This window comes from Canis lupus, chromosome 21 (genome assembly GCF_048164855.1).
Source record: "Canis lupus baileyi chromosome 21, mCanLup2.hap1, whole genome shotgun sequence".
Classification (NCBI taxonomy): Eukaryota; Metazoa; Chordata; class Mammalia; order Carnivora; family Canidae; genus Canis; species Canis lupus.
This window is the reverse complement of record NC_132858.1, coordinates 19,230,332-19,302,420: the sequence shown is the minus strand read 5'-3', so window position 1 is coordinate 19,302,420 and position 72,089 is coordinate 19,230,332. Positions and strand designations below refer to the sequence as shown.

General features: G+C 40.5%; 3 protein-coding genes, 1 long non-coding RNA gene, 1 other non-coding gene and 1 pseudogene across 5 annotated transcripts; 4 read left to right on the top strand and 2 right to left on the bottom strand.

Annotated features, from left to right (window-relative positions):
* Window positions 1–28,334: 28,334 nt before the first annotated feature.
* On the bottom strand, window positions 28,335–29,551 carry LOC140613471 (olfactory receptor 10V1-like). Its single transcript, XM_072791987.1, has one exon. It carries the CDS (start codon window positions 29,549–29,551, stop codon window positions 28,613–28,615), a length of 939 nt encoding a protein of 312 aa, XP_072648088.1. The 3' UTR covers window positions 28,335–28,612.
* Window positions 29,552–38,490: 8,939 nt separating this feature from the next.
* LOC140612822 (uncharacterized) lies at window positions 38,491–47,426 on the top strand. Its single transcript, XR_012013941.1, has 3 exons — window positions 38,491–38,607; window positions 40,103–40,359; window positions 46,589–47,426. It is a non-coding gene; the product is annotated as an uncharacterized lncRNA (long non-coding RNA).
* Window positions 43,156–44,933, bottom strand: LOC140612821 (olfactory receptor 10V1-like). The gene has a single exon (XM_072790948.1). It carries the CDS (start codon window positions 44,905–44,907, stop codon window positions 43,879–43,881), a length of 1,029 nt encoding a protein of 342 aa, XP_072647049.1. The 5' UTR covers window positions 44,908–44,933; the 3' UTR covers window positions 43,156–43,878.
* Window positions 47,427–57,169: 9,743 nt separating the features above from the next.
* LOC140613670 (U4 spliceosomal RNA) lies at window positions 57,170–57,239 on the top strand (annotated as a pseudogene).
* A 5,775-nt stretch (window positions 57,240–63,014) lies between these two features.
* OR10V1 (olfactory receptor family 10 subfamily V member 1) lies at window positions 63,015–63,944 on the top strand. The gene has a single exon (XM_072791986.1). The coding sequence runs from the start codon at window positions 63,015–63,017 to the stop codon at window positions 63,942–63,944; it is 930 nt and encodes a 309-aa protein (XP_072648087.1).
* Window positions 63,945–68,497: 4,553 nt separating this feature from the next.
* Window positions 68,498–68,600, top strand: LOC140613683 (U6 spliceosomal RNA). Its single transcript, XR_012014575.1, has one exon. It is a non-coding gene; the product is annotated as a U6 spliceosomal RNA (small nuclear RNA).
* The last annotated feature ends 3,489 nt before the right edge of the window (window positions 68,601–72,089 follow it).

Below are 72,089 nucleotides of genomic sequence, written 5' to 3'. Positions count from 1 at the left end.
AAATTAGAAAAGTGGATTGTTTCTTTTTTAAAAAAGATTTATTTATTTATTTATTTATTTATTTATTTATTTATTTATTTATTCATGAGAGACACATACACAGAGAGAGAGAGAGAGAGAGAGGCAGAGACACAGGCAGAGACACAGGCTCCATGCAGGAAGCCTGACAGGGGCCTCAACTCTGCGTCTCCAGGATCTCCAGGATCACGCCCTGGGGGGAAGGCAGGCACTCAACAGCTGAGCCACCCAGGGATCCCCCAAATTGGATTATTTCAGATCTGATTACTTTCCCTTAGGGGAAGGTGGAGGAATATTATCATGCATATTACCTCATTAGTTCTGATTAAGAAATTCTAAACTGGGGCACCTGGGTGGCTCAGTGGTTGAGCATCTGCCTTTGGCTCAGGTCATGATCCTGGGGTCCTGAGATCAAGTCCCACATCAGGCTCCCCGTGGGGAGCTTGCTTCTCGTTCTGCCTACGTCACTGCCTCTCTCTCTGTCTCTCATGAATAAATAAAATCTGGAAGGAAGGAAGGAAGGAAGGAAGGAAGGAAGGAAGGAAGGAAGGAAGGAAGGAAGGAAAAGAGAAAGACAGAAAGAGAAATTAATTCATTCCAAACTGATTGGTTTAAAATTCCACTACTGGGGGAGACTGAAATTGCAGTTAAGTCAGGTATTAAGTCTTGATGGGGCTTAGCAAAAGTGACTCCATTTTGGGTCTGTTTCTTTTTAACACAATGTGTCAAAAAAATAACACAATGTGTCTAGGTCAGTTTAGCAACTCTGTTGATCTTGTCTGGGCTCATTTGCATATCTGGATTTGGCTGGCTGTTGGCTATATGGACAGAATAGGCCCTACCTGGGGTGATATGGATTGATTTGGCCCTAATCCATATACCTGTCACCATCCAGTAAGCTATCCGTGGCATGTTCTCAGAGCAATGACAAAGGAGTGAGACAAACAGTAGCGTGCAAGTCTCTTGAAGTTTGGGCTTAGGTATGTCATATTATCACTTCTATCTCATTCTTTGGCCAAAGCAAGTAGCATTCCAAGTCACAATGTCAGATTGGACAGCACTACAAAGTTAAGTTGCATAGGGTGGGGTGAAGAAGGGAACAATTTTTTCTTAGTCTATTGCAGTGGATTTATCAGGTAAGTTTCTTTTAATCTATTGGTTCCCCCTCCAATGTTATTTTCCTTGTTGTAATTCATATGTTAAAGAAAATGCCATTTTCATTACTTTCTTTTTCGCTCCACTCAGACTTCAGAGGCTTACTGTTCACTCTTGCTATCATATCAGGCCACTCTCTCAGCCTAAGCATAACTCATACAACTGCCTCTATGCAGAGATATTTCTGGACGATAGTCCTTAGATTTCAGTGGAATTTTTTTATTAAGGAAATTCTGTGGGCAAACTCATAGCTATATGATTATATTTTCAGATATCTTAATTAAAGGGGGGTATGTGTTACCAGTTTCCTTATTAACAAAAACAAAAAATCCCATCTGTGTTCCTTTTTTCCTCATGGTCAGCTGAAAATAGGAACTGGAACATGCAGTCACATGTGTGACTAGATGGAGGTTTCTTAGCCTTATCCTGCTAAGTGGATGATTTATGGAGTTCCAAATAACTGACATAATATCTTAATGTTAAATAACATTGTTTATTTTTAAAGATATGATAAAATATATTTTAAGAAATTGCTCATAATGCTATGACATAAAAATGAAGTTTGACCTGCTTACAGTAAGCCTAGATTTTCATCCTTCCTTCCAGAAAAAAAGTTATGCAGTTACCAGCATATAGAAATTTTTCTATTTTTTATTCACAAAGGGACCATGCTTTATAAGTTATTCTGCACTTGCTTTTGTAACTCAACAATATGGCTTAGCAATTTTCCATTGTCGGCTAATATAGATCTCCATTCTTGTGTTATGGGCTGCATTGTATTTCATAGTCTGGGTAGGTCATATTTTATTTAGTAAGAACTATAATTCTAAAACATGTGTTTCCATTTTCAACTACAGTAAACACTTTATACATTCATCTTGGTTGACTTTTGCAAGCGTGGCTGTAGATAAATTCCAATGGCTCACTAGATCAAAGAGTACGTATACTTTAAATTTTACGCTGTCAAATGGTCTGTAAAATGTTACACTTCTGGGCAGCCGGGGTGGCTCAGTGATTTAGCGCCACCTTCAGCCCAGGGTGTGATCCTGGAGACCTCGGTTCGAGTCCCACGTTGGGCTCCCTGCATGGAGCCTGCTTCTCCTCTGCCTGTGTCTCTGCCTCTCTCTCTCTCTCTCTGTCTCTCAGGAATAAATAAATTAAATCTTAAAAAAAAAAAGAAAAGAAAAGAAAATGTTACACTTCTACCAACAGTGTCAGTGTTGGTCATGGTTAAATTTAAAAAATTTTTGCTCATCTTATGGGTGGAAATAATATCTTGTTTTGGTTTGCATTTCTTGAATTTAAAAATTAAAAATATATGTTCATATCCTTTGCTTATTTTTATTTTATTATTTTATTTATTATTATTTTATTAGATTGTGTCTTAATCTTGATTCATATAACTACTATGTTAAAGAAATTATTCCTTTCACATATGTATCATAAGTATTTCCCCCAGTCTTGAGTATTATTATTATTTTTATTTTTTTAGTATTATTTTTTAGTGAATAATTTTTTGGTGTAGTTGTATAACTTCTAAATTGTATCTTGCTTAGAAAGACCTTTTCCAGTCTAAGACTTTGAATACATTTATTAATTCTTTCTTCTAGAACACTCAGGAGTTTATTTATATTTATTTATATTTTTTATTTGAATTCCAGTATAGTTAACATTAGTTTTAGGTGCATAATATAATCTTGATTACATCAAGATAAGTGTGCTCTTTATCCCCTTCACCTATGTCACCCATCCTCCCCACCAACCCCGTCTCTGGTAACCATCTGTTTTCTATTGTTAAGAGTCTGGTTTTTTGGTTTGTATCTTTTTGTTTATTTTCCTGTTTTGTTTTTAAATTCCACGTATAAGCGAAACCATGGTGTTTGTCTTTCTCCGGCTTCTCTTAGCATTATACTCACTAGATCTATCCATGTTGTTGCAAATGGCAAGACACCAACACTTGTTGTTTCTTGTGTTTTTGGTTTTTGCTTTTCTGACAGATGTGAGATAATATCTCAGTGCAGTTTTGATTGCATTCCCCTGATGATGACTGATGTTCAGCATTTTTTTCATGTATCTGTTGATCAACTGAAGGTCTTTGAAGAAATGTCTGTGTTTTCTCCCCATCTTTTAGTTGGGTCCCTTGTTTATTTGGTGTTGAGTTGTACCAGTCCTTTATATAGTTTGGATACTAACCCTTTCTCAGATGTCATTTGCAGATATCCTGTTCAGTAGATTGTCTTTTATTTTGTTGGTTGTTTCCTTTGCTGTATAGAAGCTTTCCATTTTGAAAAAGCTGTACTTTGGAAGACCTGTACTCTGAAAACTATAAAACATTGATAACGGGTGCCTGGGTGATTCAGTTGGTTAAACATCTGACTCGATTTCAGCTCAGATCATGATCTCAAGATTGTGAGATTGAGCTCTGTGTTGGGCTCCATGCTGGTCACAGAGCCTGCTAGAGATTCTCTTTCTCTCTTTCTCTCTTTCCCTCTGCCCCTCCCCTTACTTGTCCTCTTTGTCTAAATAAATGAATAAAATCTTAAAAATAAAAAACCAACATTGGGATCCCTGGGTGGCTTAGTGGTCAAGTGTCTTTCTTTGGCTCAGGGCATGATCTCGGGGTCCTGGGATCAAGTTTTGCATCAAGCTCTCTGCAGGCAGCCTGCTTTTCCTTATGCCCCAAGTCTTGGCCTCTCTCTCTCTCTCTCTCTCTCATAAATAAATAAAATCTTTTAAAAAGAAAAACAACATTAATGAAAGAAATTGAAGATGGTACAAACACATGGAAAGATATTCCATGATCGGGGATTGGAATAACAAATATTATTAAAATATCTGTACTACCTGAAGCAATCTATAGATTTAGTCATGCAACCCCTGTCAAAATACCAACATCAGTTTTTACAGAACTAGAACGAATAATCCTAAAATTTGTATGGAACTGCAAAAGACCCTGAATAGCCAAAGCAATATTGAAAAAGAAAGACAAAGCTGGAAGTATTATAATTCCAGACTTAAGTTCTATTACAAAGCTGTAGTAATCTAAACAGTATAGGACCAGCACAAAAATAAACACATAGATCAACAGAGTAGAATAGGGAGCCCAGAAATAAAACCACAATTATATGGTCAATTGATCTTTGACAGAGCAGGGAAAAATATGCAATTGGAAAAAGACCGTCTCTTCAACAAATGGTGTTGGGAAAACTGGACGGCTCTATGCAAAAGAATGAAACTAACTACTTTCTTACCCCATAAATAAAAATAAGCTCAAAATGGATTAAGTACCTAAATGTGAGACTTGAAACCATAAAAATCTTAGAAGAGAGCACCCACAGTAATTTCTCTGACATCTGCCATACCAACATTTTCCAAGATATATCTCCACAGGCAAGGGGAACCAAAGCAATAATAAACTATTGAGACCACATGGATTTTTTTTAAATGTTTAAATCTTATATCTTTCTGGAAATTATTTAGTTGCTACAAATTATGTAGGGATCTGGCTTTATTTTCTTAATTGGTTATCTGGTTGCCTCAACATTATTTATTGAATAATCTGTTCTTTTTTACCATTTATTCGAAATACTCATTTATCAAATGGATTTACATCCAATTTTGTAGTCTCTCTTCCATTCTATTGATGTTTATGCTTTTTCTTCAGTCATGAACTAATTTAGCTTTTTACTGTGTCTAATTATCATGGTGAGCTTATCCTTTCTCATTTTCTTTTTCAGAATATTTCTGGCTTTTGGTATATGTGCCTTTTTCCAGTTGAACTTTAATTCATGTACACAGAGAGGAGTCTAAAGAAATCTTTTCTTGTCCTCACTTGTGTTTTTTTACACATGAACATAACAACTATATATATGTGTGTATTTCAACTGGGTTCTAGATCATTGAGAATATAATGGATTTGTATACTTAGAAAGACAAGTGATGGAAATTGGACAATTCGTTTTCCATATACATGCCTCAAATAAGAAATCGCAAAATCCTCCATGTAGAATTCTGGAAGCTTGGATGTTTGTGTGTAGGTTGTCAAAACCTTGTGATTCTTGTTTCTACAGTGATAAAACCTACCAATAAATATGAATAATAAGGAATATAGTAAAAATATTTGAGAATAGTCTCTGATTTACTGACTGGGCATTTTCCTGCCTTCTTTCCCAACTCTCAAAGTACACTTGGTGTAATCAAGTATCATTTTAAACTTTGTATGTTTTTTTTTTTTTTGACATTTTCCCAACCTTTTTTGGACTCTTTCTGTGTTGGCACTAAATTTAGAACAATCTTCTTGGGAATCTGATGCCCTTTCAGTTCACTTCCTTCATCTTCTTATATATTGACAACCATTAGTTAAACCCTAAAATCCTATCTCTCCCCATGGATTTTATACTAGATTTGATTTCTTTTCTTATTTGTACTTCCCTTGATAGAGGAAATAACAGCTAGCATGTTGCCCTAAATGTTTATACCTCACCCCCCTTTTTAATATAAGTTGATATTTCAGCAGCTGGCTGCTCAGCCCAGGGAGATTTCAGAATCAATCAACATTTTTTGGAATTTTATTAGAACTCTTAATCTTAGTAATGCTCTAAGGTATATATCATTATTCCCATTAAGCAGAAGAGTAAATAAGCTAAAATAAGCTGAAGGGTAAGGAAAACAATAGTTATATTTATTGTGAACATATGGCTAAGACTTGTTGGGTGCTTTAGTCCATGAGGGCTGTGATCGGGTTTGTTTTATTGACCAGTCCATCCACAGCATCTAGCATGCTGCCTGGGACATAATGCCTACTAAGTATTATTTGTTGAAAGCTTGAGTGAACATTCATTCTGCAAGGCTGGATAAAAATGGCTGGTGAATAGGGTGGTGTTCTCCCTGTGTTGATGAGTGTATATGCGGTATATCCCTCTCTGTTTGTATACCTGTAAAAGAAAAATCTTTAATAAGACTGGATTACTTTGATCTGTTTTTATCAAACCCATCTATCCTCAGTGACTTTTGGAAACTCCAGCAGAAATTTTCCAACAGTTTTCACCTTTACAGTTTTTAATCCTTCTATGTTAAGGCTAGGGAATATACACATCAGGGCAGTACATAGAAAACTATGCTTATTCTTGAAGCAAGGTATCTGGAATGTATTTTCCATTGTCAAATGTTGTTACTCTAACTTCTTTAACATTGGAAACATTATTCTTTTGAAGACAATGTTTGGATTAAATTTTAGATCCCTCCCCACAGGTAATGTTTCCATGGGAGAAAAATGTGTTTCATATCTTAAAACTTGAACTTATATTTTTGGGATAAACTCAGTCTGGTTGTCATTTGGCATTTAATGATGTTTGTGTTATCTACAACACTTCTTTCCATTAGCAGAATTAATCAGAGTTGATTACACCTCCTCCACAAAGCAACTCTGTTTTTCAGTGTTTCCATTTTCATCGCTTCATACGCCTATGACAGAGCTCATGATTAATCACTCACTTTAAATATTTTGAACAACAGGAGTGCTGTCTTTCTCAACCCTGGAAAGCCTGGGGAAGGCTACCATCACTTATAGCACCCATAAAGGGGTATGTCACAATGGCCTCAGGGTCTCCTACAATTCAGGAGTAATTGTTCACAGAAATATATTTTAAAATTCAAGAGCAGTTGTATGCCTTTTCTTCTAAATTGCTGAGTGATTTAATGTCTTTTTAATGTGAGAACCTATTTACATTGTCCTGAAATGTTTCAGCTTTTAAACCAATCACAAAATTGTACAAGGCTCCATTTACTCCCAGATTTCAAGTGCTATAGTAACAGTGAAGGAAAAATCATACTCATTTCTCAAACATTGTTGGCTGTTTCTGTGCTACTAATGCAAAGGTTTGGTTTTTAATTTGTTGGTTTCTTCAAAGCACAAATCATATTATCGGTTTTAAATGATGATAGATGCTATTATTTTAGGTATGTAAAAAACAAAACAAGATTGTGGTGTGAAAATTCAATTTTAAATTGCTTGATTAATTTATTTTAGTAGCATATAGCAAAGACTATTATTTATTATGCTGGAATAAGCCAATTTACTGTAAATCAGTCTAACAAATGAAATGCTTGGAGGTACTTTATAAATTGCAGTACTGTTTTTGTTGTAGTGAATATAAATGAATCAAATGCAAATTCCTGAGACAGTTTGAAAATGTTTCTAGCAACATATGTATATAAATCATTAACCCAACTTCCATAGTTGATGATATTCACCTAAGATTTTATTTGTTTATATCTTCTCAATTCTGACAGATATCAAATTGCCAGCCATTTTAAATTATAGATGTCCTTTTATTTGGTTAGTAAGGAAGTTTCTCCATGGTTCTTTCTCACTGGCCATGCTATAGAGTGAATATTTGTGACCTTCAAACCTGATCACCAATATGATGGTATTTGGGGTGGAGTCTTTGGAAAGTGATTAGGTCAAGTGGGCAAAGCCATCATGAATGGATTAGTGTTTTGATAAAAGAGACTCCAGAGAAACCCTTCCCTCCCCTTTCACCATGAGAAGACAGCAAAAAAGACTGTTATCAATGAAATAGGAAGGGGCTCTCACCAGGAAAAAAGAAAAAAAGGTACTGGCGCCTTGATCTTAGACTTGATAGCCCCCAGAATTGTGAGAAATAAATTTCTGTGGTTTATAAGCCACTCAGGCTATGGTATTCTTTTATAGCAGCCCGAACTAAGACACGCCAGAAAATTGCTTAAATGAGAGGATGGTGAAGCTTTCCTAAAAATCTAAGTGTACAGTGGATTATTATGCAGCCAATGCAACATGAATTAATATAGGGGGCTTTCCATAGATTCCACTGAGGGATAAAACCAAGATATAGAGAAGAGGATTGTTGTGCGTATATATATGGGTATGTCCTATGTGTGTATACTTATATATCTCCATATTTAGAGAGAGAGAGATAGCTATAGATGCAAACATATTGGTTGTTTTTTTTTTTAATTTTATTTATTTATTCATGAGAGACACACAGAGAGAGAGAGGCAGAGACACAGGCAGAGAGAGGAGCAGGCTCCATGGAGGAAGCCCGATGTGGGACCCGATCCTATGACTCAAGGACCATGTCCCTGGGCCGAAGGCAGGCACCAAACCACTGAGCCATCCAGGGATCCCAACATATTGGTTGTTAACACGGGGTTCCCAGGCAGTGATATAAGAGGGAATTGAACAAATTTAAAAGAAAGCAAATACACAGGTAGCCCTGGTGGCTCAGTGGTTTAGCACCATCTTCAGCCCGGTGTGTGATCCTGGAGACTCAGGATTGAGTCCCACATCAGGCTCCTTCCATGGAACCTGCTTCTCCCTCTGCCTGTGTCTCTGCCTCTCTCTTTGTGTCTCTCATGAATAAATAAATAAATAAAATCTTTTTTGAAAAAGTAAATACTCACCTAAAATGCAGGTATTGTGTTTATTAAAATGGGCATGTTCATACCGGTTGGTTTTGGTTTTCAGAGGGGTTAGCTTGTCTTCATTTACAGACTGGTAAGTATCCTAGGCTTCTCTATACTTACATAACTTAAATAATGAAGATTACATAAGGAAAACTGGAAATCTTCCTGAGTTGTTTAAAAATGAAATAAAATTTTTGTGACATAACATAATCAACCACCTTTAATTATTGGTAAGCAAAAGCCCTAAGGTGGATGAGTAGTCATTACAAGGCTTTATCTCTCCATTAGTAAACAAGCCATTATTTAGCGCCTAATAATGAGCCACATAGAAGTAAGACAGGGCAAACTTCAAGGAATCTAGAGTATAGCTGGGGAGTCCAACGAGCAATTAATTTGAAATGTTTGCCCAGTAGAAAAGGGAAAGAAGAGAAGACTTTCCAGGCAGAGATAACAGTATATCCAAAGCCCCAGATTTGAGAATGAGCATGGCATTGCAGAAGCCATGGAAGGAATGTGCTTAAGCAATGTAGGGGAGGAAAGCTAGTTGGGAAGAGAAGGGTTGGGAAATATCAGGAGACAAAACTAAGGTGAATTTGGATGAGATTGTGTAGTAGCTTAATGGGCATGCTATGAAGAGCTCAGGTGCCCTACCACAAGTAACGAGGGGCTCTAGAAAGTATTAGTGTGGAAGTGACATAATTAAATTTATATTTTTATAAAAGAAACGCTAGCAGCGAGTCAGAAGATATACTTGAGAAGTAAGAGATTTGAGGCAGTGAAACCATTTAGGAAACTTTTGGGAGACAAATGGGAGAAAATAAGGGTAGACAGAAGAGGAAGGAGATATTGCAGGGGATAAAATAAAGGTAGAATTAATAGCATATAGTGATTATTTTGAAAGGTTGGCCAAGAAAGTCAGGAATTAAATATGCCTCCAAAATTTCTGCGAATAAAATCAGTGTAATAACTAATTCACCCTCATCAATTTGATGAGAAGGGGAAGAGCTTATATTAGAATATGCTTATAAAAGACCCTCTAGTAAACACAAAATTAATTTTTACTGTGTTTATTATGTATCAGGGTAATCATATTACATGCACTATTTCTTCACCAATATTCATTAAATAAATGTATATTGAGTGCCAAGCCAAATACGTGCCTGATAATGTTTTAGATATAATATTTATTTACTATAAAATTATTATTTTCATTTTATAAATGAGGAAACTGCAACTTGGACATGTTAAGGAACCTGGCCATGATATCAGCTAATACGTGGTAGAGTCAGAACTAGAGTCAGGTTTGTTCAACTCTCAAATATACCTTTCAAAATTGTGCTATGTTGCCTTTTTGACATTATGTGGACTTAGGCTTAGTATTTTCCAGCAAAACAAGATATACAACCTATCTGGTTGCACATTTATTCCAGTATCTCTAAGTAACATGGTTTCATTCCAAGCTATTGATTTTTCTCTTTGAAAAACAAGAATATAATATAATCCTTTCCTCTCTTTGTCCCACTAACCACATATGACCTTTTTATCTCTCATACTCTCAATGCAGTGATGATCTAATTTTGGCTTAATATACTCACTATTCTTATGTTAAAACTGTATTCCCTAATCACAGCTGAGCTTTGTATAGACATAACATTACCTTTCCTTTACTACGCAATTTTAATATTTGTCCCTTTTTTATTTGCTTGATTTTTTAAAAATGGGGTATCTTTTTTTAATCGATTTTATTTATTTATTCATGAGAGACACACACAGAGAGAGAGAGAGAGGCAGAGACACAGGCAGAGGGAGAAGCAGGCTCTGTGCAGGGAGCCTGACGTAGGAATCGATCCCAGGACTCCAGGATAATGCCCTGGGCCAAAGGCAGGCACTAAACCGCTGTGCCACCCAGTGATCCCCTATATGCTTAATTTTTAATGTACCTATTATTAATCTAGTCTCAGACTCTTGACAGCTGTCTAGAATGCCTCTGAATACATTTATTCACATTAAGATTTCTGTTTTGTCTTCCTGAAGAAGTCTCTCTTACACTGTTCCTAAATGTACCTGTCTGAATTGACTCCTTCTCTGCATGGTGTATGTTTAATCACTTTCTTGGGACCTTCTTTCACGATCATCGTGAGATGCCCTTTTCTTCTTCTTTCTGTTTTGTAGGCTGTTTCTGATTTTTCCTGTCTTTCCTATTTAATTCTTGAAGAAAGTAATTAAAAATATTTTTTTCATGTTTGAAAATATATTTTTTCTTTTATTATTAAATGGTAATTCGGCTTGGTAATGAAGTCTAGGTTGAAAATAGTGTTCCTTCAGAATTTTAAAAGGATTCACTATTGTCAACTAGCTTACAGTATTAAGGTTAAGCCACTTTGAATCCCATTTTTCCTTTCTGGTAGATTGCGAGATATATTCTCTTTGTCCCCAGTGATTGAAAATTGCCTGATAGTTTTTGTTTTGTTTTGGTCAGGATTGGGATGATTCTTCCTCCACATAGTCTCTCTCTTTTGTTCCTTCCTTTCCCTTTTATTCCCAACCTCCTACATCTCTAGTTTTAAAAGTGTGGTGTAAGAAATATATTTGGTCTTTTTCCTGGTTTCTGGCACAAAGCTCGTCAAACCTTTGGAATTTCCTAAGTGATAGGAGTGTCATTGATTGTTCATAAAGAGCCCCTTGTAGGCACATCTGAGCTTTAATGAGGTGACTTAGGATGGTGCCCCTAGTCAGTATCACGATGGGTTCATTGGTCACCAGAAAGACCAAAGTAATTAGAGGGTTGGACCTCTCAGCCCCACCAACTAACCTCTAGAGCCGAAGGTCAAGGAAGGCTACAGATTAAACGCTATAAAACCTTTTGAACAATAAGATTTGATGAGCTTCGAGGTTGGTGAACTAATCCATGTACTGGGAGGGTGGTACACCCCAGTTCCATGGAGATAGAAAATTCTTGCTCTAGGGACTCCTCTGGACTTCACCCTATGTACTTCTTTGTCTGGCTTTTCATCTATATCCTTTATCCTTGTGCTCGCTTGTTAAGAAGCTGGTAAACATTAGCAAACGTTTGATTTCTCTGAGCAGATTTTGCAAACTAATTGAATCTAAGGAGGGAGCTGTGGGAGTCTCTGATTTATAGCCAGTGGGTCAGAAGCATAGGTGATGACTTATGCTTGGAGTCTTAAGTAGACAGGGGAGCAGTCTTCTAGAAGTGAGTCCTTAATCTGGAGGATCTGATGTTATCTCCAGGTATATAGTGTCAAAACTGAGTTAAATTGTGCAACACCCAGTCAGCATTTCCTGAGAATTGGAGAATTGCTGGATGATGTTAGGAAAAAACACCCATTGGAAGAAGCTTTCCTTTTTTTTTTTTGGAAGAAGCTTTCCTTACATGTGTGTTGTTCTGTGGCTTTCAGCTTAGATTTAAGAGGAAACTAAAAAGCTAATTGAAAAATATGAAAACATGAGTATGGCTTGTCGACTGTGCTCCTTTGCAGGTTGCTCTGAGTAGACGTTTTGCATGGAGAAATTGATGTGTTTATCTTCCAGGGCTGGTGAGATTCTTCAGAGAAGAGTCTTTAGTCCCCTTCCTGGAGGGTGAAGGCTGGCTGACAGCATCATGTGAGCCCAGTGGGGTAGAGATCTCTATTTTTAATTATGTGTCCCTTGAGGTCAGCTGTTCTCAGTGACTTCAGCCCAAAAGGGAGGTCCCTCTATGTTATTTTTTTTTTTAACCTCTACCTTCTATTCTTTAAAGACAAAAACTCCAATCTTTTGTTGGAATAGAGCATTGCTAGTTTCCTGACTATTCACAGGGGGTTGGGGATTTGAGAACTACAAGACTTTCAGATAATTTCCCCTTTTTTTCTTTTTTCTTTATTTTTTTTGAGAGAGAGAGCTTCTGCATATGCATGAGGGAGGGGCAGGGGGAGAGAGAAAATCTATGGCCAGTGCTGAGCCAGAAGTGGGGCTGGATCTCACAATCCTGAGATCATGACCTGAGCTGAAATCAAGAGTCCCAGGTTTAACTAACTTAGCCATCCAGGCACAAAATTTAATTTTTAAAGCTCTTATTCCTTTACCCACATTTTCAGAGATATCCGATACTGACAATTTTTGAATCTTTTATCACCAGCTGAGGATTGTTTTCTTATGTCTGCTAAGACATTTCTTTCTTTTCCTTTTGTTTATATTGTCTCAAAATTTGTCTTTGTTTCATCTCATGTTATCCATGTTTTTGTGGATTTGCATTTTTAAAAAAATCCCTTTACTATTTTAGTGGATTTTTGATAGGTAGTGGAATTTGGTATGTATATTCAGTATTCCAACTTTGCTCAGAAGTCAAAAAGTCATGATGTTGTGCTTCTGATTTATTTTATTTATTTATTTATTTATTTATTTATTTATTTATTTATTTAGTATTGGAGTTCAATTTGCCAACATATAGCATAACACCCAGTGCTCATCGTATCAAGTGCCCCCCTCAGTGCCCGTCACCCAGTCACCCCCACCCCCTGCCCACCTCCCTTTCCACCACCCCTTGTTCATTTCCCAGAGTTAGGAGTCTCATGTTCTGTCTCCCTCTCTGATATTTCCCACTCATTTTTTCTTCTTTCCCCTTTATTCCCTTTCACTATATTTTATATTCCCCAAATGAATGAGACCATATAATGTTTGTCCTTCTCTGATTGAGTTATTTCACTCAGCATAATACCCTCCAGTTTCATCCACGTCGAAGCAAATGGTGGGTATTTGTCATTTCTTTCTTTCTTTCTTTCTTTCTTTTTTTTTTTTTGTATTTGTCATTTCTAATGGCTGAGTCATATCCCATTGTATACATAGACCACAGCTTCTTTATCCATTCATCTTTCGATGGACACCGAGGCTCCTTCCACAGTTTGGCTGTTGTGGACATTGCTGCTATAAACATCGGGGTACAGGTGTCCCGGCGTTTCACTGCATCTGTATCTTTGGGGTAAATCCCCAGCAGTGCAATTGCTGGGTCATAGGGCAGGTCTATTTTTAACTCTTTGAGGAACCTCCACACAGTTTTCCAGAGTGGCTGCACTAGTTCACATTCCCACCAACAGTGCCAGAGGGTTCCCCTTTCTCCACATCCTCTCCAACATTTGTGGTTTCCTGCCTTGTTAATTTTCCCCATTCTCATTGGTGTGAGGTGGTATTTTATTGTGGTTTTGATTTGTATTTTCCTGATGGCAAGTGATGCGGAGCATTTTCTCACATGCTTGTTGGCCATGTCTATGTCTTCCTCTGTGAGATTTCTGTTTATGTCTTTTGCCCATTTCATGATTGGATCCAGATTTCAGGTTGTACCACAAAGCTGTGGTCATCAAGACAGTGTGGTACTGGCACAAAAACAGACACATAGATCAATGGAACAGAATAGAGACTCCAGAAGTGGAGTCTCAACTTTATGGTCAACTAATATTTGACAAAGGAGGAAAGACTATGCACTGGAAAAAAAGACAGTCTCTTCAGTAAATGGTGCTTAGAAAATTGGACATCCACATGCAGAAGAATGAAACTGGACCATTCTCTTACACCATACACAAAGATAAACTCAAAATGGATGAAAGATCTAAATGTGAGACAAGATTCCATCAAAATCCTAGAGGAGAACACAGGCAACATCCTTTTTGAACTTGGCCACAGTAACTTCTTGCAAGATAAGTCCATGCAAGTTATTGAAGGCAAGAGAAACAAAAGCAAAAATGAACTATTGGGACTTCATCAAGATAAGAATCTTCTGCACAGCAAAAGAAACAGTCAACAAAACTAAAAGACAACCTACAGAATGGGACAAGATATTTGCAAATGACGTATCAGATAAAGGACTAGAATCCAAGATCTATAAAAAAACTTATTTTATTTATTAAAACCAGTTTCTGGGATGCCTGGGTGGCTCAGCGGTTGGGCGTGTCTGCCTTTGGCTCAGAGTGTGATCCTGGAGTACCAAGACTCAGTCCCCATGGAGCCTGCTTCTCCCTCGGCCTATGTCTCTGCCTCTCTCTTTCTGTGTGTCTCATAAAGAAATACATAAAATCTTTTAAAAAAAGAAAAAAAAAAAACCAGTTTCCCTTGTGGCATCCTTTATGGAGATGAAGAACAACTAGCCAAAATACTCTTACCAAATGAACTGGAACAGCCACGTTTTGTTGTTGTCTGCTTTGGGGTTTTTTTTGTTTGTTTGTTTGTTTGTTTGTTTGGTTGGTTGGTTGGTTGGTTTTATCTCTGTCATCAACTGGCTTTGTGATTTGAGTCAAATTCCTTAAATTCTGCTCCTTAGTCTACTCTAAAAGAGAAACAAGACCCCGCATTCACAGGTTATTTCGAAAATAACAGGAGATAATCTGGCAGGGTTTGTGAAAGGGTTTTAATGTGTTCCATTTGTGCAAACTAATCTACATGTGAAGACATCTTAGTGTTTTTTATAATATTAACAATGTCAGTTCATAAACCCTTTTCCCCCATGGATTCTTTTTTGTTTTGTGTTATATGGCATGATTATTTTTGTTGCTTTTCCCTGAAACTTCTCTCCCATTTCTGAGAGCAGCCAGTTGCTCTACTCTATGCCAAGAGGAGAGAAATGATTATATTCCACTCTTTTATGTCAAACTTCTGCCAATACCTTCCATGGCATTTCTTCACTAAGACAGGAACAATGAAGGAATACATTCATCTTCATCTTCATCTTCATCTTCAGTTCATTATATCTTCTTTGTTTCTACTGCCTTTGAGTATTCCATCTGGTTACTCTAGATGAGGGATTTTTCCCTTGTGCCATCACCAAAGTTGCAGATTAAATGACAGTAACTGTGAGCAACTTATCCCACTGGCAAACTGTGGAATATACTGCTCCGCTAGCTGAGGAAAAAGTTCTGACAAAAAAGGGCCTGGATTCAGTGACCTAAGCCAAAAATAGTTACAGGCAGGAAAAAAAAAAAATCATTTGTGATTCCCCGCTGGTAGCAAAGAACTCCAAAATAGCTGCTCTTCACCTGAACTTTCTCTGAAAGATTAATCGTCTCATGATTGTATAGCATCAGTTCCTGAAATTCATGTGCTAGAGATACAATTCTGTACACCTTTTGTAAGAATTTCTTTTGAGGCTGTTGATGGTTGGAAGCTCTACTTTTTGTAGCATAAAAAGAAAATGAGATGGCCTTTGACGTCTGTACTTGATGGAGAAGTTGGGACCAGCGGAGCCCTCTACATTTAAATAACTAGAAAACTGGACAAAATTGTATGGAATAACATTTTTTAAAAACACTGGATAATAACCACCCCAGAACTCTGATCCCTGAGAAGGGAAACAAGGTGAGTCCTAAAATCACTTGGTTTCCTGCCAGAGGAACAGGGATGGGAATCCCAGGATGAGCAGAATGATCTCTCCAATTTCAGGAGACAGAGATCACAGGGTGGAGAAGAGAGGAGATAGCTGAAATTTGCAGGACAGAGTACAGGAGAGGAGAAAGCTATGCAGAGAAAGAGTTCCAGAAATCTGCATATGAGTCCGTTGGGTCTGATGCTGAATACAAATCCAGAGATTTATAGGTAGAAACCAGTGAGGCCAGGAAAAGATCATTGGGCAGTTATTAGTTGAGAATTCCCATAGTTAACAGAGGGCTGGGAGATGTTAAAATTCTGACCAGCTAGAGTAGAGAGGACCTAGGACATTTCCATAGAAACCTCAGAAAGGGGATCCCTGGGTGGCGCAGCGGTTTAGCGCCTGCCTTTGGCCCAGGGCGCGATCCTGGAGACCCGGGATCGAATCCCACGTCGGGCTCCTGGTGCATGGAGCCTGCTTCTCCCTCTGCCTGTGTCTCAGCCTCTCTCTCTCTCACTGTGTGCCTATCATAAATAAAAATTAAAAAAAAAAAACTAAAAAAAAAGAAACCTCAGAAAGGTCGTAGTATAGAAGTATGGCAAAACCAGCCCTGACATAAGCTAGACTTTTCATAACAAAGCTGAAAAAGAAATTTTGAAAAGATTAATGTTTTTGTAAGTAAATTAACTGTCTGGCATAACAATATCCAACACTATTTAAACACTGAAACAAATCTAGTGTTCAGGAACATAAAATTAACAATGACCAACATCCAGTAAGAGGTACTAAAGCAGTAAAGAACTTTAAGACAGCTTTTATGGAAACATGAAAATAAGAAAATCATAAACTGTAAAAAAAGAACCAAATGGAACTTCTGGAGCAGAGTAATGCAACACCTAAATACATTTGCTGGATGAGATTAATAGATTAGATACTGTAAAATAAAAACATCAGTGAACTTTAGTATATATAAAATCATGTTGGTTCAACCTGAAACTCAGAGGAAAAAAAGGCTGAAAAAAATTAACAGAGCTTCAGTAATCTGTGGAAAATATCAATTTATTTGGAGTCCCAGAAAAGATTAGAGCTCAAGAAAATACTAGAAGAAATAGTGGCTGGGAAATACTCAAACTTGATGAAAATTATAAAGACCTAGTCCCAAGAAGTTCGGTGAACCCCAAGTAGGTTAGACTCAAAACTGTATGGAGGTTGTCCACCCAGAAAGAATTCACTGAAAATTTAAGCAAACAGGCATTTATTTAGGCAATTAGAGTAGCAATTTGGGAGACACAGATTCAGGTAGAAACCTGACTGTGTTCTAAGGAAGACAATGAGGGGGCAGACAAAAAGATAAAAGTTTGAGAATATAGTTCTTTTTTAGTGCCTTCATGCAAGACAGGGATTAAAACTAGGTTAACTGGGACTGGTTGGGTTAACATGCAAATGATAGATTAAATTTGTTAAACTGCATTGACTTCTGTGGAAATGAAGAATGCCAGTGATTCAGGAGTCATGGTGAGGAGAAAATTAAGTCCAGGCCAAGGATTTGTGGCTGGCAAAAGGTTCACATTTCCTCCTATGAGGACACGCATAAATTTCTCCTTCCTTGTGGCCTCCCAGCACTATTTTAAAAGAGACTGTCTTAGCTAAACTTGCTTGCTCCATTTCAAAATCTCCTTTTCAAGGGACATCATAATCAAATTGCTAAAATTAAGGTTCACTTAGGTAGGGAAAGACTTTCACCAGTCGGTTCAGTTTGGGGTACTAGATGTGTCATCTGTGAGTCCATGGACAGGAGGGGCTTGCTATTAGGGTCTCTACTTAAGTGAGGCCACTGCCTGTGTTTTGAGGTGGGTGGGTGAGGGGCTGAGCTGCTGGCTGGGCTCTGTAGTTGGTTGAGCTGCTGGCTGGGTTCCACACTCAAGCAGATCACTAGGTGGGCTCCCTATCTGGGCAGGTGTAGGCTGAGCTCCGTGGATGAATGACAGGTGTAGGCTGAGCTCCATGGCTGAATGGAGCTGTAGAATTCCTCCCCATAGGCCATGTCTTCCTTCCACCCCTGCAGGCCACTCCCTGGGTGGTTTCCCCACTTTGGTAAAGGCTTCTGCACCCCCTGGTGGTCACAAATGGAAAAAGGTAAGTCAGACAACATACCCCACCTTCCCCTTAACAAGTTTGTTAGCATAATATGCTGAGTGAAATAAGTCAATCAGAAAAGGACAAACATTGTATGGTTTCATTCATTTGGGGAACATAAAAATTAGTGAAATGGAATAAAGGGAAAGGAGAGAAAATGAGTGAAAATGTTAGTGAGGGTGACAAAACATGAGAGACACCTAACTCTGGGAAATGATCAAGGAGTAGTGGAAGGGGAGGTGGACAGGGGGTTGGGGTGACTGGGTGACGGGCACTGATATATATATATATATATATATCAAATCATTATGCTGTACACCTTAAACTAATACCAGGTCATATGTTAATTATGACAATAAAACTAGGAAATCAAAAAGAAATTTTATTTTCTATGAGACGTTTCCATGAAGAAAAAATATAATAATATTATATAATAATAATAATATAATAATATTAGTATAATAATCTTTTGGTTAGCCTTATGGAGCCTAGCAGAAATGACTGTATGATTTCTCTTAAACTTTTTAAATATTGAAAATACTGTACAGAGCCCTCTTAAGTGCAGCTGGGGTCCAGGAACCCAAGAGGGGCCTCATCGGCAGACCTCTTTGATTACAGCATTCTATGCGAAGGGAGTTACAGACTTCAGGCCTTCTTTAAAACTCTTGTTAGGCATGAACCCTATTTTGTGCAGTTTCTGTTAGCATATTAATATTTGCTCTTCCCTGACAGGCAGAAGTATGGCTTCCACCTGCTAGATTTGTACAAGGAACTGGACAAAGTCAAGTTAACTGGACCTGGGCAGGGGGAGTCCAGGGGATGGTGAAAAAGACTGACATTGAGCCCAAGGGGACTCCTGGGTCTCCACATAGGTGGACAGGAACTTCAGGTTCCAGGCTCGGTAGGAGCCCCTTTTCTCTGATGTAGTTTTATTTTCCTGCCCCACAGTGGAACTTGGTTTCCCATCCACACCGTCTTGATGCGGCAGTTTCCCCATTAAACGAACGTCATCCAGGTCAAGCATGCATTTTGGCTCTGTATAAATCAGCCAACACTCTGGTTGGCAAATAAACCAGAGAGGATCCTGGCATTTGGGGCTCTACTTCCCTCTCTCCTGTCCCTGTGACCCTACTTCTTTCCCCATTGGAGAAAAGGATGGAGCCTTACCCCATCTGGCCCCAGCTGCGGAACAGGTGAGACCACTTTCTGGCTGGTGCCCCCTGAGGCATGGTGTTGAGTAGAAAGAGGTAAGGGGAACTAGAGAATTTAAGAAGTTCCTTTCTGTTCCCCAGAGCAACTCGTCCCCACCGCAGAGGGATGGATGGTAAACCTACTGACTGTGGTCTTCTCCCCCTGTCGTTTGAACCCGTTACCTACTGCCGCATAGCACGCTGCCCTTGAGCTAGGCCTGGGCGGCCTGAGCTGTGCCCTAGCTGACACAGCAGACCTTTATTATCCTCTGGCCTCTGTGATTCTGGAATCCCCCAAGCAGCTGAGCTGGGTGCCTCTGTCTCAGGATCTCTCAGAGACTGCCGAGAAGGTGTTGGCTGGGGAGACCTTCTCATCCCAGGGCTTGACTAGGGAGGATGTGCTTCCCGGGTCCCTGCGTGGTTGGCAGGATTCGCTTCCTCGAGGGCTGTTGGCCGGAGGCTTCCTCAGTTCCTTTGCCCTGTAGGCGTCTCCACAGGGCAGCTCACAACACGGCAGCTGGTTTCCATCAGAGCAGGAAGGTGAGAGGGACAGAGGGAGAGACTGATGAAAGCCAAGGTGTATTTCAGGGGTTGTTTTATTTATTTGAAAGGTGGGGGGAGGGAGCGTGAGCGAGGATGGAGAGTGGGGCCAGAAGGAGAGGGAGAAGCAGGCTCCCCACTGAGCAGGGAGCCCAATGCAGGGCTCATGCCAGGACCCTGAGACCATGACCTGAGCCGAAGGCAGACACGTCACCAACTGAGCCCCCCAGGAGCCCCTACCAAGGTGTACTTGTGACCTAATCTCAGCTGTGACATCACTTTTGCTGTATTCCGTTCACTAGAAGCTACTCACTGGGTGCAGCCCACCCTCACGGTAAGGGGATTCCACAGGATAACGAAGCCAGGAGCCATCTCTTTGCGGCCTAGTACATAGTTCAAACCTCCAAATTAAGGCCAGAGTCAAGGCTGTTCACCTTCATATCTGTCCTGGACAACTCTTGATATATTCTCCAGGCCTCAAAGTAAATGTTTCACCCTCCAGGGTTGACTTAAGTGTCCCTCAAACATGCACCTGTGACCCCTGGGCTTCCTCATAGCCCCCACCACACTACGAATTGCCTGGCCACTGGTCTGCCTCACACACCTCCTGTAAACTCTGTGGGGGACAGCAGCCTTGTCTCTTCACTGGTGTGGACCGAGACGCAGGCATAGGGCCAAAGATGTAGTAGGCACTCAGTTCGTGTTTACCAAATTTAAGAAATGAATCTTCTCATAATGTGGCTCCATTCTGTCTTTCTTCTGATTGAAGCTCCTCAGTGGCTTCTCATCACAAAGAGTAGGGAATCTATAGTCTTCTCAGGATGGCATGCAGACCCTTGCCCCACCTGGCCCTGGCCCCTTGCACTGTCACTCCACGACACACATGACCCCATCATCAGCCTCACCGAACACCCACCTCTCCTGAGTCAGATGTGCCCAGGGTCTCCCACCCACCTCTGTCTGATAGACCTTTCCTCCATTTCGTTGACTGGCAGATTTCTGCTCCTCCTTCTAGACCAAACCCTCCGGTCCACTCAGGCGGCCTCTTGGCCCCTCTGCCTGCCTCTCGCCCAGAGAACTTGTTCAGACCTCTTTTTAAGGCTCACCCTTGCTTACCCACCTGCCTCCCTGGCTAGACCATGAACTGCTTAAGAGCAACAAACCCATATAATTCACCTTCCAGGGCTACTGTGAAGTAAGTGGAATGCAAATATTTGGAGAATAAACCAAAGAATGGTTGGCTACTAACACACATGCATGTACATAGGCTCCCTGGGGAAAAAAAGAAAATCTTTCCTAAATTTTGTGTCTTATATTCCACATGTAAGTGAGATCATATGATAATTGTCTTTCTTTGATTGACTTATTTCACTTAGCATCATACCCTCTAGTTACATCCATGTCACTGCAAATGGCAAGATTTCATATTTTTGATGACTGGGTAATACTCCATTGTGTCTATATACCACATCTTCTTTATCCATTCCTTTGTTGATGGACGTCTGGGCTCTCTCCATAGTCTGGCTATTGTGGACATTGCTGCTATAAACATTGGGGTGCAGGTGCCCCCTTCAGATCAATACATCTGTATCTTTGCGGTAAATACCCAGTAGTGCAATTGCTGGGTCATAGGGCAGCTCGAATTTCAACTTTTTGAGGAACCACCACACTGTTTTCCAAAGTGGCTGCACCAGCTTGCATTCCCACCAATAGTGTAAGACGGTTCCCCTCTCTCTGCATCCTCACCCACATCTGTCATTTCCTGACTTGTTAATTTTAGTCATTCTAACTGGCATGAGGTGGCATCTCATTGTGGTTTTGATTTGTATTTCCCTGATGCTGAGTGATGTGGAGCATTTTCTCATGTGTCTGTTGGCCATGTGTAGGTCTTCTTTGGAGACAATGTTCATGTCTTCTGCCCATTTCTTGACTGAATTGTTTGTTCTTTAGGTGTTGAGTTTGATCACTTCTTTGTACATCTTGGATACTAGTCCTTTTTCTGATACGTCATTTGCAAATATCTTCTCCCATTCTGTAGGTTGTCTTTTGGTTTTGTCGACTGTTTCCTTTGCTGTGCAAATGCTTTTTATCTTAATGAAGTCTCAATAATTCATTTTTGCCCTTATTTCCCTTCCCTTTGGAGGCGTGTCTAGCAAGAAGTTGCTGCAGCCAAGGTCAAAGAGGTTGCTACCTATGTTCTCCTTTAGGATTTTGATGGTTTCCTGTCTCACATTTAGGTCTTTATCCATTTTGAGTTTATTCTTCTGTATGGCATGAGGAAATAGTCCAGTTTCTACATGTGGCTGTCCAATTTTCCCAGCACTATTTGTTGAAGAGAGTGTCTTTTTTTCTACTGAATATTCTTTCTTGCTTTGTCAAAGAGTAGTTGGCCATGAAGTTGAGGATCCATTTCTGGGTTCTCTTTTCTGTTCCATTGATCAGTATGTCTGTTTTTGTGCCAGTATCATGCTGTCTTGATGATTGCAACTCTGTAATAGAGCTCGAAGTCCAGAATTGTGATGCCACCAGTTTTGATTATCTTTTTCAACAATCCTTTGGCTATTTGGGGTCTTTTCTGTTTCCAAACAAATTTTAGGATTATTTGTTCCAACTCTGTGAAATAAGTTGATGGTATTTTGATAGGGATTGCACTGAATGTATACATTGCTCTAGGTAGCATTGACATTTTTTTTTTTTAGCATTGACATTTTAACAATATTTGTTCTTCCAGTCCATGAGCATGAAATGCTTTTCCATCTCTTTGTGTTTTCCTCAATTTCTTTCATGAGTGTTCTATAGTTTTCTGAGTACAGATCTTTTGCCTCTTTGGTTAGGTTTACTCCTAGGTATCTTACGGTTTTCGGTGCAATTGTAAATGAGATTAACTCCTTAATTTCTGTTTCTTCTGCCTCTTAGTTTGTGTATAGAAATGCCACTGATTTCTATGCATTGATTTTATGTCCTGCCACTTTGTTGAATTGCTGTATGAGTTCTAGCAATTTTGGGATCGAGTCTTTTGGGTTTTCCATGTAGAGTATCATTTCATCAGCAAAGGGTGAGAGTTTGGCTTCTTTGCCAATTTGGATGCCTTTTATTTCTTTTTGTTGTCCAATTGCTGAGGCTAGGACTTCTAGTTCTACATTGAATAGCAGTAATGATAGTGGACATCCCTGCCATGATCCTGACCTTTGGGGAAAAGCTCTGTTTTTCCCCATTGAGAATGATATTTGCTGTGGCCTTTTCTTATATGGCTTTTATGATATTGAGGTATGTTCCCGCTATCCCTACACTGTGAAGGGTTTTAATCAAGAAAGGATGCTGTACTATGTCAAATGTTTTTTCTGCATCTAATGAGAGGATCATATGGTTCTAGTCCTTTCTTTTATTAATGTAGCATATCACATCGATTGATTTGCAGATGTTGAATCACCCTTGCAGCCCAGAAATAAATCCCACTTGGTCATGGCAAAAAAATCCTTTCAGTGTACTTTTGGATCCTTTTGGCTAGTATTTTGGTGAGAATATTCGCACCCATGTTCACTGGGGATATTGGTCTGTAATTCTCCTTTCTGGTGGGGTCTTTGTCTGATTTGGGGATCAAGGTAATGCTGGCCTCATGGAAAGAGTTTGGAAGTTTTCCTTCCATTTCTGTTTTTTGAAACAGCTTCAAAAGAATAGATGTGGAATCTTTAAATGTTTGGTAGAATTCCCTTGGGGAGTCATCTGGCCCTGGACTCTGGTTTGTTGGAAGATTTTTGATGACTGTTTCAATTTCATTGCTGGTAATGGGTCTATTCAGATTTTCTGTTTCTTCCTATTTCACTTTTAGTAGTTTATACATCTCTAGAGATGCACCTATTTCTTCCATATTGCCTAATTTGTTGGCATATCTTTGCTTATAATATATTTATTATATACATATAATATATTTGCTTATAATTGTCTGTATTTCTTTGGTGTTGGTTGTGATCTCTACTCTTTCATTCATGATTTTATTTATTTGCATTCTTTCTCTTTTCTTTTTTGATAAAGTCTGGCCAGGGGTTTATAATCTTATTAATTCTTTCAAAGAATCAGCTATTAGTTTTGTTGATCTGTTCTACCATTCTTTTGGTTTCTATTTTATTCATTTTTGTTCTAATCTTTATTATTTCTCTTCTCCTCTGGGTTTAGGCTTTATTTGTTGTTCTTTCTTCAGCTCCTTTAGGTGTAAAATTAGCAGGAGCCCAACATGGGGTTTGAACTCATGACCCAAGAAATAAGCCCATATATCTATGGTCAACTGGTATTTATTTATTTACTTATTTATTCATTCATTCATTCATTCACTCATTCATTCATTCATTCATTCATTCTTTTGCAGTAGGCTCCTGGCCCAGCATGGACCCCATTCCAGGACTTAACTCACAACCCTGAGATCAAGACCAAGGCTGAGGGATGCCTGGGTGGCTCAGCTGTTAAGCATATGCCTTCAGCTCAGGGCATGATCCTGGAGTCCCGGGATCGAGTCCCACGTCAGGCTCCCTGCATGGAGCCTGCTTTTCCTTCTGCCTATGTCTCTGCCTCTCTCTCTCTCTCTCTGTGTCTATCATGAATAAATAAATAAGATTTTTAAAAAAGACCTGAGCTGAGATTAAGAGTCAGATGCTTGAGAAACTGAATCACCCAGGCACCCAGGCATCATTTACAAAGAGGTCTTCTATCATGTTGTTCAGATGTTTTCCTAGCATGACTTCCATATGCCATATGCCTTTGATTTGACAGTATAATTTGAACCTTATAAATTTGTTTTTATGTTTATATAAACTCAATCCCTGGACCTTAAAGCACAAAGTGCTACTCTGAGGAGCCTGGTTAAAGAAGCCTCACCCAGAGGAGGCTGCAGTTACTTTGAGCTGCAGGAGACATGTTTGTTTCTTAGAAAACCTTTGAAACACCTGTCATGAGTAACAGATAAACATAGTAGAGCATAGGTGAAAAGCAATTAAATAACTATGGCTTAAAAATGTTTATAACTGGGATGCCTGGGTGGCTAAGGAGTTGAGCATCTGCCTTTGGCTCAGGGTGTGATCCTGGGCCTGGGATCGAGTCCCACATTGGGCTCCCTGCGAGAAGCCTGCTTCTCCTTCTGTCTCTCTGCCTCTCTCTGTGTGTCTCTCATGAATAAATAAATAAATAAATAAATAAATAAATAAATAAATAAATAAAATATTTTTAAAAATAAAATATTTATAACTAAAAAGATAAGCTATCTTGTATATATCTCCATTTAGATTTTTTTAAAAGTAGTTTCCACGCCCAACATTGAGCTTGAACACACAACCCTGTGATCAAGAGTTGCATGCTCTACCAACTGAGCCAATGCAGGCACCCCTCCATTTTATATTAAACTAACCATGCTGAATCTTTTCTTGTACTCTTACAGTTTTTCTGTGCTCCCCCCAAGATGTCACAATAATTTGAGGAAATAGAGTAGATATTATTGCTCCAATTTTATTATGAAATTTACAGAAAAATCAAGGGATCTCCACAAGCTCTCATAGAACAGTGATAGGCTTGCTGGGAGAGGTAGTAGTTTTGTTCCCCAGGCTTTGAAACCACACCATCCACGTCAAATCCCATGTTCTGCTTGTCCTGGCTGCGTGAACTTGAACACATTACTTAAATTCCCTGTGTCTCAGTTTGCTTATCTGTAAGCAGGGGTAACAACAGCACCTGTCTGATGGGTTTTTGTGATGATAAATGGACAATAATTAATTCCCTTATGCAATCACTTAAGAAGAAACCTACTAAGCCATGATAACTACAATTGTTTTTCTCAAGGAACATAGGGAATTGAAAAGCGCCTGGAATATCTCAATCACTAGTGAAACCACCCTCTTGGTAGTCAGTCAGCCTCAGCAGGTTCAATGGGGTAAGGAATAGAAGAGTTTCGTGGTGACAATTCTGAAAACATGAGAGAAATGCATCCCTCTTCCTAGAGTGTGACCTCACATTTGCACATTACAGGCACCAGGTGAACCTGCAGGAAACCACTGGTTGGAGTTTGATCGGCACAATATTCTTCACACTTGTTTGATCATATAAAATTTATTTCTCCCAAACACCAATTATTCACCAAGACTTGTGTCCTGCAGATAACACTAACTTAGTGCAATATTGCGATAGAACACAGGAGGGGCAGCAAAGAACCAAGGTGGATTGTTTCTGGTTGTTTTTCAAAGGAAGACAGGAACATTTCAGTTCCATGTAATATGAATTCTGGTCATGGTTTCTGCTTTCTAAGGCTGTGATACATTTTCAGAAAAAAAGAGAAAAGGAAAATAAATGTCGCAGACATTTTATGATTTTCCAGATAAGGAAACAGAGGCACAAAAAGCTCATTGTTTATTCTTATGCCCTTTCAATTCTCTCCTTTAGAAATGCCTTTCCTGGGCACCTGGATGGCTCAGTTGGTTAAGAGTCATGAGAAGAAATGCCCTTCCTGCTCCTGTTTGCACACAGAGAGACCTGGACACCTGCATGCTGCAGCTCAAATGCCACGTCCCCCATCAAACTTGCCTTAATTCCTTTCGCTGTCCCTCCTCCAGAAGTTCATAGCTTTGCATCACTTGCCCTTGGGCTATCACAATTTGTGTTCTTAGACTGCTCGGCCATCCTGACTTCAATTTGTGTTCTTAAACACTACCCAGACTTAACTTCCTCCAAGGCAGGAGCTGCCTCTTACTTATCTTTCCACTTCTTGTTCCACCTACCACAAGTGGGTACATAGCACATAGCAGAGTTCAATAAAAAGTTGTTTACTGTCTTCTTAAACTTATTGAATGAATAAATTACTCATAATTTAAAAAAAAATTTTTTTTCAGTAGGCTTCATACCCAACTTTGGGCTTGAACTCACAACCCTGAGATTAAGAGGTATACACTTCACCAAATGAGCCAGGCAAGCACTCCAATAAGTCACTAATCAATGCGTAGAGGAATAAATGAGCTTCCCCCACCCTACAAAAAGACAGGAAACTATCTATATTCTGATGTCATTACCCTGAGACAGTGATCACCCTAAAATGATTATCCTTTTGCTCACAGCCACATTAGGGTCCTTTCTCCCCATTGTGTCCAGGCGGTGTCTATCTTCACAGAACTAGTTTTGCTCAACCTGAATCCAGATTTGAACCAGCGTTATCCCTCCCCTACCCAAAGAGGCTCAATTAAAAAAACAATCTTTCCATATTGTGTATTCTTAGTATCTTCATCCATCTGGGCTACTATAACTGAGTGAAGTAAGTCAGTCGGAGAAGGACAAACATTATATGTTCTCATTCATTTGGGGAATATAAATAATAGTGAAAGGGAAAATAAGGGAAGGGAGAAGAAATGTGTGGGAAATATCAGAAAGGGAGACAGAACGTAAAGACTGCTAACTCTGGGAAACGAACTAGGGGTGGTGGAAGGGGAGGAGGGCGGGGGGTGGGAGTGAATGGGTGACGGGCACTGGGTGTTATTCTGTATGTTAGTAAATTGAACACCAATAAAAAAAAAAAACAAAAAAAACAAAAAAACAAAAAAACAAAGTACCATAGACTGAGTGGCTTTATAAACAACAGAAATTGAGACACTTGGGTGGCTTAGTTGGTTAAGCATCTGCCTTTGGCTCAGGTCATGACCCCAGGGTCCTGGGATCCAGCCTTGTGTCAGGCTCCCTGCTTGGCAGGGAGAAGTCTGCTACTTCCTCTCCCTCTGCCTGGCGCTCCACCTCGCTCTCTCTGTTTCTCTCAAATAAATAAATAAAATCTTAAAAAAAAAAACAGGAATTTATTTCTCACAGTTCTGGAGGCTAGAAGTCTGAGGTCAGGGCTGAGTGAGGAACATCTTCCAGGTCACAGACTTCTTGTATCCTCACATGGCACAAGGGGCCAAGGAGTTCTGTGGGGTCTCTTTTATGAAAGCACAAATCCCATTCATGAGGGCTCCAACCTCGTGACCTCATATTTCCCAAAGGCCCCACCTCCCTATGCCATTCCACTGGGGACTAGGATTTCAATAGATGAACCTGAGGTAGGGGACACAAATATTCAGACCAGCTAGAGCCAGATAGGAATGTGAGGCACATGAATGCGTGTGTGCTGTGTATCTGAGACAGAGGGACACGACGGGGAGGAGACCCAGCGGGCACGGGGAGAGTGAGTTAGATGCAGACTAATAACACATACAGAGTCAGAGATTGAGATGGAGACTGGTTAGCTCCGAGTAAGAAAAAAGAACCACAACTTTTAAACTCTAGCACTTTCCCCATCACTTTTCCCTGGAAGAAGAATTTAGGATGAAGGAGAATTCAAAAATGTGTAAGCTCAGCATTTGCACCACGGGCATCAGTGGAGAGTGGTTGGATGGTCCCGGTTTGATATGCATCTTTTTCTCGGGTCCACGTGTGAGCCCACTAAGACCTGAGAACTGGACACACACTCTACATGTCATGATGAGAATATGTAATGACCACATTCACGGCTGTATCTCCCTTTAAAAAGTCACAGTATTTTCACTTTGGGTCCCCCAAACTAGCCCAGATTTAAGTCTGGTGGGCCTTTTAATCCCCATGTTAGAGATGAAGAATCTGAGGCTGAGAAAAAGAAAAATGAGTTTTCAAATATAATATATCGAGGAAGAAGTAACAGTATAAAACCAATGATCTCTGAGCCCCCACCTCATCTTTTAGAAAGCACACTCCTCTGTTTCTTCCCAGCAGTGTTGGAAAGGAGCACCCAGAGTGCTCCCGGTGCTTAGGACAACAGGAACCTGATCATGGTTCTCCTCAAAGCATCCTTAAGCTCCCTGTTTCTCATGCTGTAGATCAAGGGGTTCAGCACAGGCGTGATGAATGTGTAAACCACAGACACCACCTGGCCCCTCTCTGGAGAGTAACTGGAGCTGGGGCACAGGTAGATGAGGCTCCCACATCCATACTGCAGCAGGACCACAGTCAGGTGAGAGGAGCAAGTGGAGAAGGCCTTGTGCCTCCCCTCTGCCGAGCGAATCTTCAGGATGGCGGCCACGATGAAGACGTAGGAGAGAGTGATCAGCAGGAAGGGGATAGTGAGGACGGTGATGCTGACCACAAAGAGGGTGGCCTCATGGACCCAGGTGTCTGCACAGGCCAGTCTCATGACAGGGAGGACATCACAGTAGAACAGACTGATTTCTTTACTGCTGCAGAAGGGGAGTTGGAAGATGAGCACAGTCAACTGCATGGCCAAGATGAACCCCAGCACCAGAGACCCCATGGCCAGTTGCACACACAACCGCCAACTCATCATGAGGGTGTAACGCAAAGGGTGACAGATGGCCACAAACCTGTCATAGGCCATGACAGCTAGTAGAATGCAGTCAGCACTGCCCAGGAAGATGAAGAAGAACATCTGGGTACCACAGCCAGGCAGGGAGATGAGGGCTCTCTCTGTGGACAGGACGCTGGCCAGGGTCAGAGGGGCGATGGTGGAAGAGTAGCAGATCTCCAGAGCTGCCAAGTTGGCCAGGAAAAAGTACATGGGGGTGTGCAGAGAACGGTTGAGCCAGATGATGAGAGAAATGGAGACATTGCCGCTGATGCTGACCAGGTACATGATCAAGAAGGCCACAAAAATCAACATCTGCACCTCAGGGAGTTTGGAGAAGGGGCGGAAGTGGAAGCGAACCATCCCAGTTTGATTAGCACCCTCCATGTATTCAGTGCATGCGGCCTGTTGACGGCACCGTGCTCCCCCTGAGGATAGATTAAGGTCAGGATACAGAGCTCCTGCCAGGTGGCCCATTCAACTCTTGGCCTCTCCCTTTCTTGATCTCCCCAACCCCAACCACCTTTACCTCCAGGCTAAACTCCGCAACGGGGGCGCCTGGGTGGCCCACGCAGTCAGTTAAGCATCTGACTCTTGGTGTCAGCTCAGGTCATGGTCTCATGGTCCTCAGAGAGGCCTGTGTCAGCCTCCACGCTCAGCGCAGTCTGCTCGAGATTCTCCGTCTCCCCCTCCCGCTTGTGCGCTCTTTCTCTCTATCAAATAAATAAATAAACAACAAAATCTGCAACTCACTTTTAAGTCAGACTTCTTGTTGTAATCACCCAGAAGTAGTTCACCACAGAAATCCTTTTTTGAAATTGTGGCAGAGTGTATTTTGCATAGTATTTTTGAGCTCAGCCCTGTGTCAGTGTACAATTCAAGGCATCAAGTACGTCCACAGTGCCATGTAACCATCACCTCTATCCATAACCAAAACTTTTTTATCATCCCCAACCAAGATTCTGTACCCACTAAACAATAGCTCCCCACATAGTCTCCTCCCAGCCTCTAGTTACCTCTATCCTGATTGCTGTCCCCGTGAGTTTGCCTATCCTAGGTAACTCATACAAGTGGAATCACACAATATTTGTCTTTCTGTGCCTGGCTTATTTCACTAAGCATAATGTTTTCAAGGTCCACCCACGCGGTAGCATATATCAAATTTCCTTTATGTTTTATGGCTGAATGCTGTTCCACTGTGTGTATGGACCACATTTCGTTTATCCATTCATCTGTTCGTGGACACTTGGATTGATTCATTGATTGATTGATTGGTTTTTTGACACTTGGATTGTTTCCACCTTTTGTCTGTTGTGAGTAATGCTGCCATGAACATAGGTGTATACGTATCTGTTCGCATCAGCTCTGAAATCTTAAATCACAGGATGCCATACCCGGACCACAAATCTCTCTACTCCCTAATCCTTTACCTGGTTCTCGAGCACAGCCTCTGGGATCAGACCAGGTTCTAATCCCTGATGTGCCATTGACCAAGAGTATGGCCCAGAGCGACTCATTGAAGCTTCTGCTTCAATTTCTCTACCTATAAAAATGACAATAGGACAAAACTCTTAAGACTGTTGGGAGAAGTAAAAGTATCTGGAGAAGTAAAAGTATCCCTAAACCCTCCATGAGTGTTAGCAATAATCATTAATACTTCTCGTCTTCCACCTCTTCGAAACTGCCTTGATCCTCTACTTCCCCCAAATAAGACTCCTTTGGGCTTTACTCCCTTCCCTACCCAACCAAACCTATATAGTTCATCTTTTCCATTAGCCTTTTGCCAATACTGTCACTATTCTTGGCTCCTTGACCTTTTCTCAATCCTGTCACCTTCTGTAATACTCAACATACCTATTCCAGGCTGAACAGGACTAGACATGGCAAGATCCTGCCTAATGAGGCCACAACAAAGGGTCATTATAAACCCCAGCACTATCCCCAGTCCCCTAGAGAGCTCCTCCTTCTGGTTCCCACCAAGACAAGTGCAAGTTTCCCCAGTGTCTTCAAGTCTTCCCTTCTGCCTTCTTCTTCACTAACAGAGGACCCTACCTCCAACCTTATGGAAAGAAATAACAAAAGCTACCTGGAGGCAGTTCATCATCATCATCCTCATTAGCACTGGACCTCTGATATAGGACCTATAACATATCCATAACACATTTCTCCAATCTTACATCACCAGAGGGGAATGCCTCCCTATCTCCTTCCTGTTATGACCATTCCCTACTCCTCCCTAAGCACAAGCCATCCAGTTTCCATCTTACTCCTTGAAAATACCCTAATAAAGGTCACCAATGACTTCCAAATCATTGAATCTGGCAGCTACTTTTGACCTGATCTGAATGGTATTTGCAGCTATTGGCTACTCCCTACTCCTTGAAATTCCTCACCCGTGGCCTCTGTAATATTGTTCTACCCAGACTCTCTTCGTACCTCTCTTGAGAACATTCTTACATAATTATATTTTCAAATGTTGTGACACATCTTCAGACATTAGCATAGAAAAATTAGCAAAAATACATTCTTTGGGGTGTCCCTAAACCAGTCAGGGTCACCTTGTTTAGCTTAACTCAGGGTGCAAAGGGGTTCCCCCACCTTCTTACTGCAGCTTTATGAATTCTCTACTTCAGCCTTTCCCGTTTCCCACTTTTCCATTTCTGTCACTTTCAGAGACAGCTCTTCCTCTTAGTGATTTGCAAAAGGAAAGTTTTGTTGGTTATTCTGGGTCTGTTCCCCAGATCCACACTCTCCAGCCTGCTCTGCCCCATGGGAGGCTCGTCACTAAGGACTGTATTAGCCAGTCTCCCTCACCGCGTAGTTTCTGGTTGAGGTTGGCCAATGAGACGTACTGGCAGAAGAAAGAAGAGTAGCATAAAGAGCAGTAGGGTATTTATCCTCCCCCAACACACACACACATACACACACACACACACACACATACACACCATACCACATCTCCTGCAGAAACAAAAACTGACACTTTTTCTTCCAATGATGAAGCAATTCACAATGCCACAGTAAGAAGGCAGGGGAACCACTTTGCATCCTGAATTAAACCAAAATAAAATGACCCTGACTGGTTTATGGACACTCCAAAGAATGTATTTTTGTTCATTTTTCTATGCTAATGACTGAAGATGTGTCATGACCTTTGAAAATAATAATCATGTAAGAATATTGCTTTCCACCATAAACAGAATAATACAACCTTAGTTTTCTTGCTGATTTGCAGTTTTAGCCTTTGAATATTTGTTGGGCTTTTGTGTCTGACAAACCAGTCTTTTTAAAGTCTGATACCGGGATCCCTGGGTGGCGCAGCGGTTTAGCGCCTGCCTTCAGCCCAGGGCGCGATCCTGGAGACCTGGGATGGAATCCCACGTCGGGCTCCCGGTGCATGGAGCCTGCTTCTCCCTCTGCCTGTGTCTCTGCCTCTCTCTCTCTCTGTGTGACTATCATAAATAAATAAAAATTTTAAAAAAATAATAAAGTCTGATACCCTCCATGCTTTGCAAGTAAAGTGTTTTCCTTCCCTACGTGCATCTTTCCCTGCACAGCCATCTGGCACAGCCTTATGCCTTACCTTAAGCCTTATGCCTTATGTAAGGTAAGAGGCCTAGAAGATGGCTGGAATCATGGTAGGAAAATTTCATCTGAAAGTTTCTGGGAGTATTGTCCCTTCCAATTTTTAATTCCTTTTCTGGGAGCAACATTAAGAGCACAGACCTGCCTGACTCTCTCTATGCAGAGTAAGTGAAGATGGTCAGCACACCCTCTGCTCCAAGTATTTTATCTCTAAATTAAACACTAAGGAGGCAAACAGTTGTAAGAAAAAGAACTATTATCTATAGCCAAGGATTTCATCATTCCTGAACGATACGTTTGCCTCCGTGTTCACTTGTGTATTTTTGTTCCCTCCATAGTTTCTAAGCTCTTTGAGGGCTGGGACGATTGGGTCCCATTCTTCACTAATGGCCAGGACACTAGCAACAGTGCCAGGCATGATGTAATTCTGTATTGACATGAACACTGGAAATTATTGAGGTCCTATCGATGCCAGTGACTGATACTTAGTACTTCTGAGATGAAGTAATCTTCATTTTAGCACTCTGATACTAAAAAGGCATATCCTTTCTGGAGAGATAACCAGCTGTTAGGTTTTGTTTTGCTTTGTTTTTAAGATTCTATTTATTTATTTTAGAGAGAGTGGGGGGTGAGGAGCAGAGGGAGAGGAGGAGAGAATCCTCAAGCAGACTCCCCACTGATCACAGAGCCTAACGAGGGGCTCTATCCCAGGACTCTGAGATCATGACCTGAGTCAAAATCAAGAGCTGGTCGCTCAATGGAGTGAGTCACTCAGGCATCCCGAAGATAATCAGCTGTTTTCAAGAAGTGATTTAAGATGTCACATGCATTGGGGAGCCTGGGTGGCTCAATTGGTTACATGTCTGACTCTTGATTTCTTTCTTTCTTTCTTTTTTTTTTTTTTTTTCTCTTAATTTCAACTCTGGTCATGATCTCAGGGTTGTGAGAGGCTTTGCACCGGGCCTGGAGTCTGCTGAAAATTCTCTCTCGCCTCTCCCTCTCCCCCTACCCGTCCCTTTAAAAAAAAGGGAGGGGGGATGTCATCTGCATTGAATAAGTGCTCTCAACATTTAAGGATCTACCCTAAGGAAATAGCCTGGAATATGGAGCCAAATGCACAAAGGTGTGTACTGTATGCCTTAATAATTTTTCATAAAGAAATAAAACAAATGCTTGACAAAAAGTAACATTTCAGTCACTTGGGGTATATTCATATGAGGAACTATTATATTGCCATTAAATTACTATAGGTAAAAGGTTTAATAAAGTGAGAAGGTGATTATCACGTTAAATGAAGAAAACAAAGAGGCAAAACTGCATGCATAGCATGAACCAGTTATATTACCAACATAAAGGGCAACAATAAACTCTTAATGGTGTTTTTGAGAGAAATGGGTGATTACTGTTTTCTCCACTTTTCAGATTTTTCAAAAATCGTTTCCAAAAGTGTGTGTTTATTTTTTTAGTCATAAAAATTTTATTGATTTTTTAGAATTCTCATTTGAGAGGCAAGGAAATTGAAGTTACATAACACACACCCCTAGTTATAAAACCAGTCATTGTTGGAACTAGGATTAATATCTAGATACGGCCACAAATCTGCATACTTGCCTTGCTAGATCTAGGTATTTATTTATATGTTTGTTAATTTCCAGACATAACACACTCTGGATTTGGTCTGAGTTTATTGTCGTATCCCTTCCTTCCTTCTTTTTCCTCTCTTCCTTCTTTCCTTCTCCTTTTCTTCATCCTCGTCTCTTTTCTTTTTTAAAAAAATATTTAATTTATTTATTCTAGAGAGAGAGAGAGAGAGATAGGATCTCCAGCAGACTCCCCACTGAGCAGGACATGGGGCTCCATCCCACAACTCCCACAACTCGGAGACCACCACTCAAGCTGAAACTAAGAGCCGAACTCAACTGACTGAGCCACCCAGGGGCCCCATCCTCATCTCTTCTTAAAGCCAATCCTTCAGATTTAGCCCATCAAGATCTTACAGAGAGTTGCAATTCTTTGCCCCAACGAGTAATTGATTTCTCTCCCATTGTCATCTACAAATTTAATGAACAGCTATTAGACCAGATGTGGAAGCCACATGCCTCAAGCATTTTACCCCCCAAAATCTCTCAACATTTTCTCCAGAACATCAATAAGTTTTCAAAGAAGTTTTTAAAAAAGGTTCTATGTGTGGAGTGTCTTAAAAACTACAATGAATTCCACCACAATACACAATCACATTGATTACAGAAGAGATATTCAACATACCTTAGGTAAGGAATTCTAATTCCCATTGCTTGGACTCACCTGAATTCACAACACTTTCCTCATGCCCTTGCCCACCCCCCCACACACACACATACACACATTTCTCTCTAATGAACACATTTATGTCATCCTACTTAACTATTAATTCATGTTTCCCTTTTTGCCTTAGCTGCAAGGAAGCCCAAAACTAAGTTTTATATTCAACTGCTTTTCATTCAGTAACTATTTCTGTTTCACTCTTGCCTTTTATACTGTGGAAGTGGATTTTAATCTTACCGTAGCTAGTTTTATTGCAAGGCGCTCTAGTTTTAGGAGCATTCAAAGCATAATAAATATACAAGTAAAACATTATTCTTGCCTTTTGTGTCTTCATCCAAGGTATTGCAAGCGAATGAGAAATCTCTCCACTCTTCACTCTCCACTCCCAAGTTTGCTCCTCGCCGGGGTATTCTCAAGTGTATAAAAATGACAATCCCGTGAGCTTGGTTGTAGTTAAACATTCTCTTTCATTATCTTTCTTCTGCTTTTGTTGATGCATAATTCCTTGCTATGTGAAGGTAGGATCAGGGAAATCCAGCTCTCTTCTCACCCAGGAAATATAAAACCTCAATAATATTGCATCTTTTTGGTGAGTCTCTTTTGTGGTACCAGTACTGCTTCCAAAGACTTGGTGAATATTCACAGAGAGCCCTTCCTCTTCCATAAAGACCTTGGCATATTCCTCTACCTTCTTCCCTCACAGGGTGACTGTACATTTACTCATTTGATGAGTGTTTATTGAGCATCCACTATCAAGTAGGCATTGAATGTGTAACCTGGAAACTGAGCAGATTACATTATATTTTCTGAGTGTCCCAACGAAGCATGTACCCCTCCCGCAAGGAGGGTGGATAACGGTCACATCAGGCAACCTAGGATATTAGTCACATTTTGAGAGGGAGGCAGATTTATTTTCCCACACTTAGCAGGGGAATGTCTGTTTTGAAGACCTATTTGTTGTCAAAATATCTGGCATAAACAGTGTCACTTTATTTGCTCCAGGAAATGGCATGAATGTTCCAACTCACTTGTAACTCCACCCCAGGAAGCCCCTCACAGGATTGGGGGATCCCAAGGTCAGTCAGGTTCATTGGTCCATTTCCCAGGGTCTAGACCACACAACAGCTCAATCAGCCTGGTCTTCCCTGTATCCTTACCTTCTACCTAGAGAGGCTGGTGACCACATTCTTCCCTGAGACTGAGTGAAGCCCACAATGGAAGCCTCTTCTCAATGATCTGGGGAATTGTGTAGATAAATCAGGAGATAACCCTCACTCAGCACTGAGGGGAGCACACATCTGGACACTGTTCACCCTTCCCTGCTGCCTCTTCTCAGGGAAAATCATGGGACTTTGGATCTTGTAGAGACAGAATTCTGGCTTCTCTCTCAGCTCTCAGTTCTTCTCATCTTATTTCTGGGGAATTCCCTTCCAGCTTTGATTCAATAAACCCCAAGAGGCTAACTTAGTTTTTAACTTGACCATCCCCTGTGGTCGATGTTGGAACACAAATAGGAATTGTTTGGAGACATGATATTCTAAATTGGTCTAATTACTACTAGACTTTGCTATATTCTAATTATTGCTTAATTTTTACTCTCCAAATTTGAGAGAGCTTAAAAGATATACAGCTTTAATTTTTTTAAAAGATTATTTATTTATCTATTCATGAGAGACACAGAAGGAGAGAGAGGCAGAGACACAGGCAGAGGGAGAAGCAGGCTCCATGCAGGGAGCCCGACATGGGACTTGATCCCAGGTCTCCAGGATCAGGTCCTGGCTGAAGGCTGCGCTAAACCGCTAAGCCGCCAGGGCTGCCCTACAGTTTTAATTTATCCAAGTAGAGATTAATTTTGTGCACCCAGACAAATGCTAGGAATCCTTCAGAATTCAGCCAAGTGTCACCTGTTAAATGAAGCCATATTCTGATATATACACCTTCCCATACTCTCCTCCAAAAAACGAAAAATCCCTCCCTGCTCCATGCTCTGTGGTGGCTTTGTCCCCACCCCAAATTATAGCATTTACCACTCTGTATTGTGTTTATTATATTACTTGTTACTCCACCCCTACCACATAGGTCCTCAATGGGAGCAACTAATTCAACAAGGTATTGATTGCATTGTGTGATGTATTGTGGTGCTAACAACCCCACAGATTCCTGCTATTCATTGATTGCAGAATGTTACAGCACTGTTCCTTTATTTATTCACCAAATACTGTTCAAGACCCTACCACACACGCTATAAATTAAGTGTTGTTATTGTTGTTTCAAGATTCTATTTATTTATTTTGAGAGAGTGAGGCTCCACGGTGAGCAAAGAGCCTGATGCAGGGCTCAATCTCAGGACACTGAGATCATGACCTGAGCCAAAACCAAGAGTCAGACACTAAGTCAAATGAGCCACTCAGGTGCCCGTAAATTGTTTTATGCCAGCAGTTGATAGTGATTCTAGCGAAGGCTATTATAAAATGTAGGAAAAACATTTCCCATACTTCAAGCATTAATGAACATTCTTCATGATTTATGTTTTATCTGACTTACTAGTATGAATTACTTAATATTTTCCTTGACTCAACTTAAATTCAACCCACACAGTTTTTGTTACGTATCAATATGTACCATACTGGTTCTACTTTGTAATCTCTCTTTTTTAAGTAAATACAAACAAATGTTTACATACTCGTTCATGTGTCACCTAAAACTTTCCTTTACAAGAACCAGTAACTCTGAAAACTCTGAACATTGTTAAAATGAAGGCCTGCAGGGGTGTGTGTATGTGTGTGAGAGAGAGAACTTGGCAGGAGGTTGTCAAAGCAATCATGAAAGACAACCACACAACAATTCCTGAAACACAATCACCAGCCGTTTGAAAGTCTAACAGTGTGTATACTGAATGGGAACATGTGTCAGAGAGGAAAAGTGGTCAAGTCTCCACTCAGAGAACTCAGAGAAGGGCCAACGGGACCATTCTGTTGCTCTAGAGCAGAAGGCTCCAGCTGCAGGCCCACAAGCTACCAAGAGGCAGTGGGTGGCCTTCAGGTGGCTACAGTCACAGTTTCGTTGCCCTGCCCAATGCCCCAGAATGCAACACAGCAGAGCAGCTGCCATGCTTGAGTTGGGACTCCATTTCTTTGGAGTCCAGCCCCCTTTCCACTATAGCAAGAGCCACAGATGTCTTTGAGTGATGTGGGGACATAGTGGCAGTAGTTTATTCATGATTTCTCCCAATTCTATTCCTTTCTCTCTTTCCATTTCTTCCACCCATTTCTCTCCCTTTTTTCCCCCTACACCCCAACTATGGTTCTCTCTCTGCCGAATTTAATGTGCCTATGCCTTATGGGTGTTAAATAAATATCATTTTTAAGAAGCTATGGGGAGAAAAACCCACTGACTACTTAGCAATGGCACCAGCCTTGAGTCATCTTCTGTCTTTCTTCTAGAATCAGACTCCATGGAGTTTGGAAAAGAGAATGACTGCTTCCAAGGAATCTATGAAGCAATGTCTATGACTGATGCACCTCTTTCCCCCGATGATTTCTCCACATTCCCCAGTGAGTCACTGAGTGCATCTAGCTGATCCGAAAATTCAGTGTGGTTCCCCCACAGGCTACCACGAACCACATCAGGCATAGTTGGCAAATGTGTCTCTGGGATGAGAAGGGTCAGTGAATCTTGCAGTGAACTTGCTGTTGATAGAAGAGGCCTTGACCTTCATCTTGACCTATATTCTCGCCTCTTCAAGAAGACCAAATCAGAGAGATGCTACAGCAAACACTGCATGGCCCTAAAGATCATTAGCAAAGGCCAGGAAGGGTTCTAAATTTCACTACAAACAAATCATTAAGTCATTTGATTGCTACTTTGTACTTGAAAGTTTTTAATTTCTAGGTCAAACTTACCTGAGTAACAAATCTTAAATATACACACACGGATTTGTGTTCAGTAACATCCACAAGTGAACAGGTTGCATTTTTCAATTTGCTCCTATGTTTTACTCTACAGCCTGGCTTCTGTTACAACAGACTCCTTTCATTCAGATCTGAGGCACCATTCTATCTGGTACCACTCTCCTGAATATCTGCTGTTGGTCATTTATACAACCATTTCCCTAAGAGTGTTCCCAGAAGATTATCTTGATCAGGTTATGCTACGAAAGAAAGAAAGAAAGAAAGAAAGAAAGAAAGAAAGAAAGAAAGAAAGAAAGAGAGAAAGAAAGAAAGGAGAAGGAGGTGAGGGAGGAAGGAAAGGAAGGAGAGAGAGAGGGAAGAAGGAAAAGTGATTAGTGTTTTGGGAAACACCAGCCCTACAAAGACTGCTCCACGATAAAAGGTCCCAGGTAATGTGTTTGTAATCTTCAAGAGGAAAGTAAAATATGCACTTTCCCACCCTTAATTACCCAGGGATTTTTTTTTTTTTTTTTTTTTTTTTGTGCCATCAGAGGGATGTGAGCCTTTGAAAGTAGGCCACCATTTTGAGAAATGCTGGCTTGTTCTAGAAGAGAAGAGGATATAATTTCTCATGGCAACTTTTCCTCTCAGCAACACTTGAGAATTCTAAGATCTTTGTGCTGTTGGAATCTGGCGTACTTGCTCTCTTAGCATAGAATAAATCTTAGGAAATAATGCAAATAAATTTTGGGAAAACCAAGAAAAGCATTTTGTTTCTAAGGAGCAATAGAATCCAAATGAGACTCATATTGTCTGCTGCAGTACACAAAGTACTTTTATATCCATAACCTCACTGATGATCCTTTCAACAGACCTCCCAAGCGGGATGACTTTGCAGGGGGAGACACTGGTTTCACTGCCAGAACATGGGCATATAGTAACAAAGGAAGAGCGATTGAATTTAAAACAGTTCCTGAAATGTAAGCGTCTTCCCCCTTGGCTTCTAGTCTTCTATAAGGTTCATCCCATTTTTTTTTTTCATGTAGGAAAAACCGTTTATCAATAATATCCAGAAAAAGTCAATGTACTCTGAACAGCATGAACCTCGTAGTATCTTTTCTTAAAAGCATCCTTAAACAACTTGTTTCTCATGCTATAGATCAAGGGGTTCAGCACCTGGGTGAGGAATGTGTAAACCACAGATACTCCCTGGGCCCTCTCTGGAGAGTAACTGGGGTTGGAACATCCCTACTGCAGCAGGACCACAGTCAGGTGAAGGGAGCAGGTGGAGAAGGCCTAGGGCCTCCCCTCGGCCAAGCGAATCTTCAGGTTGGCGGCCACGATGAAGACAGAGGAGGGAATGATAAACAGGAAGGGGATGGCCAGGACGGTGATGCTGACCATATAATTTGTGGGGTAAGTTTAATTTACATTTCATTTTAATCTCATAACACCTTACTGGATCTGTTGATCAATGTTTAGTGCTTCAACTCCACAGCTGAGGAAGCCACAATCCCCATAGGTGGGTTGACTTGTCCAAGTTTGCACAGCTGGCCAGTGGCTGATCTGAAATTTTAAACCACGACTACTGATGTCCTATCTCACCCTCTTCTGTCTATTTGTGTGAACAAGAAGAGGATTTGAGGGGCCACACAGTGGCCATCTAAAGCTGAGTTACAGCCTGCCTGATATTTTTAGTTAAAAAAGGGAATACTTTTTAAAATAACTATTTTCTATAAACTAGGCAGTAGGGCCATTGCTTGCTTAGTTCAGGCTATTAGAACAAAGCGCCACATACTGGGTGGCTTCTAAACAAAAGAAACTTATTTCTCACGATTCTGGAGGCTGGAATTCTGAGATCAGAGTGCCACATGGTTGGGTGAGGGCCCTCTTCCACACTCTCAATTATATCCTCATACAGTAGAAGGAGCTAGGGAGCTTTGTATGATTTCTGTTATAGGAGCACTAATACCATTCATGAGGACTCCACTCTCATCACCTAATTACCTCCAAGAAAGTACCACCTCCAATTCCATCACATCAGGGATTAGATTCAATATATGAATTTTGAGGGACCACTAACAACATTCGGCTCATACTAGGCCACTTCCTTTCCATAGCTAATGCCACTAGGCGTCATTCCAGTAGGCTCAGACCAATGAGTAAATAAAATCAAATTAGAATATGATGACATTATTTTATGCTGTTCAAATTTGATTCCACTGGAATACCATTATGAAACTGGAGCACGTTGATGGATGTGTAATGCAAGAAAAGAAAACCAATCATGTCCAAATCCTGTACGGCAAGTACAAGACTGGCTTGTTATTAATGCAGGATATATGTATTCCAACTCTTGGATAAAAATGATAACCAGAAACTTTCTCTTCTCCAATTCCTACCCAGACCCTGGTTAAGTAAAATAGTGTTTATGGAGGATTTCCTGAAAGACATGCTGGCCAGTCAGGCTCTAACAGTTTAGGTTTATTCCCTAAAATCAAGTTAGAAAATTTGAGAAATTCTAGAACATCCTTTTATTGACCATAGCCATCCCTTCCAGAACTGCTTTTAAGGGACTTAAACATCAATGTCACACCATCAGCTTACACTGGGAATGAGCCCTAGAAAATTCATCTCATATTTAGTATATGTTATCGTGGTTAAGGTTACAGGCTTTGAAGTTAGATGATGACAGCACTTACTAGCTGTGCAATCTTGGGAAAATTACTTAGTCTTTCTAAGCCTCAGTTCTTTACATATAAAATACAGATAATAATGGTAATTATCTTATAAGATATTGTGGGAATCAAATGAGTTAAAATGTACTAAGCACCTAAACAATGTCTCGTATATCCTTCAGTGCTCAATAAATGATCGCTAGTGTTATTATTATAATTGCTCGTATGTTGTTTAGTATGAAATATCCTCCTTTGAAAAATTATGGGAAAAGATTCTTTTATATCTGAGATTTAACAAAAAAACGCATTAATATTTCTCCATATTTCTACTATCTATTATTATATGAGCTCTGAATTGTCAAACAGGATTGAATTTTATTCTTATCCTTGGCTAGTAGAAATCTCAGATACCTGTAGGTGACCGAGGTATAGACTGCAGAGAGCACGTGGTTTGCATTTCTGCACAGCAATTTTACTGCTATATTCTCTATAATCCTGTCTAAATTTTTCCTTTACCCCAATATTCTTGCCTGTGTGTTTTTAACATTTGTATCGGATATATTTTTAAGCTGCTTCACATTTTTTTGTGGAAGCAGAATGGAAACAGAATAAATTAAAAATAGAGAAGTAATGTATTAATTTCAACAAACACCATTGCTATCAATAAAATATCTGTTGAATCTCCGCACAAACACAACTAAAAATACTTGGATGAAAATGAATAAATAAATAAATAATCAAACAAAAATAAATAAAAATAAAAATACTTGGATTCCCCAGGAATTCTTGCCATCAGGACTCCATATTACCCCTCCTTCTCACGTGTAACATAATCAGATATGGAATAGGCTAGTTTTTATCATCAATTGCACTTGCAACATCAAGAAGAGAATGGGATTCTCTTCTTTTTGTCTTACTAAGGAAGGGATCTTGAAAATGCCTCTCCCTACTCTCACTTCTTCTTCTGGTCCCCGCCACCAATCTCCCTAACAGCCCTGCTCATTGCCCATTTGGGTTCTCCTGTGAGAGTCACAAGAGCCATCTGGTGCCATGAGAAGCACCTGATTCTACTGCTTTGGGAAGGGCGGATGGGACCAGCAAGAAGGCGGGACTTGAAAAACTTGGTAAAAGCCGTTTGTTCAAGCGCCAATTGACAGAGGATTTAAATAAATAAATAAACAAATATTGATCGTGGTTTCTTCTGTACTTTCCTATCACATCTTTACACATTCATTATCTCACTGGACTGTCAACCCAACCCCCTTGAGGTAGGAAGGCTGCTGTTATCACCATCTTCTCTCTTTCATGAAGGAAAGGTTAGGACTCAAGTTTGTGGTTGGACCTTAAGGCTGGGTACCCAGCACTTACCAGAAAATACAAAGAAAGAATAAGCCATTTCTTCCACCCTGAGGAGCCTTATAGACTTATTTTTTTAATTTAAATTCAATTAGCCAACATATCATACATCATTAGTTTCAGAGGTAGTGTTCAATAATTCATCAGCTGTGTAGAACACCCAGTGCTCATCACATCACGTGCCCTCCTTAACGCCCATCACCCACTTACAGACTTATTACAGAGGCAATGCCAAAACACATGAAACTTGGTTGTATAAAAAGAAGTATGGGGGATCCCTGGGTGGTGCAGCAGTTTAGCGCCTGCCTTTGGCCCAGGGTGCGATCCTGGAGACCTGGGATCTAATCCCACGTCGGGCTCCCGGTGCATGGAGCCTGCTTCTCCCTCTGCCTATGTCTCTGCCTCTCTCTCTCTCTCTCTCTGTGTGTGTGTGACTATCATAAATAAATAAAAATTTAAAAAAAGAAGTATGATTTAGTGAAAAGAGGAAGATCGCCATCAAAGGAGTGGCCAGATGGACTTTATTAAGGCGGTGGGACTTGAGCAGGCAAAGAGAGGGGTCAAAAGATATTTGAATACGTGACTCCATTGGGCCTGCATCTGTCAGGGAGGTAGGCTCTTCAAACAGGTAACAGGCCAGCATCCATTATATCAACTTCAACTGTGTCCCTGTGTGTCCAGTCATTCATCCTTTTCTTCACTGACACTCCTGTCCAGTCCTTATTCTAAGTCATATGAGGGACGAGGCTGGCTAAGTGGGCAGGGTCAATCCAGGGCTTCCTCACTGGACGCCACTAAAAAGCAGAGGAACTCACACTGAAGAGCATTTTGCAGGCTGAGAGAGCCATGGAGACAGTTATTTCTCCACCCCTTCCTTTTAGCTTTGGAGTTTTCCTGTCCTTTACATCATGCCCTTATTCCTGGTTTGGGGAATATTTTTTCTAGGAAGAAATATTTCTGGTCTCCTGACCCAGCACATTCTTGCCATAAGTCTCCTTATTGCATCAGTCACCTCTTGATTCTTTATGCTATAGATCAAGGGGTTTAGCACTGGGGAGAAAAAGGTGTAGACAACGGACACTGCCCGGCCCTCTTCTGGGGAGTAGCTGGAGCTGGGGCGAAGGTAGATGAGGCTGCAACACCCATATTGCAGGAGAACGACGATAAGGTGGGAGGAACAGGTGGAGAAAGCCCGGCGCTTTCCCTCAGCTGAATTCATCCTCAGGATGGTGGCCACGATGCAGCCATAGGAGAGGCAGATGAGGAGGAAGGGGACAGCCACAGCCACCACGCTGAGGGCATAGAGAGTTGCTTCATGCAGGCGGGTGTCTGTGCAGGCCAGGCGCATGACTGCAGGCATGTCACAGAAAAAGTGGTGGATCTCATTGTGGCCACAGAATGGAAGGTGGCAGATCAGAATGGTCAAGGGCAGTGACAACAGGAATCCCAGCCCCAACGAGCCCAAAGTCATCTGCCCACAGAGCTCCCAACTCATGATGAGGTTGTAGTGCAACGGATGACAGATTGCCACGTACCTGTCGTAGGCCATGACAGCAAGCAGGACACAGTCAGACCCGCCAAGAAGGATGAACAAGAACATCTGGGCCCCACAGCCAGGGAGAGAGATAAGCATCCGCCCCATGGAAAGGATGCCAGCCAGAGTCAGGGGAGCAATGTTGGTAGAGTAGCCGATCTCCAGCACGGCCAGAACAAAAAGGAAGAAGTACATTGGGGTATGGAGGGAGTGATCTCTCCAGACCGTCAGCCCAATGGTCATGTTTCCAACAAGACTTCCTAAGTACAACAGCAAGAAGGCCACAAATAGGAGGGGAACCACCGCTGGGTCTGTGGAGAAGGGGTGGAAGTGGAACTGGACCACTCCTGTCTGGTTTTCCTCTTCCATGAGACCTGGTATGAGGAAAGAAGTCATGGGAAAAGTGACTCTCCTGTCCTTGAACCTGGAACAGGCCCAGCCGTGTAAAAAACACAGTCTGCAATCCCTGAGTATTTACCCTCACTGCTTCCTTTGGAGTTCAGCTACTGTTATCTTGCCCGGCCACTGCTTACTCCACTAGCTGTGTGACCTTGGAGAAGTTGAAGTTACAGACTCCAGCGCTCTCCTTTTAATCACGGGGAGAGTGTAACACCCACCTCCAGGGCGTGGTGAAAATTAAATGAGTTCCCATGTCTGAAAGTGCCGAGCCTGACACACTCAATAGGTTCTTTGCTTTTTTAATTTTAATTTTATTTTTTAAAATTTTATTTAAATTCAATTAGCCAACATACAGTACATCATTAGTTTCAGATGTAGAGGTCAGTGATTCATTAGTTGCATAGAACACCGAGTGCTCATTCACATCACGTGTCCTCCTTCATGCTCATCACCTAGTTACCGCATCCCCCATCCACCTCCCCTCCAGCAACCTTCAGTTTCCCATGGTTAAGAGTCTCTCATGGTTTTTCTCCCTCTCTGATGACTTCCCATTCAGGTTTCTCTCTCTTCCCTTATGACCCTCTGTGCTGTTTCTTATATTCCACATATGGGTGAAAACATAGGTTCTCAATGGGGTTTCCTATTTTCATTCTTTCCTTGATCTTCATTCCTTTTTTTTAATAAGCAAACATTCCTGATCATTCACATGCCTCTTTAGTACTCTGAGTATCCCTTTACCACACCAGCACCTTAAAAATACAAATTTATACAAAGAACATACAATTCTTATATAGATCCCAGAAGGCAGGCCCTAAGGTGCTGCCTTTAGCCGATAAAAACGTGGCCCTGGAAGCCCAGATGAGTTAAATAGCTCACATGGCTATCTTCCCCAAAGTCAGGATTTTGTAATCGTATTTTTTTCCTTCAACATTCAACTATCAGATTGTTTTGTTTTGTTTTGTTTGCCAAACATGAACCCTACTCTCATTTTGCCCTCTTTCGTATGTCCACCTGGTGGACACTATGGTGTCTACCCTGGATAGAGTTTCACGCCCTCATACGTGGCTCACCCACCCGCCAATCCAACTTATACTTTTAGATCCAACCCTCTTCAACACATTTTAAATCATATTACTCCACACTGACTTTAAGCTTAAAGAGCAAAAGAACCTCAATTTTGTCAATTATACTTCAATAAAACTGGTGAAGAAAAAGTAAAGAAACCTCTATTCTTGTATTACACACCAATTATTACAGGTTGAGTCACAACATATTTTTATAAGTAAAATTAGCATGATTCACGGAGTGAGGTGGGAGTTCAGGAAACCACTCCCTGAACATACCCCACTGCCCCATTTCACTACCCATATCTTTATTCTAAGTCACTAGGTCATTATGCACATGACCCTTAAATTGTATCAAGTTTGAATTTGCTGCAAGGTAGATTTGCATATGCATGAAGTATTTTCCGATGTTTATAGAATTTTCAGTTACATTTGAATGGCCACAGATACAGAGGGCTCTTTGCACTGATCTTCTCAGGGGATACTTAGGCCAGGCCAAAAACACTGTTCTGCTAAATTACAGGGGTGGGACCAAAACGCAAATTAATTATTTTTGTTGTTTAACAACTGAGCCAAGTTTTAATATTATGTTTTCTTTGGATTTGGATTTTAAGGATGATCCTCGGTGCTGCCAAAGTTGTGGAGAAAAGAGCACTGCCAGGCTCGCTGGTGAAGCGGTAAAAGGTTTGACATTTTGGGAAAATATTTTTCAAATGCTCATATTTTGTCAAAATACGGACAATTTTCCAAGCTGGGTAATACAGACCTAAGCATTCATTATACTGTCCTCTTAATTCGTGTAGGTTTGAAATTTTCTAAATAAAAAATAAGCATTTGAATTTAAGTTGAGTTATTCCGCTTCAGGACTTTAAAGTCAGAAATTAGTCTAAAATACAACAACCATAACAACCACCAAAAGCCTTATACACAAGGCAAAAATCACAGCATAATTGTAATAGAAAATCATGAAACCTAATACAGAATGCTAGATTCAGTTAATGAAAACCTATGCAGTTGTTTAAAATTACATTCATAAAGACAATGTAATAACGTGAAAACATTTGTGATATAATACTACACAGAAAATGAAACTCAGAAAGTTATGGTCTCTACACCACACAGAAAATTCAGTCTTTGAGTGATGAGCCTGAAAGATATGTTTCCTGTTTTATATTCTCTAATGTCTCATAATAAACGTCAAACTCTTATAATTTTCATCACAAGCTTATAACATGATAAAATGAGAGACAAACAGTGTTGTCCTCAAATTGCAGAGCACAATATTTTGCAAATTTTTAGAGCAAAGTAAACAATTTATACAGAATCTTTCTTTAAGTAAAGTATTTGTCTCATCACAATTGACCACCACATTTTCATTAAGAAAAGTATTGTTGGGGGCACCTGGGTGGCTCAGTGGTTGAGCGTCTGTCTACCTTTGGCTCAGGTCATGATCATGGGGTCCTGGGATGGAGTCCTGCATTGGGGTCCCTACATGGTATCTGCTTCTCCCTCTGTCTATGTCTCTGCCTCTCTCTGTGTGTCTCTCATGAATAAATAAAGAAAATCTTTAAAAAGAAGAAAAAAAGAAAAGTGTCATTGTGTGAATGCACTTAGTCCTTCATCCAGATAGCTTGTGGTCAATCAGCTCCAGAAGGGAGGTAAAGGAAGGTTGCTTTTCCAGCCAGCCTGCCTTCCTTAAAGATGGAATGGAACAGCCTCTGTGCATCAACTATTCCAGGGAAACAGCCCCACCGGGCTCCACGGAGCACCATGCACTGCCTAGGAAGTTCTGATGTGGAAACTTGAACCTGGCCCTTCATACTCGGTACGGAGACAACACCCCCTCTTCACTCTACATTGTCCACTCTTGAGTTACTTGTGTACATGTCTGTCCCCCTGGCAACGCAACACACTTGGAGCTTCTTTGAGGGCAGCTTCTATATTTGCCTGTATACACACACTCACACACCAGCTGCCAATGACCAATGCAACTCAACTTTCAAACAATAGTTAAGCCAGCCTGACTAAAGCCAAAAATCCTGAATCACAGCAGGGAAAACTAGAAAAAAAAGAATAAGGTTAAAATACTAGCCAACATGTATGGGGTTCCTGCTGATGTGTCCTGCATTACAAATAATAATAACGGGAGTGGCTGGGTGGCCTTGTTGGTTAAGTGTCTGCCTTTGGCTCAGGTCATGATCCCACCGTTATGGGATCAAGCCCCGTGTCAGGCTCCCTGCTCAGTGTGGAACATGCTTCTCCCTCTGCCTCTGCCCCTGTTGTGCTCTCTCTTTCTCTCTCAAATATAAATAAACTCTTTTTAAATTTTATCTATTCACGAGAGACACAGAGAGAGAGAGAGGCAGAGAGACACAGGCAGAGAGAGAAGCAGGCTCCCTATGGGGAACCTGATGAGAGACTTGATCCCAAGACCCCGGGATCACGAGCTGAACCAAAGGTAGACACTCGGCCACTGAGCCACCCAGGTGTCCCTATAAATAAAATCTTAGAAAAAAATAGCTAACCTTTATTGGGTGTCAGGAACTATTCTAAGCCCTTTATGCCAATTAACTCATTTACTCTTATAATAAACTTATGAGGTAGGTGCCAGTATTTCTTTTTTTTGAGGTAGGTGCTATTATTGACCTTATTTTACAGATGAGGAAATCAAAGCACAGATTCTAACTCTGGCCAAAAGGCTGAAGATTGCATACGCTTAATTAACCACAAGTCCCAGTTCCATGGGACTTGTCGTGGGTTCGTTCCCACAGTTGTCACCTTTGTGTGGTGAAGCTTTACACATGTGCCCTTGTGGCAGGAAAATGATTTGCTGTATTCCATTTCTGGGAGACAGTGCATCATCTGTTAGTTGGGAACCTTTAAAAAAAGAAAAAATCTCCTACTGCTGGGAATTAATTCCAAAGAAGAAAGTCAAAGGAACAAGAAAGTATTCGCATAAAGCTATTTCTAGCAGTATTGTTCCTGTATCTAAAAGAAAGAAGCAAATCACACCACCCATAAGGGACTAAAACGTCCAATGGTTAAAGAGTAATTAAATGATATGCCGTATGAACTCAGTGAATTAGAAGGTCTTTGCTAAGAAAAGAGTAGACAGTGTTGAAAAAACAGGAAGTGTAAATAGAGGGCTGTCAGTTTAAATATAAACATACTAGGTCAAGTACCCTACCGACCATGATCACAGCACAGTGAAATTTTATAACCGGACAAAAGCCATGAGAGACCATAGACAGTTAGAAATATGTGTTGTTAACAGAAATGAGTATGTTTGCATGTTTTTTGCAAATTTTTTGTACTAATCACCTACATTTTTTAAAGTATCTTTTTAAAGATTTTATTTATTTATTTGAGAGAGAGAGCATGAGCAAAGGGAGGGAGAGAGGAAGGAGTAGACCCCCCCCATGAGCAGGGAGGGGGGCCCCCACCCCATGAGAAAGGAGCCTGAAATGGGCCCGGATCCCAGGACCCCAGGATCATGACTTGAGCCAGAGGCAGATGCTTAACCACCTGAGCCACCCAGGCACCCCTAAAGTATTTTTTTTTAATAAAAAAAAGGGAACCCATCATCAGAGAGGCTTTTTCTAAAGAGAAGCCTAAACCTACCTCAGGCTGGTTGAATGTCACTGGGAGAGGACGTTAGCAGAGGACTCCTTAAGCATTTATTTTCTTCAGAGCTTGGAAACATTCCATACCATTCGGGAGCTAGGGAGGCTGCGCTGCGGAGGCTCCTGAAACTTCTCCTGAGGGATGCCAGAGCCTGAGCTTAACCAAGTCCCGGCTCTCCCTCACAAGAGCCTCACTGAGCCCATGTATCTGACACTTATTTATTGAGCACTTACTCTGTTCCCTGACACTGATGTGGAAAGTGGAGAGAGAGCTGTGAATGGGAGAGAAAAAGCCCTTGGCCTGATGAAGTTTACATCTTCGCAAGGAAGAACAGACACGAAATAAGAAAAAAAATCATAAAAAAAAAAAAGAAAAAAATCATATAATTTTAGGTAATGACAAGTGCGTATGGAAGATAAAGCAGAGGAATGGGGGTGGGTGTAGGCAACTTCAGCTGAAGGAGTCAAAGGAGACCCCCCTTGGGAAAGTGACTTGAAGGAAGGCCTGAAAGTGTAAGCATAAAGAGCAGGTGCAAGATGACTACATCCTAGAAATCTACCGTACATCATGCCTATAGTTAACAACACTGTATTATGCACTAAACAGATAAAGGGGATTTGAGGTACAAACCTGCAGTTATAAAATAAGTAAGTCACAGGGATTAAATACAGCATAAGGATTGTATCCAATAGTAACAACTTTGCATGGTGACAGACGGTAACTATGCTTATGGCAAGCATTTCACAATGTGTATAATTGTCGAATCACTATGTGGTACACCTGCAATTTATATGATATGTCAACTTCAACCAAAAATTTAAAAAATCAAAACAGATGAACATAGGGGAAGAGAAGGAAAAATAAGATAAAAACAGAGAGGGAGACAAACCATAAGAGACTCTTGATCATAGGAAACAAACTGAAGGTTGCTGGAGGGGGTGGGGTGGGGTAACTGCATGATGGGCATTAAGGAAGGCACGTGATGTGATGAGCACTGGGTGTGTTGTATGCAACTGATGAATCACTAAATTCTACCCCTGAAACTAATAATACACTATATGTTAACTAACTTGGATTTAAATTAAATATTTTTACATATTTTTTGGTTTTCTTTATTTATTCATGAGAGACACACAGAGAGAGGCAGAGACACAGGCAGAGGAAGAAGCAGGCTCCATGCAGGGAGCCCCATATAGGACTCCATCCCAAGACCCCACGATCACAGCCTGAGCCGAAGGCAGACCTCAAACACTGAGCCACCCAGGTGCCCCTAAATTTAAAAATGTTTAAATAATAAAGTCACAAAAAAATTAATAGGGTAGATTTCATGTTAAGTATTCTTATCGCAATAAAAAGTAAAATAGGGGATCCCTGCGTGGTTCAGCGGTTTAGCACCTGCCTTCGGCTCAGGGAGTGATCCTGGAGACCTGGGATCGAGTCCCACATCAGGCTCCCTGCATGGAGCCTGCTTCTCTCTCTGCCTGTGTCTCGGCCTCTCTCTCTCTCTCTCTCTCTGTGTCTTTCATAAATAAATAATATCTTTAAATAAATAAGTCAAATAAAATAATTTTTACAAGGTTGCTGGAATGTATAAAAATAAATGCTAGGGAAAGAGCATTCAGGGAGAAGCATTAGCACATGGAAGGATCCCAAGCAGTTATTTGGCTGGTTCAGTGAACCACAGGAACAGCATTGTGGATGGGCAGATGCAGAGGACTCAGCAATGGGGAAAAAAGGAAAGAGGAAACCAGAGGAAAGTAACTGCAAATCTTGCAGAGACGTGAGGGCCACAGTCACAAGTCTGGATTTCATTGTACGTATTATGGGAAACCACGAGGGTTTTAAGGAGAGGGGTCTGCTGACCCTTGTGTTGTTACAAGGTCACTTAACTATGATGCAGAGAACATACTAGAAGGGAAGAGAAGGCAGAGAGATGACTAGGGGGCTCAGGTGCCATGAGATGACTGATGGCCCCAGAACTGAACCCACCCAACTCCTTCTACCTCTCCTTCTTCTCCCCCCAAAAGATCAACTATATGGAGAGCTGGCTAGATGTGAGAAGATACCTGGTTCTCCTTTCCAACAGATCATCTGACTGGCTTTATAAAAAATAAGTAGTTTGGATATTTCCTACTGCCCTCCGCATCCCCTCGGGTTGTCACAGTAGAAATCCAAAGGAAATCTGACCCCCCAAAGATATTAATAGAGCTGACAGTTATTGGATACTTACTATGGGCAGATTTTCTGCTAAGCATGTCATGCGCATTATTACTCATGATTACCTCATTTTTACAGATGATAAAACTGGGACTCTCAGAGTAAATACTTTGACCAAAATTAAGTATCCTTAAAAGGGGGAGAGCTAGGAAAGGAATTCAATTGGAAGGACTTCAAAGCTACACTCTGGACCATATGTTTGCAATGAATACACTGGTATTCAAAGTATGATTCGGGAATCAGCAGAATCAGTGCCAGCTGGGAGCTTGGTCCTGGGGCAGCCTCTGAGGCCTGGCCCCAGACCACTTAACATAGAGAAGTTTTAGATCAGGGGCGCCTCAGTGGCTCAGACAGTTCAGCATCTGCCTTCAGCTGAGGTCATAATCCCGGGGTCCCAGGATCAAGCCCTGCAACAGGTTCAGCAGAGGAGAGCCTGCTTCTCCCCCTCCCCACTGCTCATACTCTCTCTCTTTTAAATAAATAAATATCCTTTTAAAAGAAGTTTTAAATTAAAATCCCTTACATTTTATAGGTATAAAATCATATCATCTGAGACCAATTATTTTATCTTCTTGTCTGACTGCATTATTTAGAACCTCCAAAAAGTGCTGATTAGTCATGGTGATAGTGGGTGTCCTGTCTAGCACCCGAGGTTTTATGAACGTGGCTTACTTACGCCACATTTTAATGATGCCCGCTGTGAGATTTTAATATAGTGGTTTTCATATGAAGTATCAGGATCTACAAGAGTCAGCAAATTTTTCTGTTAAGTCCCAGAAAGTATATGTTTTAGGCTTTGAGGGCCATACAGCCTCTGTCACCACTGTTCAACTTTGCTGCTAACCCCGCGAAAGTGGTCAGAGACACCAGGGAAATGAATAAGCAGGGCTGCATTCCAATAAAACATTATTTACAAAAACAAACAGCCCACAGATGTAACATGCAGGCCATAGATGGCTTATTCCTGCTTTAGGGACAGCATAGGTTTGAATATTTGGTGCTGTCACTTGCTAGTTACATAATCTTGGCTAAGTTACTCAACATCTTGGTCCTCAGTCTCCTTATCTGAAAAATGAGGGTAATAGCACCTTCTTCATAATATAATTATGCAGAGTAAGTGATACACATGATGTACTTAGAAGAACTGCCTATGTCAGAAGCAGCCTTCAATGATGTAGGCGCAAAAAGAGAATTCCTTCCTGATTTATTTTCCACTGTACTCTCAGTTCCTGGCACACAGTAAGCACTCAATAAATGTTTACAGAAGAGCTAAAAGTTAACTATAATATATCCAAATAGTTTATTTCTATTCCTATTTTATTCAGAGCTTTTTTTAAAGAATCTCTGCTGAAGTCCCTCAAATAACTGTTCAGCAGCTCTGAACATAAGTGTATTATTTGCCACGTCTATTGAACATAACACTGGGAGTCCTAGCTAAAGTATTTAGGCAAGAAAAATAAGGAAATGCTGCCATTGTGACAACATGGATGAACCTGGAGATTTTGTTAAGTGAAATAAGCCAGACACAGAAACACAAATAATAAGTCACATCACTGATATGTGGACTCTTTAAAAAGTTGAACTCATGAGCGCGTGGGTGGCTCAGTGGTTGAGCATCTGCCTTTGGCTCGGGTCATGATCCTGGGGTTCTGGGATTGAGTCCCACATCGGGCTCCCCTGCATGGAGCCTGCTTCTCCCTCTGCCTATGTTTCTGCTTATCTCTGTGTCTCTCATGAATAAATAAAATATTTTTAAAAAGTTGAACTCGTAAAAACACAAAGTAGAGGGTAGTTACCCAGGGTTGGGGAGTGGCTGGATGATGTTAGTCAAAGGGTACAAACTTCCAGTTTTAAGATGAATGGGTTCTGGATTCCTACTGTACAACATGGTGACTACAGTTAATAATAATGTATACTTGAAATTTTCTTTTTTTAAGATTGTTTAAGAACGAGAGCAGGATGGGATCCCTGGGTGGCGCAGCAGTTTAGCACCTGCCTTTGGCCCAGGGCGCAATCCTGGAGACCAGGATTGAATCCCACGTCGGGCTCCCAGTGCATGGAGCCTGCTTCTCTCTCTGCCTCTCTCTCTCTCTCTCTCTGTGACTTTCATAAATAAATAAAAAATTTTTTAAAAAGAGAGAGAGCAGGAGTGTGAGTGAGAGAGAGAGAGAGCACAAGCAGGGAGTGGCAGAGGGAGGGGGAGAAGCAGAACCCGCACTGAGCAGGGTGCCTGACGTGGAGCTCGAGCTCAGGACCCCGAGATCATGATCTGAGCTGAAGGCAGATGCTTAACTGACTGAGCCACCCAGGTGCCCCATATACTTAAAATTTTCTAAGTGAAGAGATATTAAGTATTCTCACCACACACAAAAAGTAACTATATGAGGTGGATATATTAATTAGCTTGATTGTAGTAGTCATTTCACAATGCATACATATATAAAACATCAGATTATATACCTCAAATACATACAATTTTTATTTGTTGATTTTAGCCGGAGCATAAAATATTGGGGATGAATATCTGGAAGTAAGGATGAATAAAATCAGTAGCTCTCAACATTCTCTACACCACACTAACTTTATGGTGTTTTCACTATGAACCCCACAGTCAAAATTTTAAAGCTAAGGAAGAGTTAGATAACATGCTAAATACTGCACCATCTCATTCAATTATCTCATTTAATCTCCATAGCTACTCTAAGAGAGAGGAGCGGTACTATCATTCCCACTTTGCAGGTAAGGTAAGTAAGGCTTAGAAAGTTAAATGAACTCAAAGGCACACTCTGCCAGTGGCTAAGCCAAGGTTTAAGTCCAAGGCTGTCGAATTCAGACCTACTCTTTTAGCCATTCTTAAATATATTGCCCCCAAACCCCATGTTTTGAAAATTACTACCTACCTAACTCTTACCTTTTATTTTAAGCAGACTCATGGCCAGCATTGAGCCCAATGAGGGGCTCAGACTCACAACTCACATTCTAAGAATATAAAATCAAATGTATGACATATGTTAGAGCTTTTGAAATATTAAAATTACCTTGGAAACTCCATTAGTAATCCCAAAGGGACTTTGAGATATGGGGATGGGAGATGGTAACAGTTAGATGACCTCTAACATCCCTTCTCATTTCATAATTTGGTGAATGACCTTTAAAAAAAAAAAGAAAGAAAGAAAGAAAGTTCTAAATGTTTCCTCATTTCTCCAGAGAACACTGAAAGAAAACCATGCCTTTGGACAAAATTGAATGAAGCATCAGTATTTAGTAATATCAACAAATATTATTGAGAGACTACTGTCAGGATTTGAATGGTTCAATACACAACACCCAAGTAGATGGTGAGTGGAGTCCAATGTTGGATATATGAAAGAGAAGATCTTATTAGTGATCTAATAGAGATGTCAATAGACAGTAAATATACAATTCTGAAGATCAGGGATGAGGTTAGCTGGAAATAACACATTTGAGAATGATCAGCCTGTTGTTTTTATTTATTTTTTATTTTTATTTTTGTTGTTTTTATTTAAAGCCAAACAACTAAATTGAATCATCTGAAGAAAAAAAAAATAAGCGAAAAGAAGACCTAGGACCGAGACCCAGCTTGAATGGAAGTTAGGGAAAGAGAAGAAGCCAGCAAGAAGACCAAGAAGAAATATCAGAGCTATAAAGTAAAATTAAGAAGAATTAATTTTCCAGAAGCAAAGAGAGCAGAGGCTAGAGCAGAATATGTCCTCCCCCGTGGAAAAAATAATAATAATAATGCTGCATATAGAAATGATCTTTTTAAAAACATGACTTCAAGGTAAATCAGTGAAAATAATTTTTCTTTCCCCCAACTGACCTCATCACTGAACTTATCTACAAGTTACTGAAAGATAACCCCCAGGGAAGATGTACCAATGGAATAATCCTGATGCAATTTTAATTCTTAAGGAACACTGGGTTTGACCTTGTTGCTTTATGCTTCCCAGGTAGACCTCAGTCATCTCGGGGGACCAAGGATGTCCCTTTAGCCAGATTAGTTATGAACTCTTTATTCAATGATAATTTCAAGTCAGAATGTCCGGAGAACTTCGAAGGTACGTTTTAGGGATGTAGTTAGTAAAGCCCAGATATTACTTTAAACAAAGAAAAAAAAAGGCAGGCGGGAACACACCTTTTGTCTGATAAGATAGAAATCCAGTTGAGTTTGAGAAGTGTTTTAACATAGTGCCCTGAATCAGTGAGATCTATGCATCTAGAAGTGCTCAGCATACCTGCCCAGGGATCCTCTGAGGACAGAAGGAAGGACCTAAAGGCAGACTCCTGGGGTCCTCAGTGTTTAGCAAAGGTCTAAGTAAATGTGCAATAGCTTGCAGTCCACATGAGCCCAGTATAAGGTAAGAATCTCCTCCCAGCCTCCAGATTTGAGAAGATTAGGAAAATCCCTAGCTTGTAACTGGGCCAAGCCTTGTGGTAGGCATTAGCCAGGGAAGAGAAGCTAAGGATGGGGTTTTCACGGAAAAGAGTCAAAGTCCAGCTCCTACTCAGAACCAATGTTTTATACCAGTTTAAGGCAAACTCAAGAATGCATACTGTAAAATCCATGCTCTTCAAGTTGATGGATGACAAGGAGGAGATTCTCTCCAAAATGGTCAAGGAATCATATTCTAGATCAGATTAAGAGTTCCATGGTAACTAGCACTGAAACATACAGATGTCATACGATGTCAGTACTTTTAAGACTTTCTCCAGTTTAAAAAAAAAAATCCATCATTCCAAACTTCAAATTTATAGAAGCTGAAAAATTAGGAAACATCTACTTCTATTATAAAAGGAATGACTAGGAGCGCCTGGGTGGCTCAGCCTATTAAACATCTGCCTTCAGGGCAGGTCATGATCTCAAAGTCCTGGGACTGAGCCCCTCATCAGGCTCCCTGCTCAACGGAGAGTCCACTTCTCCCTCTCCCAATGCCCCTCTTCTCTGCTTGTATTCTCTCTCTCTCTCTCGAATAAAAAAAATCTTTTTTTAAAAAAAGGAATGACTAGAAGTTTCCTTCACATCAAGAATCCCTCTTATGCATTCAAAAATAATTCTAATTACATGCAGTTTTTCAAAAAACATTGTCGCAACAAGAGACATGCCTGTGCTCCCCTGGCATATTGTCCTTTTATGAGAGTATTTAAATGAATTTGACTTTTACTATTTTTATTGCTCTCAATTCAAACTCTTTGAACATTGACTTCTTTCATTCCCTACACTTTTCCTTCTTCTCCTGGATTCTTGAGCTATGCCTTGCATACAGTAGAGCCTTAACAAATATTTTTTAAACAATTTATTAAAATAAATATTGTTAATTAAATGGGTAGTCAGTGGCTTTGCACAGCGGCAGTGTCGTAGCCAATGAGATTTATCTGAGGTGCGATTATTGCTAATTGAAAATGGGTAGACAGTGAGGAAGTAGAAAAGGAGCAAAAAGGAGAGAGATCACAAATTAGGGGACTGAGCATTGACTTTATAATAAACTAAGAAATGCTTGTGGCACATGATTTTCCAATGAAATAGTTTTGTTGATAAGGGAAAATTAAATTTTTAAAATGTTTCTCTCTGGGACACCTATCATTCAGCCTCACACATAATGCATTGCTCAGTGATGATACAGTTTATTTGAATGGTAGGAGCTTACACTTGCTTCCAAACTGCCCTAGGAATTAAGTGCTACTTCGCCATTTAACAGCTGGGCAAGTTAGTTAAACCCAGGAGCCTGAATTTCTTCACTTGAAAAACATGCACAATGAAAGTACCCGTTTAATATTGACTGTAGGACCACTTGCATGAAATGATGCCTGCACAATGATTGGCACAGTGTACAAGTGCCCAATAAATGTTACCCATGGGTGTGCAGTAGGAAAATAATTTTTGTTGAATGCCTGAATATTTCATTTGACACCTTCAAATTATGTTTGTAAAGGTATTATGTTGAACCATGTGAAATTGCCTGTGTGCTACCATTATTAGCTTTCAGAAACAAATTCCATACGGTTCAACATGTTAGCTCTAAAGGGATATCACTTTGGAGCTCCTTCTTTCCAGATGCTGCTGCCAGAAAATTCTCACAGAAGTCTCTTCCGGAAAGTAAAGAATCTGTTCAGACATCTAATCTCTTCAGACGTATAGATGTAAAGGAAATTTGAATTTCATTTATGCATGATATTTAAATTCATATATGAAACTCATATATATTCACACTTATAGAAAATCCAAGAATGCCTTATAAGGACAAATGTATCTTTTGTCTGAGTACATCTGATGTTGGAACATTTTCTTTGAATAGGTACAAATAGACCTTACAGCTGGTATGAGTATCTCCAAAAGCCACAAATACCTGTGCTCCAAGCAGGGCTTTCGCCCTGTGAGTGATGGTTAGAGCATTGTCCTTCCTCCTCTGTTCATCCCACAATCAACATTCCCAAGTTAAGATTTTATCTTCCTCTTCAGGTGAGTCCTACTTTGTGCTCATAGATATGCCATGTAGGTCAGTTAGACCAGAAAAACCTAGAGTCAAGACATTTTATATAAGCTTTCTTTTAACTGTAACAGCTACCTTTTGAGGCAATGGTCATTCATTCTCCATTCTATTTAAAGAGAGATTCTGCAATATAAGGTGACAAAGGAAACTAGAAGTGGAACCAGATGCGACATAAAATCTTGCCCAGAAAATATCAGACCGATCTGCCAGGTATCCTATCCACCCAACAATTTAAATCTTTTTCAGTCTCAAGTTAGATAATGGAAGGAATCAATGAATCAACATATTTTATGGAGCAGTTAATTCGTGCCAGGCATTCCAATAAGTTCTTTCATGGGCATCGTTTCATTTTCATCTCACAACAGCCTTTGTAAACAAGTGAAGTGTTATTCGAAACAAACAGGGACTTAGGGCAAGTGACTTAGCAAGATCCCCAAACTAGTAAGTAGCAAAGCTGGGATTCGATCACACATCACTCGCAATCATACATCATTCAATTCCAAGACAGCCTACTTTCTACCATCTTTCTCTCCCCAATTATATACGTTTTTTACATACACGTTGTCCCAAGATCTGGTTGTATAACGGAAGAGGCAGTTTACTGACTTAGTTAAAAGGCTACTTTTGAACCACCTTTTCTCCCCTTGTAAATGTTGTCTACAATTTAAATAGAGTGAAACTGACAAGGGGTTGAGGGGGGGAATGCAACTATTTTAAACAGAACAAGAATAAGGGAAAATCTGGCCAACAGCCTTGTTCCTGTGACTCCAGTGTAGATGGCATCTCAATCATCTTTGCATCTCCTAGAGTACCTTGTATATTTAAGTGATGAATTTTTAAAATGACCCATTTGTGCAAACTTGGACAATTCAGATAAACTCTTTGGAAGAGATGGACCACATAACATGTCAGAGCTCTGATTCTGTGAGCATCCGTGACCTTCTGGGATGCTAGTCAACTTGGGCAGGAAATAAATGAAGGACAAAGAACCATGTTCTTCATTGCATGATGGCAAACAGTCTCAGGTGATGATAAACAATCTTTCCAAAAACTAACTGTCCTCTGGGAGTTTTCTCTGAGCCATACTTATCTTAGAAAGTGTTGACTACCATTTCGGTTGTTTTCTTTGGAATAATAAGGGAGGGGCTGTTCCAAATCAAAATTGTATATTTGGGAAGTCTGGAAAATTATTTTTCTCTGGGGAATAGCCAATCTATAGTCTAAACCAGTACATCTAAAACTTTTCTACTTAAGTATTAATTAATTAGCATGAGAGATGATTTATATTCCTAAGGACTTGGTGAGCAACCACAAGTAAGAAATCTCATGGAAATCTTATGTTTTTATCTCTCAAAATTCATGGAGCTCTTCCTTCAATGTATATTATCTCCACTTTTTTATATGAAATAATTTTCCAAAAATTTTCAAGTTAAAATTGACCTTTTAAGAAACCTGCACCATGCTGATCCTGGAACTTCATTTTGTCCTGGACAGAGCTTTGTGTGCCCTGTAGAATATACACATTCTGGTTTAGGAGGCATGCATCGATCCAAACAACCACCACCATCACCCCAGATTAATATAAAGAATAATTAGTGAAACATTCAGTTATCTGCTTGCATCGTGCTCAACATTTGCTTCAAAATTTTGGCATCATATAGAAGGAATAGCTGAAAGTTCCAGGCCATCTTGTGAAATGTGTCTAGCTGGATTCTTCTTTGTAATGACAAAGGCACTTCACATAACTTAACGTTGGTGTAGCTTCCAGATGGAACCTAACTTACATCTTTATCTTGTCACAATGAAGAGACCACAATGAGTAAGGAACTTTTGCATAAAGAAATGAAGAGAGGGCCAGCTGGGTGGCTTGGTCAGTTAAGCATCTGCCTTCGGCCCAGGTCCTGGTCCCGGGGTCCTGGGATCGAGCCCCACAGTGGTATCCCTGCTCAGAGGGGAGTCTGCTCCTCCCTCTCCTTTTGCCCCTCCCGCCCCCGCTCCTGTTCTCTCTTTCTCTCAAGTAAATAAATAAGACCTTAAAAAAAAAGAAGAGAATATTTTAGATAGTATACTGGATAATGTGGTACTTGGATTTCTTATTCAGAACCCTGGATTTCATAGTATTTCTCTACATTTAATTTCCTCTTCCCTTTCCTAGACCTTGTAATAAAATGAAGCCAATGAAGCCAATGCAGCCTATGCATTGCAGTTAGACAAAATGCTTTGAGATTATAGGTAGATTTATGCCCAAGAGGTTGGATGGACTTCCTAAGATCAAGAGGTGGTAACTGAGGGGAAAAAATGAGCAGAAGTCACCACTGGGACTTTTCATCTCTAGTTCCTTATGAAATGAGTTATTCATTTGTATCACCTACATAGGTTTGCTTCAAAGCTATTGTGTGAGTTTGAGGACTAGATTCTTTTTTTTAAAGATTTATTTATTTATTTATTTATTTATTCGTGGTAGACATAGAGAGAAAGAGAGGCAGAGACACAGGAGGAGGGAGAAGCAGGCTCCATGCCAGGAGCCTGACGTGGGACTCGATCCTGGGACTCCAGGATCACGCCCTGGGCCAAAGGCAGGCTCTAGACTGCTGAGCCACCCAGGGATCCCCGAGGATTAGATTCTTAGCCACCAGAAGGCAAGAAACTGAAACTGCAGGTTCCTATGAAAACCCTTTGGGCATCACTCAGGATCCTGGGTGCTGTGTCATGGAGGACCTTTTCTTTGTTCCTTCATTCAGGAAGGCTGCTTTAAGACACTCTCCCTCCATCTTCACCCAAATATCATAGTTTTTAACCAACCCCTTTCTCCCTGCTCCTTATATATATATAAAAAAAAGGGAGGAGTGCCTATGTGGTGCAATCAAAGAAGCATCCGACTCTTGGTTTTGGCTCAGGTCGTGATCTCAGGGTCATGAGATCAAGCACTGTATCAGGACTTGAGCTCAGTGCCGAGTCTGCTTAAGACTCTTTCTCCCTCTCCCTCTGCCCCTCCCACTCATGCCCTCTCTCTGTCTCTCTAAAATAAATAAATAAATCTTAAAAAGAAAAGAAACAAGAGAGACTCTTTTTGTTGCATTGTTGGGGGAAGCATTTATTAGATAAAACAATAGTCTAGACTGTAATTATGCCTCTCAAGTCTGAAAATACTGTAATCTAACATTTTTGGCCTCAGATCTTAGATGCTCTTTTTATGATAGACCATCTGGAGTTCTACCAATAGCTGAAATATAATCAAATAACAAAGCCACGTAGGAAATATGAAGTACTATTGAGGGAGATGGTGTAGTATAAACCAAGATTAAATAAAGTCTGTGGTCAAGTAGACTATCCTGGCTCTCCCACTTTCTACTGTGCGACTTCAAAAATTTCCTAACCTCTTTAAGCCTATGTCTTCATCTGTAAAATGGGGTGATAATAGTATAGGCCTCCTAAGTAGTTTGTGGAATAAGGGAACTAATGCATATAAGTCATTTTTCACCATGCCTAGCACTTAACATGGAATAAATGACAATTTGTCATAAGATACCCTGTCTTCAGGGAACCTGGAATATACGTTGGGACAGAACATGTAGATAAAGTAAAAGACAGTGGATTAGCACTAAAATCATAACACTCTAAGCAACACAGAATTTCAGAGACAAGAGAGAAAGATTTAAACTGGAGTGGTCTAGGAGGACATCACAGAAGAATAACATGACCTAGAATTTGGAAGTTGGACAGCATCTGGATTAGGCAAAAGGGAGAAGATAAGATTTCTAACTGGAAGGAGAACAGGATATGAAACAGGAAGAAGAATGATGGAGAAGAGGCCAATGAGTAGACCACATGGTACATGACAGGGATAATTGGGGCTATAGTACAATTAGCATAAATCAGGTCCAAGAGACACTGGAATAATCAGCAGAGAGGCACGAAGTTTGTCATGTAAGCAACAGGAGGCATTAAAGCAGATGGATAATGTGATCATGGTGAACAGAATGGATGATGAAGGGAAGAGGAAGAAAAATGGGAGTAGAGATAGGAGGCTATCCCAAGAACCCAAATGTAAGATAACAATGGGTAGAACTGACTGGGACAGTGGGAAAGGACCAAGGCAATAGATACAAGAAATTTTTGAAGGACAAACTATCAGTATTTAGGAATAAACTGGATTAAGGAGGGGAAGCAGGATGAATCAATAACATCTCTTGGTGTTAAGCTAAATTGAAGTTTGTGCTGTAATATTAATGTAGCAGTACCACGGTTCTCTTTAAATCAATCAATTTTAATCAATTAAACTTTCCTAAAACGTGTTTGTTTCAGGTTTCACATAATTAACTAATACCCTATTTTATCCATTTTGTAACTTTGAACCTCATTAATTCATTCAGCAAACACTCCCTGGAAAACTTTCTATATCGGGCACTGTGCTAGGCACCAGCATCAAAGCAAAGAGCATCCGAATCCCCATCACTGAGGATTTCTCAGGCTTTGGTACTTGAGGGTAGAGGAGGAAAGGCGAGGGGTGGCAAGCATGTGAATTAGAATATTCCAGGATCTGCGCTAACTTGAAAGTGTGCACACAATCGCTGAGGTACCTCAGAAAGTGCTCTAACACCAACCAGGGGAGTTGCAAACGCATCATATTGCATGGGATGTGCCTAGAGACGCATGTCATCTTTCCTTTTTCAGACCAAATACACTACCCATGGAAGAAATAAATAAAACTGCAAAGATACAGTTCTTCTTTCGCCCATTCTCAGCTGACCCCAAGATCCAGGTGGGGATTTTTGTGGCCTTCCTGGTGATGTACCTGACCAGCCTCGGTGGAAACACCACAATTGCAGTCCTTGTCCAGATCAACCCCTCCCTCCACATCCCCATGTACTTCTTCCTGGCTAACCTGGCAGTCCTGGAAATCTTCTATACCTCTGCCATTGCCCCACTGGCTTTGGCAAACCTCCTTTCAATGGGCAAAACTCCTGTTTCTATCCCCGGATGTGGGGCCCAGATGTTCTTCTTCGTCTTCTTGGGTGGAGCTGACTGTGTCCTGCTGGCCGTCATGGCTTACGACCGGTTTGTGGCAATCTGTTACCCTCTGAGATACACCCGCATCATGAGCTGGCCCTTGTGTGTGGAGCTGATGGTCGGGTCCCTGGTGCTGGGGTTCCTGCTGTCGCTGCCGCTGACTATTTTAATCTTCCATCTCCCATTCTGTGGCCACAACGAGATCCACCACTTCTACTGTGACATGCCTGCAGTCATGCGCCTGGCCTGCGCAGACACACACACTCACCAGACTGCCCTGTACATCATCAGCTTCATCGGCCTGAGCGTCCCCCTGTCCTTAATCTCCACCTCCTACATCTTCATCATGGCAGCCATTTTACGGATCCGGTCAGCAGAAGGGCGCCACCGAGCCTTCTCTACCTGTTCCTCCCACATCTTAGTGGTCCTCCTGCAGTATGGCTGCACCAGCTTTATCTACTTGTCCCCCCGGTCCAGCTACTCTCCTGAGATGGGCCGAGTGGTGTCTGTGGTCTACACTTTCATCACTCCCATTTTAAACCCCTTGATCTACAGTATGAGGAACAGGGAACTGAAAGATGCCCTAAGGAGGGCACTGAGGAAGTTCTAGATAGGATGATCCCTTGACCTGTCCAAGTCGGATGCTTGAGAGTAAATAGGGATGCTATTAATAACTATGCTGGGACAACATGCCTGAGCCAGGAATGTCCTCAGCAAACTGGGACACGGCCCACCCTTCTAGGATCACCAGAGATGAATGCTGCTGTGTCATTGAAACAAAGCTGTGTCATGGAGGGCAGTGTGATGTCCTGGGCATGGATGGGGGAGCACCAACACTTATTGGACACCTGCTGTATACTAGGCACTTTATATGGGTTATCTCACTTAGCCCATAGTAAGAACCACTGCCTTCATGCTTTAGAAAAGGAAACTAAAATGGCTTTAAAAAAAAAAAAAAGGTGTAACCAAGATGAAAACACAAGTATTTAAAAATCTAGGGGCACCTGGGAGGCTCAGTTGGTTTAAGTGTCCAAATCTTGATTTTGGCTCAAGTCATTATCTCAGGGTCGCGAGACTGAGCCCACAATGTAAAGCTTAAGATTCTCTCTCTCCCCCTCTTTCTCTACCCCTCCTGTCCTCTTCTCTCCTTCTCTAAAAAAGAATTTTTTAAAATTATAAATAAATAAATTAAATAAATAAATAAATAAATATCTAAAGTGTAAGCTATCTTCACACAATAATATTGGGCAAAGAAAGAGGGATGTTTTTCTTTCCTTTTTTTTTAGGTGTTTTTTGTGTTGTTAACCAAAATGAAAAGTCATGATTCTATTCGTAACTTTTAAAGAGCACCCCAGCAATAAAAAGGGTAATAATAATGGAAGAAAATGTTATTTAATTCAGTAAGTGAAGATATGGGGAAAGAAGGAAATGGGCCTCGTTGAATCTTGACTCCTCAAGAACCCCTCCTACAGCAGCTCAGTGTTCCAGACTCTGCTTGAGCTTTCAAGAAGAGAGATCATTAACTCCTAAGACATCACATTCCTTGTTGAACTACTCAGGTTGTTAAAGTACCACATACTTGTTTGAAATCCATCTATAAGCAACTTCCTCCCACTGATCCTATTTTGGCCCTCTAGAGCTTTCTTCTCCCTGACAGGTCTCCCAAGTATTAGGACAGATTTTGTATCTTCTTTAAGTCTTTAGTCTTCTTTTCTCTAGAGCAAATACTCCATCTAGAGTTTTCTCTCCAGGAGATCATATTTAAATGTACTCACACCAGTCACCTTCTAGATTTCCCCAAGCTCCATATCCTTCTACAGGTTTTTACCCAGAAATAAATACAATGCACTGGGAATATTTTGTTCTGAGGAACTGTTACTTTTCATGACCTGTGAACCACATTTCTATCAATTCACCTTAATCATTTGGTCTCTCATAAATTTGGTATCAAATAAAATCTCCATATCACTTCATATGACTTTCAATTCTGTCTGACCATAATTTTTTTTTCTAACATACATGTAGGACCTTTTCTTTTTAAGAGAAAGAGAGCAAGTGAGTGAGGGTATGAGTGGAGGGGCAGAGGGAGAGTGAGAGAGAGAGAGAGAATCTTAAGCAGGCTGCATGCCCAGCATAGAGCCCAATGCGGGACTCAATTTCACAACCCTGAGATCATGATCTGAGCTGAAATCAAGAGTCCGACACTTAAATAACTGAGCTACTCTGGTGCCCCTATAGAATTTTTCACTTAACACTGATATATTTGTTTTGTTTTGTTTTGTTTTTTATTGGTTTGGGCCAAGTGGTCTGAACTGCTAAATTCATCTTCAGGATTTATATATTATTCCTCATAGTTTTGTGGCATGGTCAAAATTACAATCATATTTCCATTTCCTTTGCCCAAATCATTAACCAATATTCAGAATAAAATACAATAAATGAGCATCTATAGTAGTCCTCCTATTTGGGAATTGTTGTCCAACTAGCTAGACATGGGCTCAGTTAATACCACTGGTGGTACAGTGTCACAATTATGACCTTCTCAGTGGATCCATGCCTCTGGATGGCTCCCCTCCCCCATGGCTATGTGACTTGCTTTGGCCAATGGGACATTAGCAAATATGTTGGACATATAGGCTTACACTTACCTTTGGTGTCTGTCTTCTCTTCTGCCTTGAGACTGCCACATGAAGAAGTTGGGGCTAGGATGACACCTAGCCATCAAGCCTTGATAAGCCATCAAGGAGGTTCCGTTGACCAATGCCAGTAGATCTACCAGATAATTACAGTCACATTAGTGACTCCAGCAAAAGAACCAGCCAGCCGAACAAGCCTAAAATGTTGACCCACAGAAACATGGGAAAATAAATTGTTTGATATTGTAAGTCATTTAGTTTGAAGTGGTGATTTTTGCATCAAAAATTAACCAACTCACAATCCAATCCATAATAAACATCTTTCCAAGAGGGATATCATGGGAAGCCTATCAAATCTTTTCAGACAATCAAAATACACTACAGTACTGATATAAAGCTAACCATTTAAAAGCCTTATTTGAAAAGTGAAGTGTATTTGGCATGATTTATCTTGGGTCACTTCTGTGGGCTCTCAGTAATCATCAGGCTTTTAAAAATGTCTATAAATTACCTATTCAATCATGCATTTCCAGAATTTTATTAGGGATTCGCATTGCAATGGCTATCTTATTGTTTTGAAAACCATTGTTTATAATTTTTTTATACCTTCATCTGAATGGGAAAAGAAATATTTCAATAGTTGTGAGTCCCTTGGGAATGGAGAATATGCCATTTATCCTTGAATTCCCAGCATCTAGTGCAGTGGCTAGCATTTGTGAGATTCAGCTGATTTACTATGAAGAGATAAATTATATCTAAGAAGGGTGTCTTGCTGCTCATAAAAATTTTATGTTCTTTATACAAAGGGATTGTGTTCTACCCTTTTTCTACCACTTGTATCCTTCACTGCTTCCAAGTACCACTTGTACTTCATAAATATTTGTGGAATTGAACAGGACTTCCTTCAGAGATTATTCTTTTCTGGTTTTCAGATTTTTTTAATATTACTGATAAATATATATTCTTATTAAAAACTTTTTTGAAACATTTATTGCTACTACTAATTTTTTAGTGTTTTATTTGATTCTATATCTGTAAGTCCTGTGTTCCCTAACACTTACAGATAATAAGAAATATAAATGGGAACTATAAAATATCTGTCTGAAGGAAGTGGGTAGCTATTATTACAGCATATTAAAAGAAGATCATACACTTTGCCATATTTAACCTAATTTTAGCAAGGATATTTTTAAACTGCCATCATTCAAAGAAAAATTTTGAGAATTTATAACTTTCACTTGCTGCACAGTGGATGCTATTGATGCTGTTCTTTTTTTTTTTAAGATTTTATTTATTTATTCATGACAGACACAGAGAGAGAGGCAGAGACACAGGCAGAGGGAGAAGCAGGCTCCTCACAGGGAGCCTGACATGGGACTCTATCTCTGGATCTCAGGACATGCCCTGAACCAAAGACAAATGCCCAACCACTAAGCCACCCAGGTGTCCCAGTGCTGCTCCTCTTTATTCCAAAAATAAAGAGCCAAAGGGACAGGCATACTCCACAATTATTCCTAGAAGAAAATCCCAAACAAACTTAAAAGGATGTTTCTTTCATCCTTTTATAGTATTGCAGTGTTTAGAAGAGGAAAGAGGATAATGAAGAAAAGGTGAGTCTGAAGACATTAGAAAAATAAATTATGAGGATTAAGGATGCGGGGATGTCCTCAACTGAGGATGGGAGGATATCCCACGAGGACATGAGGATAGGACTGACAGAGGAAAGCAGGACAGAAACCTGGAGGACTGTGAAAGATGAGAGGAGTTGTGGATTATTGGAATGGGCATCAGGGAATAGATGTGGCATCAAAGCAACTACACCATGCTTCTCTGAAAGGAGTATCATGAGACTGGAGACATGAAGACATGGAGACATGGTTTCTAGAAGCTGTAACCTAGGAAAGTCATTTTCCTCCTTCAAGCCTCCATCCCAGTATCTACAAAATAAGAGGATTAAACTTGTTAAAATCTAAGATATCCACAAGCACTGACTTTGATTCATTAATTCCCCCACTTTCTATTCACTTCTGTCTATGCTTGGGCCATTTCTCTTCACCTTGGACAGGCTTCTGTGGCGCTTTCTTACCCCCATGGTAATAGATTTTTAGCTGCTACCCAATCAGCAAGTGAAAATGAACAATGTGGGCATGACCAAATGGGATAGCAGGTGCCTTGTGTCCTCCCAAGTAGGAGAGAAAGTCCGAGTGCTGGGGTTCTGTGGGCCTCTGACTTGGGAGTCACATCCTCCCAAAGGTGGTTTCATTCTGAGGTCTTTTGAAAGCCAGATGTTGGGCAGCCCCGGTGATGCAGCGGTTTAGCGCTGCCTGCAGCCTAGGGCATGATCCTGGAGACCCTGGATCGAGTTCCACGTCAGGCTCTGCATGGTACCTGCTTCTCCTCTGCCTGTGTCTCTGCCTCTCTCTCTCTCTCTCTCTCTGTGTCTCTACGAATAAATAAATAAGTAAATAATCTTAAAAAAAAAGTCATATGTTGCTGTGTGACTTTCTCATTCTTTGAAAAGAAAGGAGTGCTTACTTTACAGCACATGGACTAAAACTGGAATGAGACTGAGATTAGCATGGTGCCTGCATAAGGATGACATGCAAATTCATGAGGAGTTCCATCTTTTTAAAAACAAAAGATGGAACTCACAGAGAACATATTCGTGGTTGCCAGAGGTAGGGGATGGGTAGTGGGCAAAATGGGTGAAGGGGGTCAAAAGGTACAAACTTCCGGTTATGAAATAAATAAGTCCTGGGGGTGTAGTGTGCAACATGGTGACTGTAGTTGTACATTTGATAGTCGCTAAGAGAGAAGATCTTAAAAGTTCTCATCACAAGAAAAAAAACTGTAACTGTGGTGACAGATGTTAACTAGACTTGTGATGATCATTTCGCAATATATACAAATATCAAATCATTATTTCATATCAAATCATATTCATGAAATTAATATAATGTTATAGGTCAACTATAACTCAATAAAAAATAAATACATAAAAAAAAACATGAGCACAATAACAGTGGGGACAGCAGATAACTGGCTATGGGTTTGTGTGTGTGTTAATTATAATTTACAATCTTGAATCTTCTCCATGTGTTTGACTGGTGTGGGACAACTTGCTGATCTTTAATTTGCCAGTCCAATTGGACAGCCCTCCAACCCAGGGTACAGTACTAGGCCTTTGCCATTTGAGGTCAGTGTGCAGCCCTAGAAACTTTGGCAATGTGGTGTGCACACAATCTGTTTCAACCACCAGCTGGTGAGTCTTCATATACTTCACGACCTAAAAAAACTACAAACTCCCAGACTCCCTAGCAATTTAGGATGTATTTAATTTCCACCGATCAGATGCACTCCCTCAAGACCTGAATTAAAACTGAGTAACCCACAGAAAGAGGTGCCCGAAGTGTGAGGCATCCATCTACTGCTGGGAATCTAGCAGATGAGGTATGGTTCGGAAGCCAAAAATCCCATCAGTGGGGACTCCTTGATTCCCCAGACAATCTTGGATGAATATGGTGGTTCTTCTCATGACTGGTTCTGTGCTGTGAGTCTTCCTAGAGTCCCAGCCTAGGCCTGATTCTCCATCCTTTCCATGAGTTGAAAAGCATCTATTTCACTGAATACAATTCTTCCTGTTTAAAATCAGGAGGTTGGGGCAGCCCGGGTGGCTCAGCGGTTTAGCGCCGCCTTCAGTCCAGGGCCTGATCCTGGAGACCTGGGATCGAGTCCCACGTTGGACTCCTTGCATGGAGCCTGTTTCTCCCTCTGCCTGTGTCTCTGCCTCTCTCTCTGTGTCTCTATGAATAAATAAATACAATCTTTTATTTATTTATTTTAATAAATAAAATCTTAAAAAAAATAAAAATAAATAAAATCAGGAAGATGGTTAAAACCCGAGTAATATACCACCTTTCTTCTCTGTTACCTATGTTTTAAAGAGATATATTTTTTATTGACCACACCTCTCCCATGTTCCCTCTGTATCTTGTGTATAACTCCGTCACAGCATCTATAACATCTGTAGTGTGCTTACTTATCTCCATTAAGTTCACTGTGACCTCTTTGGAGAGAGAAACTATCTCTGTTATCCTGATGCCTAGATATCTCAAAAATATTGAGATAATTTATTAATCACTAATTTATAGCCATCCATTCCGGGCCAGTTCAGTTTCTGCCTCCACTGTAAAGCGTTGTGCTATTTTTCTTGTCCCTCCCTCCTTTATGATAACATCCCTTTCAAGAGTTAATCTTGCATTGGACCAAAGTCACATTTCATGCCTTTGTGTTTTATCTCCCAAGTCAGATGCTGACCTCATTGACAGTAGACACCATGACTAATATGTCTTTGAATATGTCACAAAACTTGCCACAGTAAATAGATGGCAGTCAAAAAAAAAAATCATCAGGAGAACTACAGGTTAAATAACCTAATGGAAGAAACGTAACACACCAGTCAAAGCACAGAAATACTTCAAAGACTAGCACAGAACACGTAAAGTACCATCCTTCTTAACATGTCCACCACTGCTCCTCATGAAACATGTAGGATATCACACTATGCCCAGGGTCTACCATTCAACTATTCTTTTGTGACTTTCAGGTTTCCCAGCTTCTATGTCATATCCTTGCTCTCAGGGATCCCAGGAGTCAGGAGGCTCCCAGCTGTGGACAGAGACCCTCTTTACCCTTAGTAGCTAGGCGCTTCTGCTTCAATGACATCTCAATAGCAAAAATCTGAGTTTCCTATGGTATACATCCATGATATGTGTTTCTTCCAGGTGACTCAGTTAAGAGATGAAGAGAAGAAAAAACTTCTCAGCAAGAACAAATGCATGTTAGCACCTTTAGTTATACACCATCCAAGAAGAAACCCAGGCTACCTTCACAGGATGCTTGGGGAAATTATTGTTTTTATTATAGAAGGAGAGAAAGAAAGAAAAAAAAAGGAAAGAAAGAAAGGTGGAGGGAGGGAGGGAAGAAAGAAGGAAATTAGGGAGGGAGGGGAGAAAGGAAACAAGGAAGAAAAGAAGTAGAGAGAGGGAGAAATGGAGCCTAGATCAAGGTACTTTCCCTCCCTTTAGAAAAAAGCATGAAGTACAGTTTATTTATAACATGAAATAATGAGTTAGTTCTGCTTCAGTTGCAATGATCCTTCAAGTCATGGTAACAACTCTCAATAATTCCTTCCTTCATTCACTCAACAGCTATATATTGAACATCTACTATGTGTAGCAACCTTCAACATAGTGGGAATGCAGCAGATTGAACAGAGAAGATCTTTGCCCTTGCAAAGTTTACAATCTAATGGGAGAGGCAGATGGTAAACAAATAAAAAAAAAAAAAAAAAGATCAGGACACCTGGGTGGCTCAGCAATTAAGCTGAGTCAGTGTCTGCCTTGGGCTCAGGGAGTGATCCTGGAGTTCCGGGATTGAGTCCCACATCAGGTTCCCTGCATGGAGCCTGCTTCTCCCTCTGCCTATGTCTCTGCTTCTCTCTTTCTGTGTCTCTCATGAATAAATAAATAAAATCTTTTAAAAATTAAAAAAAAAACAACAAATAAAAAAGATCATGATAGACTATGATAGTTGCTCTGAAGGCAGTGACCATGGTGACGTAATAGGAAGTAACCAAGTGGAGAATATCTACTTTAGGTAAGACTCAGAGTGTGCACACTGCACTCAATGACCCTCATTGTTCACATGACTATAGTACATTCATCCTGACCAATTCACCAACATTGACATGTCATCACTAACTAAAGCTCATAAAGCTCATACTTTATTCATATTACCTTATTTTTTTATTTTAATTTTTATTTATTTTTTATTTTTTTACCTAATGTCCTTTTTCTGTTCAAGGATCCCATCAAAGATACCACACTACATTCACTGGTCACATCTCTTTAGGTCCTTCTTGGCTGTGAGTTTTTTTAGACTTTCCTTATTTTTGATAATCGTAGCAGTTTGAGAAGTCCTAGTTAGGTATTTTGTAGAAGGTCCTGCAAATTGAACTTGCTGCTTAGACAAGGAGTTACAGGTTTTTGGAAGAAAGACACAGAGGTAACGTGTCATTCTCTTCACATTATATCAAGGGTACATACTATAAACATGAC

Coding starts and splice junctions, on each gene's coding strand:
- LOC140613471 (XM_072791987.1), bottom strand. CDS start 29,551: ATGGAGGGTGCTAATCAAACTGGGATGGTTCGCTTCCACTTCCGCCCC.
- LOC140612821 (XM_072790948.1), bottom strand. CDS start 44,907: ATGACTTCTTTCCTCATACCAGGTCTCATGGAAGAGGAAAACCAGACA.
- OR10V1 (XM_072791986.1), top strand. CDS start 63,015: ATGGAAGAAATAAATAAAACTGCAAAGATACAGTTCTTCTTTCGCCCA.